Genomic DNA, 57,762 nt, shown 5'->3' with positions numbered 1-57,762 from the left:
GCGCGGGTGGCGGGGCGGCAGCAGCGGCGACTCGGGGCTCCAAGGGGGGCGGGGTGGCTATTTCAGGGGGGGGGGTTGACTTGGGGAGGGGGTCGGCGGTGGCGAGGCGGCTCTGGCTCGGACTCCTTCCGAGTCCAGCGGGGAAGGCGGCGGCGGCTGGGCCGGCCTGGCTCGGCTGGGCCCTTGGCCCAGTCGGGCGCGGTTTTTTTAAAACAATTTCGCTGCGCCAAAAAAATCTAGAAAAATAAATAAAAATCTAAAAATGCCAAAACAAATTTTCTCCGTCTATATAAAATATTTAGAACAGGATGAACATTTTTTTGCCCTAAAATGCAGTTTTGAAAACGTGCAATTTTTCCTAAATTCAAATAAAATAGCAAATAAAACCAAAATAAAATCTTATTTGATTTTTTTATTAAATCCTCAATATTTCTTTATTTTTGGGAAAGTCATTTTATTCCCTCTCTCATATTTTGATAATAGAAATAATTAAAGATAAAATAAATAAAATCAAATGGTCCTATTTTCAAAATTTGAGAAAACTCAAATATGAAAATAACGAAATCCTCAACTCTCTCAGAGGGTCCTTGAGTTGCGTAGAATTTCTAGGATCCACCAAAAGCAATAAAATATGCTATGCAATGATGATCTAATGTATACTATTCCAAATTAAAAATTTGGGATGTTACACTGCCTCTGGATGAACAGTGAGCATTGCCGGGGGGGGGGTGGATGAACAGTTCCCGGTGGGGGTGGATGAACAGGACCCCGTGGTGTTGCCTCTGGATGAACATGACCCCGATTGATCGAGTCGGTTGGGGCTGGATGAACAGGACCCCATGGAGGGCTGGATAAACAGGACCACCCCGTGGAGGGCAGGATGAACAGTAGACGGTGGAGGGCAGGATGAACAGTAGCCCGTGGAGGGGTGGTTGAACAGGACCCCATGGTGAGGGCTGGTTGAACAGTAGCCGGTGGAGTAGCGCGCGATGGAGGCTGGATGAATAGGAGCCCGTGGATGAACAGTCACAGATGGAGGCTGGAGGAGGTCGACGGTGGATGAACAGTAGCTCGTGGAGGCTGGAGGGGGTCGACGGTGGAGATGAATAGTATCTCGTGGAGTCCCGTTTTGCGGTATGCCACACCCCTCCCGATGAACAGGACCCCCATTTCGACTGTAGCGCTCCAACACAAGTCTGTTTCGTCCGTTTTGCGGTACGCTACACCCCTCCCGATCAACGGGACACCCGTTTCGGCTGTAGGAGGTCCGTTTCCTCCATTTTGCGGTACGCCAGACCCCTCCCGATGAACAGGATCCCATTTCGAATGTGGCCGGTCGAACACAAGGCCGTTTCCTCCATTTTGCGGTACGCTAGGCCTCGTTTCCATCGCCTATTCCGTCCAAGCCCTCCCGATGAACACGACCACGCATTCCGTTCCGACCCAGCCGGTTGGCTCCCACGCATTCCGTTGCCTCCCCATGAACACGACGCATTCCGTTGCCTCCCCATGAACACAACGCATTCCATTGCCTCCCCATGAACACGACGATGACCCTATTTCTCCGTTCCGACCCAGCCATGTACACGAGCCCTGGCCGTACGTATGCGCGAGTAGGCGTTCGAGACCCCGCCTGTATGTACACATACGTGGCCGTATTTTCTTTCTTGCACCCTAGCCGCTGTACGTACGTGTACATGCTATGTGCGCGCCTCTATATCCACCAGTATATATGTACGTACACGTTCGCAACCAGAATGACAATGCTACGTACGCTTTGACCAGGTGGGTCCCGACTGTCAGGCACTTCCTTGCGTGCGAAGATGTAGCTGGTGGGTCCCAGTTGTCAGGGGCAAACATTTTTTTCATGAAATATGGTGGCCCGTCCGGTGGGTCCCCGCTGTCAGGTGGAGGAACAATTATTTTGCACGTAATAAGGAGGCACTTCCTTGCTGCGGTCGTGGACCCAGCTGTCAGCCTCTCCACGTACAGTCCACGTCCGATGGAAGCAGTTCCTTGACCATGTTGACCACGCCGCGCCGAGAGCACCAGGGCGGCGGACGACGACGAGGCCTAGGAAGGGGATGACGCGGAGCCGGGGAAGACGTGGCAGTGGTTGCCCACGTGTAGAGGAGTACGAGGGTTCACTGGTTCGCTGCGGTGTGAGGCTGCCGTCGCCGCAGAATAACAGAGGGTGTGGGTGAGTAGAGGGATGGCCTGGCCAGCGGTGGGAGTAGTAGGGGCGGTGAGGCCTCCGCCGCATCGCAGCCGGCCACGAGAGGCAGAAGCACGAGGCACGATCGGCGCTGGTTTGGGCGGCTGGAGCAAGAAGACCAGAGGTTGAAGAAGCACTACGGCCGTTGGATGGACATCATACGGTTACTGGAGCTAGAATCGTGCATATTGACTAAGTTGACAAAGCCTCCGTCCCCGTCAACTTAGTAGGCCCACAAGTCAGCCTCCCACCAAGGTGGGTCCCAGCTAGCAGGGGGTATTCATTTTTTGTGCATACTAAGGAGGCACTTCCGGTGGGTCCGAGCTGACAGCACGGGGAACGTTTTTTTTGAAATACGATGGCCCGTCGGGTGGGTCCCAGCAGTCAGGGGCAAATGTTTTTTCGCGATATATTGGTGGGCGTTCGATGGGTCCCTGCTATTAGGTGGAGGAATAATTATTTTCCACGTAATAAGGAGGCACTTCCTTGCGGCTGCCGTGGACCCAGTTGTCAGCCTATCCACGTACAGTATTCTTCCGATGGAATTCGGTCGTTGACCACATTGACCACGCCGCGCCGACAGCACCACGGCGGTGGACGACGGCGAGGCGTAGGAAGGGGACGACGCGGAGCCGGGGAAGACGCGGCAGTAGATGCCCACGCGGAGAGGAGTACGAGGGTTCACTAGTTCGGCTGCGCTGTCGTCGCCACAGAATAACAGGGGGTGTGAGTGAGTGGAGTGGAGGGATGGCCTGGCCAACGGTGGGAGTAGTATGGGGGCGGTGAGGCCTTCGCGGCAGCACAGCCGGCCACGGGAGGCAGGAGCAGGTGGCACGACCGGCGCTGCTTTGGGCGGCTGGAGCAAGAAGACCAGAGGTTGAAGAAGCACTACGGTCGTTGGATGGACATCGTACGGTCAGTCGAGCTAGAATCGTGCATATTGACTAAGTTGACAAAGCCCTTCGTCCCCGTCAACTTAGTAGGCCCACTATAATGGGTCCCAGCTAGCAGGGGGGAGTATTCATTTTTTGTGCGTAATAAGGAGGCACTTCCTTGCGTGCGAAGATATAGTTGGTGGGTCTGAGTTGTCAGTGGCGGTAACATTTTTTCGCGAAATATAGAGGCCATTTCGGTGGGTCCCAGATGTGAGGTAGAGGAAATCATTATTTTGCGCGTAATAAGGAGGCATTTCCTTGCGTGCGGCCGTGGACCCAGCTGTCAGCCTCTCCACGTACAGTCCACTTCAGATGCATGTCGGCCGTTGACCACGCTGATCACGCCACGCCGGGAGCACCAAGACGGTGGACAACGGCGAGGCCTAGGAAGGGAACGACACGGAGGCAGGGAAGACTCGGCCATTGTTTTTGTTTCCCACGCGGAGGGGAGTATGACTGTACGAGGGTTTACTAGTTCGTCTGCCGTCGCCGGAGAATAACAGCAGGTGTGGGTGAGTAGAGGGATGGCTAGGCCAGCGATGGGAATACGGTGGGGCGGTGAGGCCTGCGCGGCAGCACAGCCGACCGCGGGAAGGAGGGAGCAGGCAGTCCCTCCAGCGCTTGTTTGAGCGACTGAAGCAGGAAGAGCATAGATTGAAGAAGCACGACGGTCGTTGGATGGACATCCAACAGTATACGGGCCATCTGTGGAAAGCCTCAAATATGTGGAAAACAACATACATCCCATCTGCCATTATTTCAAATAATTTACAGCCCATTTGCTAATTCTTACGGGTTTTCTGAGCGCATATTCTTTATGTTAGCATTACAGCCCATATTGTGGCCACGGTTAAAAAAATATACGAATTTTTGCCTATGTCGGTGCGGTCTGAACTGTTTTTAATTCCGAAATTTCGAGTCACATTCAGTCTGATTTAAAAAATAAATGTATATTAATATAAAATCCAATAAATTGTCCACGCATAAAAATCAATGCAATTTAAAATCTCGAAATGAAAAAAGATATTTGAAAATAATTGCCGGTTTGATGTGTTTTAAAAATGTACAACCCATTTCTCATTACTGATAGGCCATTTCCTCGACCAGCCGAATGAAGCTCTCCTCGTCTTGAAAGATTTGCAGCCCAACATGCCTGATAAAACGACTTACTTGACAAATGACAAAAGAACTGGGCTAGCCATTTTCAGAAAGAAAAAAAACTACTGGGTGGTTTGTGGTAAACATAAAAGAAAAAAGTTGTCTAGACAGGCCAGAGTGTCCCGCACAACCCAGTTGATACCCTGCTTCCGTCTCAAAAACAAATTAGATAAATGCCACTCCAATTATGGCAATTCATAAAAATGCCACTACAATTTCCAAACTTTGAAAAATGCCACTGCAATTTTTGTAAACTTTGAAAAACACCACTGCAGTTTGCAAACTTTGAAAAACGCCACTCCAGACTTCGAAAAATGCCACTAGAAATGGCATGAAATGACATTTTTCAAAGTTTAAAAATTGCAGTGGCATTTCTCGGATACACCAGATTTGGAGTGGCATTTATCAAATTAACCCAAAAGAAAAATATCTGGGCAAGCTGCTGGGTCCCTCGTGTCAGCCGCTTGTTGTGCAATTCTCTCGTTTATTGACTACGTTGACAATGGCATGGGACCCAGATGTCAGAAATCCACTAGGAGGAGCCATTTTTTTATTGGCTTGAAATAAGGAGGCACTTGCTTGCGTACTGCCATGACCTTGGCGGGTCTCTGCTGTCATCCTCTCCACGTACAATCATCTCCTGATTGTGTACGCGTCAACTTGCTAGGCCCACAAGTCAGCCTCTAAACCGTGGAGGACAAATACAACCCATTTAAAAAAATAACAGCCCATTCCATACGTTCAAACGGAAAGTTCAACATTCAGAGCAAAGTAACAGGTCTGATCCACATATAGAGTACTGAACTTCCACGTTGACAACCATCATAGCCAAGTTAACTATCTACTCCCACTAACACTCTAGTAGCGTACAAGTACTAACTTACTCTTAGCTAACTAGACGATGTCGGCCGCCATCTGCTGTCCATGCTAAATGCCGGCACCGGCGTCCTCCGCCTCGCCTCGGACTTGCCAGAGGTGCGATAGGGCGCGTTGCTCACGCGCATTGGCCCTTTCCATGTCGGCGTGGTCCACCGAAGCTTTGGCTTCCAAGCGGGAAACCCACTTGACGAGCTGGTAGTAAAAATCGACGTCGCGAACGCGTGCATGCCCGATAGCCTCTAGGGCTATTTGCCGGGCGCCGGCCTCCACGTAGTCGGCCCAGTTGCGGGCGCTCTGCTCGCGACTCAGAGCGTCGGTGCACTGCTGCTCCATGTCCCGCTGGCGGCGCAAATCGGGGATACGCTGCTCCTCCGCCAGGCGGTCATGCTCCAACAACCCCTGCTCCTCCGCCATGCGGTCGCGCTCCAACAACTCCTCGATCTCCGCATTGCCATCTAAAGACAGATAGAATGCCTCCTCCCTCCGTCTGCCTTCCGGTGAAAACCCGAACACTAGTTCCGGCGGTGATCGCCTCCGGCGTCGCCTACCGCGGACGGGCGGGGGCATGGCGGATGTGGCGAGCGACGTCAGGCCGGTGGGGGCTTATGAGGATATGGCGAGTTGGGCCACAGTGGCACCTGAGAAGGCCGGGAAACAGTACTTATAGGCGGAAGGTAGCGCGACGGTCATCGGAATTCAATGCATAATGGCTTAGCGCGCCAGCTTGCCGTGGAAAACTAGAGAAACTGGAATTATGACTGTGCCGTCCCGTCCCGTCTGGGTCGCACGCCGGCATGGCGGTCAAACGAGTGCACTCGAATCATCTCCCTCCTTGTCAATAATGGTTCCACGGATTTAAAGCGTATCTTTTTTTTGCATCAGTTAGCTGCCTTAATTATGGCCGGCTGCATGCAGGCACTCAGAATCGCTCGCAGGCAGTACGCGAAGCAGCATGCAACGAGTCGCAGCCCAAGGGCACGCATGCAGCCACTTAAGTCGCTGGAATTAATTAGGCTTAAACTTGTGCATGCCGTTAATTATTGCCATGCCTTGGTCTTGCTGCTTTGCTCACGGGACTAATAAATCCCGGACAGAGGGAGTACCTTGGTTGATGAGAGGTTTGAATTAAGCCCTGCAAATTGGAAAGGAGGTACTAGTACGTGCGTGATCCGCTATTTATTCGTGTAGGATCGAGTAGGTCGTTTCTTGAATTGAGCCCTGCAAACCGGAAAGGAGGTAGTACGTGTGTGATCCGCTATTTATCCGTGTAGGATCGATAGTGTAGCTTGTCAGTTTCTTCAGAGGTAGGCATTTTTATCCGTGTAGGATCGATAGTGTAGCCTGTCAGTTTCTTCAGAGGTAGGCATTTTTATTCAAAAAACTGCCACTTCACATCTTGCGTCGCAAATAAAACTGCCATGTCGGGTGGTTGGTGCGACATATGCCAACGGGTGGTTTATTATTGTGGGAGCCAATAACACATCGCCGGTGCCTGGAAATGGGATAAGGCGAAGACATGCACGCCGGCGAATCTTACCCAGCTTCAGGATTTTCCGTGGAGATAACACCCCTACTGCTGCTCTGCGGGGTCTCCGCATGGTCACTAGATCAACAAGTAGCTACAAGAGGCTCCTTGAGCTGTTCGGTGAAAGGATGAAGAAGGGCAAGGCTTGCCCGCTTCTTCCCTCAATGCGGTGTCTAAAACTATTCAAAAAGGGGATCCCTTTGCATGGGTGCCCTGGGGGTTTATATAGGCCTACCCCCCAGGGGTACAATGTTAATCAATTTGGGCGCGGGCCCCAGCCGTTTGTGTCTACGCTGGCCGGCTTCTCCGCCGACCGATGGACCCGCCGACTGGTGGACCCCACGGGCTGCCGGCCTTCTGGTCGATAGGCCGGTCCAACCGCTCCGGGGTCTTGGCGGAGGCTGGTTACTGTTGCCTCGCCTTTGGTGACGGGGGCTTTGTCGTGGTAAGCATGGCTACAGTGCTGCCGTCGGGCGGCTTATTGCTGTAGCCTTACCTCGCCTTATCTATACCTATACCAAATTACATACTCGCTGGAATTTACCACGTTAATCAGAAATTACGAGCCATTTATCTGGTGGGGCCGAATTATTACGGTGTAGATCTTCCTATACTAAATTACATACTCGCTGGAAATTACCACGTTAATCAGAAATTACGAGCCATTTATCTGGTGGGGCCGAATTATTACGATGTAGATCTTCTAAATTTTTCCGGTCAAAACTAGATCCAAAACACATGTAAACATGACCTTACCTACACGTAGTCCCCTGGTCAAGTGGGTCCAGCTTATACAATGTCTACTATGGTGATATTTTTCCTGGAGAAAATAAGCGGGTTGTTGCCTGCTAGATCTCTCACGTATCCTTCTCTCTCTTTTTTTTCTTTGATAACACGTATCCCCCTCTGTCTCTCCTCATGTCTCTCTCCTAATCTATAACATATCAAGAAATCACATTCTCAGATTTAAAATATATTATTGTAATCTTTTTCCTAAAGAAAATTAGCCGGTTGTTGCCCGCTAGATCTCTCACGTATCTCTCTATCTCTCTTTCCGTATGTATCTCTCCCAATATCTCACGTATTTCAGAAAAAAATAACTTCCGGATCACATATCATGTACTCATCTACTGGACAACCGATTCAAAATTATGATAGCAGCAGATCTAATTAAAGATGAACTAGGTCAGGCTTGCCGACAACATTGATGAGACAGCTGGTTGCCGAACACATGGGTGGAGTGGACATCGAAGGTGAAGTGCAAGCGCCATGAAACAATAGTACCAGGACCCGGAGTGGTCACGAGCACATATGTGCCCGATATCTTCTCCGTTCGTTAATGCATGGGGATGTGGGCCAACAGTTTATACGGTGCGTTAAAGGGCTGCTGGTAAAAGAGAACTGTAGTGAAATACGTATGGGTCAGAGGCCATTCATGGGCCAGGCTAGCGGCGCGGGCGGACGGGTTTCTGGACGGCCGTCACCGCCGATGAGGTGAGTCGTGGATCATCTTCCTCTATTTCTGTCTGATCCGCGGCTCGGAAAAGTGCTTCCGGTCAAAGGGCGAGTCTGTTCTTCCCCAAACGCGTCCGTCATTTTTGAACTTCAAAATCAAGGGAGTGAGGGAGTGGAGGCCGACGGTGATGGAATTCCTCAAGCAACCAATCAGGAGATATGTCGATCCGATGCTGTTAATCGACCTTATGCGTTTTCCAGTGTCGAGTTCCGGCGGTTAAGCTTTTGTGATTTGTCTCTCCCAGATCCACTCTGATTGAGGAGGTTGGGGAGAGTCTAGTGCCGGAAGGGACGCCGGCACATGGCACCAGGCGGACAGTGGTCGAGGTGGCGCTAAACGAGGCCACGGGTGTGACCGTCAAAAGGGTGGATCTGCGGCGTGGCTGCAGCGGCAGCAATGAGAAGGGGCAGCTCGCCTCCCACTTCTGAGCTGTCGACGGGGAAGATGAATCCCAGGCTCCTGGTTGGAACAAGAGGTCAGTGTCTCGGCGATAACATTAAATTCAGCATTCATAGGAAGATTTTCAGTACTATATTTCCATGCTTTGTAAGGTCAGTTTGGTTGAATTTCCGGGTGAAGTACTCCATGGTGCGAGACGAATTGGTGTGCAAACTATCTGTTATGAATTGAAGTTAAACTCAGCATTGCCATGAAGATTTACAGTACTATATTTTCATGTTTTCTAAGGTCATACCGTTTGGTTGAATTTCTGCGGGGAGTACTCCATGGTGTGACAGGAATTAGCGTGCAAACTGACTGTTCTGAATTGAAGTTAAATTCAACATTGCTATGAAGATTTACAGTACTATGTTTTCATGCTTTGTAAGGTCATACAGTTTGGTTGAATTTCTGTTGGGAGTACACCATGGTTTGACAAGAATTAGTGTGCAAACTGTCTGTTTTGAACGGTTAATTTTCTCGCAGTTCAGTAGTTTCATGTGCAACTTGATATTCAGTGGGTTAAATTGTTTGACACAATCATAGTAACTGCATTTAGGTTGAGGATTGGAGCCTCTGCCCCAAGCTTGACACCTTGCCCAACCCGCATAAGCGCTTTTGAGAAGGCCGTGAGTGTGTTCGTAGAAAACCCAACTGAAGATGAGCCGTGGCTCATAATTTGGATGAACTAAGAGGTGCGTTCCATAGTTGAACGAGCCCGATGCATTACAGTTAAGTTGCAGAAACCATAGAATGCCTGATAGTGTTGTTAGCTTTGCATCACTCGCTCTGGCAAGATTCAAAAGTGTACTCAGTGTCTTGCTAGTGTTTCTGTGTTGAAATCATATGAACCGCCAGTTCTCTGCTGGAGTAAATAATAAGACAAACAGTGGGTAGGGGATAAAACATAATCCCAGGATATGGGAAAAACATGGAATAAAATAGGGGTCGTGGTATTAACCTAATCCACCTGCAATAAGAACCCCTCTATTGATTTTGTGGCAACACACTCTCATTGCTTGGCTGACCACGTGTAAACTAGTTCCATGATTTACCGCAGAGCAATACAATTGGGATTGTTAGGTAAACAAGAACGAATGTATCACTAGATGAAGAAATGACCTTGTCGTATGGTAGTTTAATTTTGTCTGAGACTACTCCTGTTGAGAAAGTAAAATTATTGGATGCTTAATAATGTACTCCCTCCGTTCCAAAATAAGTGTCTTAAATTTGTAATAGCTTCATTACAAAATTGTACTAAGCTTGAGACAGTTATTTTGGGACGGAGGGAGTATGGACTCTGTAGTTTAATTTTATCTGAATCTCTTAGTGCTGAGAGCTGGTAATATTTGCAGGGTGAGTATAGATGCAGCGTCGCCTTGCAGGGCGTCTGTGGGCTTGGCTAGTGACTGCCTTCGAGGAAGTGGTGAAGGGTTTTACAGAGAACCCTCGAAAATGTGATTGCGCCGACACTAGGGACAAGTTTCGACTCACTCGGGGAGGCGGATGATTTTTACAACGTGTATTCTTGGAAAGAAATGTTTCAGAATAAGATATGGGCAGAGCGGGCTGATTGTTGAGAGAATGAAATGCATGCAGAAAATTGGGTGTGGCTGCTCGGTAAGCACTAATTAGTCCAGTGACAAGTTTTGTTAGCAGTTGATGCTTTGTTTTCCATTGGATGTATTATTTTTATTTTGCAAACGCTGGTCTGATTTGCAATAATTGACCCAATGTTCAAGGTAAAGCTGGAGTCGAGAATACTAGATCCTATCGATGTGAGTGTCCTGTGTTGATAAGATTGCCTAGAACAGAGGGCAATGGATGGTACAGCTCTGAACACAGGGAGAAGCACAATCACTCGCTGTTGGCGAATTTTGGAGAGACGATTCACTGGTCATCTCACAAAGCACATCTATGTGTTTTCCCGAGACCTGATCAAGCAATCGAGACAGAACAACGTCAACCTTGCCAAGGTGTACATCGTTATCAGGAGTCTTTTTTGGATTAATCGAGAATGTGTGATCGTTATCTGGGCAGTCGAGTACAGCGTCGGGATGTCATGCATTCAATTCCTGGTCCACATACGGGTTCGGTTTTATTAGCGGAAATGCCGATGTATGTATGGTACGAACCTTAAAACGCCCGGATGAACATAAAGGTATGGCAGTACACATACTTGCAATTCTTGCTAGTGCTCTTAGAAGAAAGGGATAGTGTTTACTGGTAGAACTTGACAAGAATTAGAACGGTAACTTGTTGAGTCAGGCAGTGATGTAATTTTAGGTAGTGTGATTAGCTATTCGCTCATTAGTTAGCGAGTCAGTTCCCTTGTACCAAAAACTGTATGGAGTTTGCGCTGAAGATGCAGACTGGAAGTGTACTACACTCTGAATTACATTGGGTGTGTCCAGAAAAAATGCACCTGCAGCATACATTACTGATTCCTGGTGGTACCTTGTGCATTGGAAAAGTTGTGTTTTAGCAACAAATTCGTATTGTAAAAATGTCTTGCCTTGAGCAATGCAGCCCATGCTGTGGGATGGTTGATTTGAACAATAGTATCTTGAGCGATTAGTGTCATGCAGGTGAAATGACTCAAGTCAGCTTGCCATACAACAAGGATGGCCTAATTACATGGTTGCTGCGGATTATGGATGTAGTTCGATATGAAATGACAAATTGGAGATTTGATTTGAAATTACTTGTAGAGTGTGAGTGGTATGTAAAATCAGAATTTGGTCTGTACTCTGCAGTACACATGAATGATTTGTGGCGGCCTTGCTGATTGAGAAGTTGGGGCACAAAAATGTAAACGGAAACATTATGTACTCCAGAAGAATCAATTTTGGTGGTTACGATGGCTTTAGAATAACTGCTCCGGCCAGGTTAATAATAATATGAACACTAATATGAATGCTTATGTGCTACACACAGCTTAGTATGGTTACGATGGCTTTACTCCGGCCAGATTAATCTCCTCCGTGCCGGCGGATGAGGAAGAGGTGAATCATGTAGGGGAAAGCCGGTGGCTGCAACTGGGACACAATAAACACCGTTAGTCCAGAATCTCGGGTTGTGACGGCTCGTGTCGTCAAAGGACTTCCGAGCCGGCCTTGGAGCACGAAACAGGGTCATATTTATTACTCATTACATGTGGGCCATGGGCCCAGGTAAAAAAAGATACTGATGGAATACCAGGGCCTATACGTGCGGTGGTGAGAACCTCCTAGCGATTGAACGAAAGAGATAACGAGCGTATATGTGCTCGAGTTCAGAAGAGCACTTCCGAATAGTACCAGTGTTTTGTTCAGTACATTAATATTGCTGTAGCTATGCATCGATTGATATATGTCGATCGCATCGTGTGATTACAAGCTATTGCCTAATTGCACATATTTAACTCGGATAAGGACTTCTGCTCTAATACGGACAGGTATGTAGCACATGGCGTTTAATTTTGGCAGATGCAACAAGTACAAATTCGTCATGCTATTGATCTATCTTAGCCTACGATTTGCTTACTCTTAAAACTAGAAAAGTACCCTTCAAATCTTCTTATTAGGGTTTGGTCATAGTTACAACCATCTTCATTCGGCTAAACTAATACGGACAGGTATGTAGCACATGGTGTTTAATTTTGGCATATGCAACAACTACAAATTCGTCATGCTATTGATCTATCTTAACCAACGATTTGCGTACTTTTAAAACTAGAAAAATACCCTTCAAATCTTCTTATTAGGGTTTGGTCATAGTTACAACCATCTTTATTCGGCTAATTGGGCTGTCAATTTTCACATGCCTATAGAAAGAGGATGATGTGTAAGGAATCCATCCACCGTTCCAAACCGTGATCCATTTCCGCGAAGACTGATTGTGACGAATTAATACATCAATTTGGTGCTTTTGGACCAGTACGCGAAGAAGGTATTCAGAAAAGTTATCATGTACAATTTGATGAAACCCCATTTTGGTCAATAGTTTATCACGCAAAAGCAAGGGCAAAAAAAACTTGGCCATGATTGTTTTCGTACTTAATTAATACATATTAGTTTCTTCTTATTTTTCCAAATTTTCTCTAGCTCTCCAGTGTACATAGGTTGGAACACCACACACGTTGATCAGTGAGGAACCTTTGGCGGATCACCGGAGTTGCCGTCGTCACATTCATCGGCGAATTTGAGTTTGACAGAAAATTCCACCACTGTATCACTACTGGGGTCCAGATTCTAGACTCATGTGTCTGACCATAGTTACGTACATAGACGAGACATACGCAAAAGTTGTAAGTTAATTCATGGATGATTTGGATAGCATAGGTGTGGTCGTACTTGTTCAAGCCATACACTACTACTGACGTATTACTTTACATATCCTTTCTCCCCTTGACCTGCTACAAAAAGTGGTTAACATCCATGTGAGACGGTGCACACAAGCTATGGTCGTCAATGCAGGATGCTAGGATGAAGTATTTGTTCTTAATTAATTATTCAAATAGTACCTTAGCAAGCATTCTTTGTCTCTGTACGTACATAAACATAAGTAGAAGATTTTGCACGTCCACTATCAATACAAGGCCAAGAATCAACAAACATTTAGTTGGTTTTATTTCGTATAATCAGTATGACGTACCAATATGAGCCGCTGAAAAAAAACGAAGGATGGAAATGACAGTGCCCTCTAAAATATTCTCCTCTACAATAAACAAAATTATGTGTATACATATTTTTGTATTTTAAAATTTGTTGCAAGTGCATATATATACTGCAATCTGCTTTATTACAAATTTCTGTCCATGATTCTCGATGACATAAACTCTCTATAATTTATATATGTGTTGTGCTCCTATTTGCAATTTCTTAAGTTGTGGTGTGGTTTAATTCAAAATTATTTGGTGTACTGTCGATTATTGGCATTGGTTCACTCACTTGGGTAACAAGCATTGTTCATTTACTCAGTTAACTGGAAAAGAAATCTGGTGTCAAGCATAATAAAAAATATATGTGCCCTTACTACTTTGTCTACAATGGAATTATTTACGAGTAAACAAATTATGATTAAGGAAACATTTTTGTCCACACAGTATTTTTCCTAAATATAATACTACACCCATATCACAAATAAGTGATGTTGTTTTTTATTTGTTTCATAAAGGACTAACAACGACAATGTGACATTTTTTTGTGGTTACTGTTCAAATCCATGTATGCGTGAAGGAATTCTGTGATTTCTAATTATCTATGTTCATCAAATGAAAATAGAAACAATATACATATCTGACAGTAGGCTATCTCCAAGCATATATATTTTTACACCAAATTTAGTTTACCGATCAGGCCAATGTACAGACAACTTATTCATAGAAATATGTCCTTTATGAATCACTATCTTCTATAATATGGATTCTAAAATAATAGCAAATACCTAGCCCGTGCGTCCGCACGGGTTCACGGCTAGTCTCCTTAATGAGGCACCTCCTTCGAGGAAGTGAACTAGCCGACTACTGGGAGTCGGCCATTCCCCAGGCCGACTGTGAGAGGCCTGGCCGCCTTTAGGCGTCTCCCTGACTGAGGGGGCCCGTCACCCACGGGTCGTACTAACAGCTTGCCGTGGGTGACGTCATGGTTAACATGGCAACAATGTCGCGCCGGACGGGTGATGGCCGCCCGTACGACGCTCTGTGGCCATGCGCGCTCCGGGATTCGGGGGTGGCAGGCTTCACTGTAGCCACGCCCCGTCTCATCACCGTTATGTGGGTGCAAACTTTGAGGACATAATCTCGGCCGCCTGCTGGGGGCCGGCTTCATGGAGTCGGTCTTCTCGTGGCCGGCTCCTTGGAGCCGACCCTCTCGTGGTTTTTTTCATGAGGATTTTAGGGCTGGGCCGCCTTCGCGTAGCCGGCCAGAGAGGTAGCCGGCCCGGGGAAGGCGGCCCCACGTCTAGGATGCTTGAAGGCTCAATCGGCCTATAATTTTTCTGAAGAACCAGGGGGAGCCGGCTAGGCTACCCGTGGTCATTTACTCCGACAGTAGTCCCCGAAGCTGGTTCGGCTTCGAGGCAGAAAAAAGACGAGAAGATCAGTCAGCTTCCTATCTTGAGGAGCTGGAAACTGGGAGCCGGCTTTGATTAGGTGCACCGTCTTCTGGGGGTTTTGAAGCTTGAAGGCGGGAACCAGTCGGCGCGCGAGTCAGGCTGCGAGCTGACTGCTCGTCGCCCGCGCGCCATGTGGCACCCTATGGCTGGAGGGGCCTGCCAGCCCACGCGCGCGACGGGACGCCGCCGTAGACCAGGGCCCGCCACTACAGGGCCTCGGCCCACGCGCGGATCTTCTGCGGCCCGGATGGACCGCCACTGGGCGCATGCCGTGAAGGCGTAATAATCGCGGGGCATGGGGGAGTGGGCGCAGTTAATCCCATGCCCCCCACGCCCTGCCTCCTCGGCTTCGCCGCACGAGGCTATAAGTAGGAGGAGAGGAGGGGAGCGCCAGACGCTCGCACGCTCGCCCTCACTCTGCCCCTTCCTTCTTCTTCTTCCTCCTCTCCGTCGCCACAGCTACCCGCCACTGCTCGGCTTTCCCGCCAATCTTCTTGGCTCGCTGTCACTTCGTCGTGGCAGGGTCGCGCGCCTCTTCGCCGCCGCACCTTTCTCGCTGCCGCGCCGTCCCCATGGCGCTGTCGAGCTCTTGGGATGGCTCAAACGTCCATGACAACCACGTCGACTTCCTCCGCGGGACGCGGCGGCTGCCAGGCGCAAACTACGTGCGGGTCCGTCTCGCGCCGGAGAGGGAGATCTCGCCGGCACCAGAGGAGGACGAGCGGGTGATCTTCCGCTCGCACTGCCTGCGCGGCTTCGGCCTGCCGGCGAGCGGGTTCTTCCCCTCGTTCCTTGAATTTTATCATCTGTAGCCGCATCACCTCACGCCAAACGCGGTGATGCTGCTGTCGGCCTTCGTCGCGCTGTGCGAGGGCTTTCTTGGCGTCCTCCCCACCCTCGAACTCTGGGGGGAATTCTTCCAGTGCAAGCTTGGCACTGTCGTCGTGGGTGTGCCCGCCCCTTGTGGTGCCTTCATCGCCATGCGGAGGACGAGCGACAATAATCCATTTCCGGCCATCCCGCTGATCCAGTTGGTGAAGCTCTGGCAGAAATCCTACTTCTACGTGAAGAACATTGTCGGTGTCAAAACCGGCGGATCTCGGGTAGGGGGTCCCGAACTGTGTGTCTAGGCCGGATGGTAATAGGAGGCAAGGGACACGAAGTTTTACCCAGGTTCGGGCCCTCTCGATGGAGGTAAAACCCTACGTCCTGCTTGATTAATATTGATGATATGGGTAGTACATGAGTAGATCTACCACGAGATCGAGGAGGCTAAACCCTAGAAGCTAGCCTATGGTATGATTGTTGATGTGTATGTTGTCCTACGGACTAAAACCCTCCGGTTTATATAGACATCGGGTAGGGTTAGGGTTACATAGAGTCGGTTACAATGGTAGGAGATCCGTATATCCGTATCGCCAAGCTTGCCTTCCACGCCAAGGAAAGTCCCTTCCGGACACGGGACGAAGTCTTCAATCTTGTATCTTCATAGCCCAGGAGTCCGGCTGAAGGTATAGTCCGGCCATCCGGACACCCCCTAATCCAGGACTCCCTTAGTAGCCCCTGAACCAGGCTTCAATGACGACGAGTCCGGCGCGCAAATTGTCTTCGACATTGCAAGGCGGGTTCCTCCTCCAAGTACTTCATAGAAGATTTCGAACACAAAGATAGTGCCCGGCCCTGCAAAATAAGTTTCCACATATTGCCATAGAGAGAATAATGTTTACACAAATCTAATCTGCTGACGTATTCCGTAGTGTGTCACACCACGACCAAGCCTTTATCCGAGTCGTTTTATTACCCCACCTCAGCGCGTCATGCGAGGCGGTTTCCATGGCACGTCTTGTTAAAGCAGAGATCGTGTCCCCTTATTCCGGGATTCTCATCAATACGGGCGTGGGTAACCCAACCGCTTCTAGGACTCCTAGATCATAGGCAAGTCCAAACGGACACGGAGAGGACGCTTGATATTCACCCTCTTTATAAAGGGGACAAGGCTTTTATTTTTCCCTCCCGTGCTCAATCGAATCCTTCCCCTACCTCAAGCTCAAATGCCCAAAGTTCAGGTCAGGTGCTCCGAACCTTCAGTCATGTCCGGATCCAGCTTTCAAGGCCAATGGGTGCCTTCTTCCGTCACGGAAGAAGACATCAAAAAGTTGAGGGAGGCCAAATATCTGACCGCCGAGATCTTGCATCGGCTGCCTCCCCGAGGGCAGGCCGTCCCTACCCCCGAACCCAACGAGAACGTCGTGTTCGTCTCCCACTTCCTCCGAGGTCTAGGCCTTGCTCTGGATCCTTTCGTCAGGGGTTTGATGTTTTATTACGGGCTAGACTTCCATGATCTAGCTCCGGACTCCTTTCTTCATATCATGACATTTATTGTCGTGTGCGAGGCCTTCCTCCGGGTTACCCCTCACTTTGGCCCATGGCTCAAGACCTTTGAAGTGAAGCCGAAGATGGTCGAGGGGCAACATGCAGCGTGTGGAGGTGCCTCAATACGCAAGATGACGGGAGCTCCGTGGCCCAAAGGTTCCATCCCAGAGGTGTCTGAATTGTGGCAACAGGAGTGGTTCTACATCACGGCTCCTAGAAGTGCCAAGTGGGCGGCCGCCCCTATTTTCCGCTCGGGCCCTCCACCACAACTGATGTCATGGATCAGCAGAGGTCTGAGCTGGGGTCCAGCCAAGGACGTGCCTATACTGCAAAGCCGCATTCGGGATCTCTTCAATGGAGATTTCAGTTTGGTTGCGGTAATACAAGTTATGCTGGTTCGTCAAGTCCAGCCTTGCAAACGCCGGCCTCTTCGCCTATGGGAGTTCAATCCCGAGGGACCGCGTGTCATTCAAAATTTTCTCGGCTTGACGCACGAGGAGATGTACAAGTCATTCTTCGGACCTCAGGTGGAGTGTCCGGAAATCACCGAGGATGTGGGCCTGAGTAGTAACCGCGCTGCCGAACAGGTAAGGTATCTTCCAGCCGAACATACTATCTCTCCTTTGTTACGAAGTTATTTTTGGGAGTTTGCTTTTTGACCAGGACTGGCTAACAAAGGCGAAGTTGATTCGGTGTTCGGCCCCCTCCCCGAGGGTTTGGAAAATCCGGTATTGGAAAAGATGCTCCAGACCGCACCTTGCCCGGAGCCCTTGAAGGAAGATACTGTGGAGGATAATGCGGGCGGACGCGGGCCCTCTACGTTGCCCATTCTAACCGAGGGAGCGAGCGTCTCCATGAAGGAAGACGACCTGAAGAGGAAAAGGACTGCGCCCGGGGATTCAGAAGCCGAAGCTTCCAAACGGGAGAAAAGTCTCCCATAGAGGGTCCCGCCTTGGGGGCGCTGTTGCCGCACAAAGTCCGTGGGGGGATCAATTCTCCCGCGAGTCGTAAGTGACTCGAAATACTTTAATAGTACAGATATGCCATCTTTTTCTTCTGAGAAGATAACCACCGCATATATTTTTGTAGTTCGGGCCTTAGCCCCTCTCAAATGAGCTCGTCTTCGGGGGATCTTCTTCCAGAGATGATGGAGAGCGAAACGCCTCCTCCGGACTCGTCCGCTCCGGAAGCGGGCGACCCTGAAGTGTCGTCACGGAGGGCCTCTCCGAGTCCAGTGAGGCCAGAAGATAATCCCATTGACCCCCGAAGCTCCCAGTGTCTGGCTCCCGAAGAGAGCAGACAAAAGAGTCCGACACCGTCTAGTGTGCGATCGGATGTTCTGAGGGAGTTGGTGGGGCGAGCGGCCATCTCAGATGAACACTGTGTGCTGATGAATACGGTGATGGAGAGAATATCGTCCGCCGAAAGCGGATTGCATGAAGCTTTTATGAGTCTACTGACAGGCTTTGAGGTACGTGAAAGAATGTATGATAGTCCTGCACATACTAGGTGTGCCCTGTGTAGATAGTAGCCCCTGAGACTCTGGTTGTCGTCGGAAACGACGATGAACAGAGGATCATATTCCTAGGTAATAACCATACTGCCTCTATGTGCAGGTGATGGAAGCTCCGGTGGCTAGCCGGACTAGCGAGTTTGCCCATTTAGAACGGCAGTTGGATGCGGCAGACGCCGACATCGAGCTTGTTAACAAAAGGCTTGACGAGGCACAGGGTAAGTGTCATTATCTGGTAAACGCCACAATAGGAAGAGCAGTATGATGCCAGCATCTTTAATATGTTGTGACTGCAGATGGAGCTGCCACTGTTGAAGCCTTGCGGGCAGAACTTACCCGAGCCAAGGAACAAGCGAGGTTGGGTAATGCGGCTGCTTTGAAGGCGGCCGAAGAGTTGCAAGCCGAGAAGGCCGCACATGGCGAGAGCCAAGACAAGATGACCAAGATGGCCCAAGAATTAAAAGCCGCCGCCGACCGTTGCCGGGTTCTTGAAAAGGAAAACCAGGCGAAGGCATCGGACCTTGAGAAGGCTGCTGCGACGAGAAAAGACCTCCTCTCTGCTATGAGGGCAAAGAAGGAGGAGTTGCGGGAAGCCGGGGATATTGTAGTTGGGAAATCCTTTATGTTGCAGAGGAAATTCAGAGATCTACGGTATGCCCCTCTGGATCGGCTGTGGAGTTCGGAGGATGTGTATATGGATTTAGCGGCGAGCGCTGCCGATGCGGCCAAGTACTTCCAGGGTCAGACGGACCGTGAAGTAGATCAGCTGTTTTGGAGGCAATTCCATTCTCCCGAGCGTCCGCTTTCATTGACTGACCAATTAGCCGAATGGGCCGAACTAAATAGGTTGTCCGGACTCTCCATGAGGTCTGTTGTGGATCAGTTATGGCCGGAAGGGTCAAAACCGAACAACTATTTCAGCTTGGTGCAGCAATTACTTGATGTGGTGCCGCGCATTGATGCGATGAAGAGGTCGGCGTGCATAGAGGGCGCACGGATGGCCTTTGCCCGTGTCAAGGCATACTGGGCGGAGATGGATGCTACCAATGTTGCAGCGCGGGATTCGGCCATAGGTGGAAGGCTGCTGAGCACTACTTTGAAGAAGTTCTTGAGGGTGCCCGTTTGGTAGAGGCCCAGTGCTAAAAAAATATTATGTTTGAGTGATATGTAATCTCATTGTAAGCAAAATGCTTTTATAAATGTTTATAAGGCTATTTTTATACTTTTGCCTGAAAGTAATATGATGCCTCCTGGGCGGCCGTTTTTGTATACATGTGTATAACCTGAAAGATTGCAGTCGTCGGCTTCAACCCCCACGCATATAATGCGGAGGTGCTCGCAAAAACACGCGTTCACACTTAACCCAATGTCTTGGTCCTATTAAGGAGGTGATAGCGGAGCGAGCGAGGTAACCGGACTATAATGCTTTAACACTTTCACTTAGCCATAGGAGTTTGACAGTGGGGCTACTAGATAGCCCCTGGTGGCTCCGCACTCTCCCGATCTCGGGGTGCGTACATGCCTGGCCAGAAAACGGCCCTTCGTTAAGGCGGAGGAATTCTAACATTCCCACAGGTCATCGAGTGGTTGACCAGTCTCACGCTATATCATGACAGTCAGTTTTCGGCTTTCTCTACTGAGGTGCTCGTCCGGATGAACCAGGGCACAATCGCAGTAGTTCTCCTGGTGCTACCATAGCCGGTAAAGCGGAACGTAAGGCACCAAAACACAGGAGCCGGGCAAACCCAACATTTGACCAAAGACAATGATTCGGAGCTGATGCATATAGGGCCAAACTCGCGACGCCGAACACTCCCTAAGGTGTTCGGTCTTTGTGGTATAAACCGGGCCTAAATAATGGCCTTTGTAAGAAGCCCCTTGTGTCCAGGTACATGCATTGTTCTGGCATGGCCACATGCCAAGACGTCAGCATCCTTCTCAATGGTGGATATGTATCAACAAGAGACAGTAAAAAGGGTTTACGCAGGGTCTTAATCTAAAAAGAATCCTTGGAGCGGGTCCCTGTTGCACGTCCGCGCCTGTGTCTCCGTTGTGCCGTATCCTGGACGGGTGTAGCATGATGATCGTCTGTAAAAGAGAGGAATTTAGGTGAAAAAGCTGTCGTGCAAAAAGATAGTTTGTTAAAGAAAACATGTATAATTCAAGATGAGAAGAAATTGCCACTTGTCTGCGCGTGTTGAGCCCCTTGTATTGACAAATAGGGGTGTAACCATTTATTCGGTATAAGTAGCAGTGCTGGACTCGATTGGTTGCGTCTGAGGTCTTGACGACCTATTGGATGCTTTCGCTAGTCCGGGCGCCTTTAATGTGCGGCTGTCAAGGCAGCCTCACTCTCTTCGGCGCGCAGAGATCGCTTGATATTTCCGTGCACTGTAATGACGCCACGTGGACCGGGCATCTTGAGTGTAAGGGAGGCGTAGTGTGGTATTGCATTAAAGCGAGCGAAAGCTTTGCGTCCGAGCAGTGCTTGATAGCCACTTTGAAACGGAGCGATGTGGAAAGTTAAATGCTCGCGACGGAAGTTATCGGGGGAGCCGAATATAACTTGCAGTAAGAGGGAGCCCGTACAACGAGCCCCTGGGCTTGGCGTTACTCCTTTAAAGGTAGTATTGCTATGGCGAATTTGTGTTGGGTCTAACCCCATCCCGCGGATTGTATCCTGATATATTAGGTTTAGGCTACTGCCGCCGTCCATCAAGACTCGTGTGAAGTGATATCCGCCAATTACTGGGTCTAATACCAGGGCAGCCCATCCTGCGTGTCATATACTTGCTGAGTAATCGTGATGGTCGAAAGTGATCGGTTGATACGACCAGTGGCAGGACTCCGCGGTGACAGGCACTTGGGTATATTTTCCTGGGAGTGCCGCGTTGTGTTTTCCCTTAATCACGTGCAACACGTTTACTGTTCTGACTTCGGGTGGAAATTTCTTTTGTTCTCCCGTGTCTTGCTTGGGGGGCTCGTCCTCGTCTTCACTTGGTGTATCCTCCCCCTTGTGTACGGCGTTGAGCTTGCCGGACTGCTTGAAGACCCAACATTCTCTGTGGGTATGATTAGCAGGTTTACCAGGGGTACTATGAATCTGACATATTTGGTCCAGAATTTTGTTGAGGCTGGACGGTTCATCCCTGGTGCCTTTAGGGGGCGGCTTTTGACCTGGCCGAGAGCTTTTGAATCCGGCATTTACTGCCGTGCCCTTCGTGCTATCTTCTTTAATCCGGTGTTTTTTATTGCTGTTGCGCCGTGATTTCCCATTTCCATCTCTAACTTCAGATGTACTGGGGTCGCTGGAGCTGCATCTGGCTAGCCAGCTGTCCTCACCCGCGCAAAAGTGGGTCATGAGGTTTGTTAATGCGGCCATCGTTCTCGGCTTATTTTGGCCGAGGTGTCTGGCGAGCCATTCGTTACGGACGCTATGCTTGAAAGCTGCCAAGGCTTCGGCATCCGGACAGTCGACAATCTGGTTCTTTTTAGTAAGAAACCTGTTCCAAAGCTTTCGGGCTGACTCTCCAGGCTGTTGAGTTATATGACTCAAATCGTCCGCATCCGGAGGTCGGACATAAGTCCCTTGAAAATTTGCCCGAAAGGCGTCTTCGAGCTCTACCCAACTTCCAATGGAGCTTTCGGGGAGGCCTTTGAGCCAGTGACGAGCTGGCCCTTTGAGCTTGAGGGGTAAGTACTTGATGGCGTGGAGATCATCTCCTCGAGCCATATGGATGTGAAGGATGTAGTCCTCAATCCAGACTCCGGGGTCTGTTGTTCCGTCGTATGCCTCTATGTTTACGGGCTTGAATCCCTCTGGAAATTCATGGTCCAGCACCTCATCGGTGAAACATAGGGGGTGTGCGGCACCCCTGTAGCTGGGTGTACCACGTTGTTCGGATGTTTGTTGTGTTGCATTGTATGCTGGGGCGCGCTTGCATGGTCCATAGATGGATCTTGTTGCGCCGTCCTTTGGGTGCGAGCCTTCGCATGGGTCGCGTATTGTATTGTGAGCAGCGTTGTGTGCCGCTCTGTGTTGGTAGAGGGGTCGTCTATCCGACCAGGTGGCTGCTTTGATATTTGGTTGTGGGGGGTCTGAGGCCTCCTCATCGAATTCGGGTAGCAGCTTCCGCTTTGGGTAGCTCTTGGAGGGGCGATTGTCGCCGTACCTCGCTGCTATGTTGAGTATTTTGCTCCATCTAATGTGGAGTGTGTCTTGCGCAGCCTTGAGCCTTTGCTTCTACTTTTTCAGACTCCTCGCGGTGGCAACAAGCCTTTTACGGGCAGTCTGCTGCTCCGGGTGTCTGTCCGGCGTTATGTCGTCCGGACCATTATCCTTGATAGGATTTGTTTGTTCGGTTTGATTATCCGGATTGCCGTTGTCCGGCAGGGGTTCACCCTGCTCCAGTGCTGGGTCTGTGTGATCGCTATTTCTGTCGTGGCGGGATTTGGGGCGGCGCTTGCGTCGCCGCTTTGAATGCTTTTCGAGGGAACAAGCCTTCGGTGCGTCCTTCCGCTCCTCGTCGTCATCTTTTGGTGCGTCCACCATGTATATGTCATATGACGAGGTGGCGTTCCAGGGCCCAATAGGCGCAGGTCTTCATCATCTCCTTCATCGGCGTCCATACCGTCGATGTCTTCGGAGTCGAAGTCGAGCATGTCGGTTAAATCGTCGACAGTGGCTACAAAGTGGGTGGTGGGTGGGCTTTGAATTTCTTCATCGTCCACATCCCAATCTCGCTGATCGTAATCCGGCCAGGGCTCTCCTGGTAAAGAGAGAGACTTTAGTGATTTTATAATATCGCCAAAGGGCGAGTGCTGAAAGATGTCCGCGGTAGTAAACTCCATGATCGGCGCCCAATCGGATTCGATTGGCAGAGGCACGAATGGTTCGGAGTTCGGAGAGGAGTCCGGCTCCTTGGAATCATGAGTCTCGCAGAGTGCGGGGCTGGTGTTCGACTCGATTGCCGTTGGGATCGCAGCCCCCGAGGCGGCGTCCAACCACCCATCCTCGATCGGCGCAGTTGGCTCCGAATTAAGGGTCGAAGCCGATGCGGGTGCGGCCTCCAGGGCACTGTTCAGCGGCAGAGCTAGGTCATGCTCGTCGTGACAGTGCAGCGCGCTTGGTAGTGGCTTGAATCCGTCGAAGATCAAGTCCCCGCGGATGTCAGTTGTGTAGTTTGAGCTTCCAAATCTGACCTGTCGGCCAGGGGCATAGCTTTCGATCTGCTCCAGATGGCCAAGTGAATTAGCCCGCAGTGCGAAGCCGCCGAAGACAAAGATCTATCCGGGGAGGAAGGTCTCACCCTGGACTGCATCGCTATTGATGATTGTAGGTGCCATCGGGCCTGACGACGACGACATAGAGGAACTCTCAATGAAAGCACCAATGTCGGTGTCAAAACCGGCGGATCTCGGGTAGGGGGTCCCGAACTGTGCATCTAGGCCGGATGGTAACTGGAGGCAAGGGACACGAAGTTTTACCCAGGTTCGGGCCCTCTCAATGGAGGTAAAACCCTACGTCCTGCTTGATTAATATTGATGATATGGGTAGTACATGAGTAGATCTACCACGAGATCGAGGAGGCTAAACCCTAGAAGCTAGCCTATGGTATGATTGTTGATGTGTATGTTGTCCTACGGACTAAAACCCTCCGGTTTATATAGACACCGGGTAGGGTTAGGGTTACATAGAGTCGGTTACAATGGTAGGAGATCTGTATATCCGTATTGCCAAGCTTGCCTTCCACGCCAAGGAAAGTCCCTTCCGGACACGGGACGAAGTCTTCAATCTTGTATCTTCATAGCCCAGGAGTCCGACTGAAGGTATAGTCCGGCCATCCGGACACCCCCTAATCCAGGACTCCCTCAAACATCACTTCGCAAGGCAACTTCATCAACCTGCCGGCTTACGTAGCCGGCCCGCCGGCTGGGAGGCAGCCCTCATGGTCCTACCGAGCCAGGTCGCTGTCTCAAGGTGGGGCCGCCTCCGTTGCACGGCTCCGGGTGATGATCCAGTCGGAGGGTCTGACCGGGGCCGACCTGGTGGCCGCCTTCGTGGAGCGCCGGGTGCTCCCGCTTCAAGGCCGACCTCACATGATCTGCCAGATGAGTGGCTGCTTCGACCCGTGCCGTCTAAGCACCAAGGAGATGCCTCACGCCGAGGTGTCTTACATGGTGAACTACATTTCCAACTGCAAGCTCACCGAGCAGTGGCAGTACAGCAAGGAGCCGTACTCTCGCGCCAATCCTCCGCCTGTGATAAGTCTCTCTTCTTTTCTTCTTTCCCTGTTGCCGGATTCATGATGGACGACTCTTGACCAGTCGGCTTGTTTTTGGCAGAATCCCATGCTTCCACCGGCAACCGGGGCTGCGGGGGTGGAACGCCAGTTCCTCCCCGACCGCATGATGGACGACGTTGATGACCCGGACCTGGGGGCGGCCGCCATGGAAGATGACGTCGCAGGGGAGGGCGGCGAGGCAGGCGGCTCTGGGCTCGGGGCCGCCCTCGAGGACTGGCCGGATGATGTCGAGGCCGAAGTCATTCCGCACCGCCGACCGACGCCTGATCATCAAGGCGCGGGCCCATTTGCCGCGCCGACTGCTCATGGTGGCGCGCAGAAACATCGGGCCGCGTCGACCCACTTCGGCAGTCGGCCTAAGAAGCCCAAGAGTACCGCGGCGGCAACCAAGCGGGAAGAAGCGCCCGCAAAGGCGGCCCGCTTCCGCAAGGTGGTGAAGCAGCCGCAGGCGGTTTCAGCGTAAGTGTCGTTTTTTCTTACGCCTTTCTATTTCTTCTTCGGTTGATATTCTTCTAAGCCTTCTTCTTGACTTATCAAACAGGGCCCCACTTTCTCTCGAACGGCCCCCTGCCGCCTCCATAGTCGGACCCGCGGGAGGATCGTCAAGCTCCCGCCGTGTGGATCCCCATGCCGATCTCCTAGAGGCGACAGAGCGAAACGCGCGGGAGGCGGGGGAGCGGAGGGCGACTCGGGAGGCGGAGGAGAAGTCGGCGGAGGCGCGAGCCGGCGCGGCTGCCAAGGCCCAGGCGGAGGCCGCGGCCGCGGAGAAGGAGGCGGAGGCCCTGCAAAACCAGCCTCCGCAACTCGTCATCCCCCTCCGCGCCGCGGCTCCTGACATCCCAGTGCCCCCGACGGAGGAGGCCGGCCACGGCCAGCCGGCGATGGAGAGGGAGGCGGCGTCGTCGTCGCTGACTGGAATGGGCCAAGGAGGCCGGCCCGATGCGCCGCTCGTGGAGCCGGCTGGAGGCGAGCCGACTGTGGGGGCGGATCTGGTGGTCTTGTCGCCGTCTCGTCGGCGCGCGGGGAAGGCGACTTCGGCGCCGGATCCGCAAAAAACCGCGGGTGCCAACTCATCGTCCCAGGACCTGGAAGCGGCCAGCGATAGCCCGTCCGGGTGGATGCCGGGCGACGGGACGGCCGTGCTGAACATGGCGGCGCAGGACGTCCGGAACCGGCTTCAGGCCCAAGCTACCGCGCTGAAGCAGTATACTCAAGAATTTCTCACGACGCGCACGGTGATCCGGGTGAGTCCTCCCGCTTTTCATTGATTGCTCCTGATTTCTTCTGTGGGGGAGCATCAGCGCACCCACTGGGTGTAGTCCCCGAGTTCCGAGTCGGCTGCTGAGCAGGCGGCTTGGAACTTCTTGGTAGACTTCGATTGCCGTCTTGTTCTTACTCGCATCTCTTATCTTATCTGCAGGAGTATCCTAACCTCCGCGCAGCTGCCTTCAACTCCCAGGCCCAGGAGTTGAATCAGAAAGCCATCGATCTGACCGAGAGCCGGAGTAAGTGCTTCATCTTTTGTCTCAAGTGGGGGCGCATCAGCGCACCCACTGGGTGTAGTCCCCGAGATTCGGGCCGACTGCTGAGCAGTCGGGTCGGATATTTTCATGACGACTTCTTTCTTCATAACTGCAGGGGCCAATGCTGACCTGAGGGGCCAGCTAAGCAAAGCCCAGATCGCCCTTCGCGCCAAGGAGGCCGAGTGCGCCGCCCTGGCTCAAGAGCGTGATCGCCTGGCCAAGAAACTGGCCGACCAGGAGGAGAGCCACAAGGCGTCCCTGAAGACGGTGCAGGACAGCGAGGCCGCCCTCAAAGTCGAATATGAGACCGAGGTGGCGAACTGGGCCGAGGCAAGGCAGGCGCTGAGTCAAGGCTACAGCCGGCTGGAGGACTTAATCGATGGTAGGCTGCCTTCTTCTTTGTTTCTTTGCCTGCCTCCTGCCATCTGACTCGTCTTTTGACTTTGTGCTACTGCTTTCTTCTTTGTGCAGATTACTTTCCCGGTTACTCTGCTGCCGCTACCAAAGCCATCGAGGCCTACCGTGACACGCGATGGCAGGCGGGGGCCGAGATCGCACCGGGTGCCAGCCGGTCACTTGAGGAGCAGCTTTTGGCGCTTCAAGCCCGCCTGCAGCCGGCCCACCGCATGCTCCGCCGTCTTCAGCGTGCCGGGGCACAAGTGTTGGCCGCCCTCTGGCCCGTTGAGGCGGTTCCCCGCACTCCAAGTCGGACCGCCGACTGGCTGGAGGTAGCAGTCGGCCGCTTCGAGGCTTGGAAGGTGTCAGCAGCCCGGTCCAGCGCTGGGCGGGCGCTGGAATTCGTCCGAGCCTGGTATCCTGGGCTGAACTTGGACCAGCTGAGCACCTGGCGGCAGGAGGCTGGCGAGGAGCTGGAGGCGGTGCGGCCGGCTATCGTCCAGCGTGCCTCGGCGATCGCCGAGTACACCGACACCAGCGCCTTTGCCCTTGAGGTGGATGATGTCGACGTCGCTCAGCCGGAGGAGTGGTTTGGGCTGAACCCGGCAGAAGGTGAGGACTCGGCGGAGGAGATTGCTTCCAGCGATGAGGGCTAAGGGGAAGAGGGGGAGGATGGTGAAGACGTTGTGCCAGACAGCGAAGCGACCAGCCCGCCTCAGCCTGATCGTGCCTCCAGCAACGATGCCGAGACTCGCCAGCCGGTCACTCCTCCAGCCGGCACTGCCGACTCCACCAACCTGCCTGACTCGCCCGTCGTTCCCTTGGCCTGATCCGCCGTCCTTGCCTTCCTGCTTGTTACTCTTTTGAACAACTTTTATTAAATTTGCGCAGTTCCGCCCACTTAGGGTGTATTCAGACTATGTTGAGTGCTGGCCTTTTGAGGGCCTTTTGTGTAAATATAATCATGCATGTGTTTGGCTTCCGTTCATGTTTGCTTTTCATCCTTTTGGCTTTTTCCTTTGCCGCCTTCCCTTGGCCACCGCCTTCCCAGCCGGACAGCTGCTCTGCAGTCTGTGGCTGGAGAAGGACTTGGTTGTTTGGGGAAGGCAAGTACTCAAGCTTTCTTAGATTGCAGCAAGGTGAACAGGAAGCCGGCCAGCCGTTTGCTCTGGTAGCTGGCTGGCAGGGCGGGAGGCCTTCTTGTGTTATATAAGTTCGTTAGTCCTTAGCCGTTTTTCGTGTGGGCATCCTTTCCTGCCCTTGGCTCTTGCCAGTCGGACAGTCGATTCTTCAATCTACGACTTTTGGCAAGAGGGGGCTTGGGTGCCAGCATACTACTTGTTTGACTGCAGGCAGAACTTTAGATATAACTCGAGGCGGCGAGTCCCTGGGCCGACTGGTCGAACCCGGTGCTGGACGAAAAAAGCGAATGTAGTAACATATTCATAGGCATGATATTCTTCATTCATAGATAAAAGAGGGTAGTCCCCGAGTGCTCCTCGGGGGACCCTTTATCTCGTACTTAGTACAAAAGGTAGCATGGTACATACTGCTTTTTAACTGTAAAATCTTCGGAGGAGATTGGCGTTCCATGGTCATTCCGACTCCTTGCTGGAATCATCTCTCTTGCGTGCCTTCGGCTTCTACCCGTCAATTAGGTAGTAGGAGTTGTTGCCTAACGCTCTGCTGATGACGAAGGGGCCCTCCCAAGGGGCCAAGAGCTTGTGCTGGCCGCTGTTCGTTGGATCAGTCGGAGCACAAGATCGCCCTCTTGGAAGGATCTTGGCTTGACCTTCTGGCTGTGGTAGAGGCGCAGACCCTGCTGATAGATGGCGGACCGGCTGAGGGCTAACAGTCGGCCCTCTTCCAGCAGGTCGACGCCGTCTTCACGTGCTTCCTTGGCCTCTGCCTCCGTGTACATGGTGACCCGAGGTGAGTCGAACTCGATGCCAGTTGTGATGACTGCCTCGGCACCATATACAAGGAAGTAAGGGGTGAAGCCGGTTGATTTGTTTGGGGTAGTGCGCAAACTCCAGAGGACGGCCGGCAGCTCGTCGAGCCAACAACCAGGCGAACGTTCCAGTGGCACGACTAGTCGGGGCTTGATGCCATAGAGGATGAGGCCGTTTGCTCGCTTGACCTGGCCGTTTGACTGCGGGTGGGCAACGGATGCTAGGTCCAGCCGGATGCCATGTGTTGCACAGAAACGCGACAGTGCTCCCTTTGCAAAATTTGTACCATTGTCAGTGATGATGCTGTGCGGTATGCCGTACCGGGTTGTGATAACTGTGATGAACGTCACGGCAGTCGGCCCATTCAGCTTCTTGATCGGCTTTGCTTCAATCCAGTTAGTAAATTTGTCCACCGCGACGAGCAGATGTGTCATGCCGCCGTGTGCCGTCTTGAATGGGCCCACCATGTCCAGCCCCCAGACGGCAAAAGGCCAGGTGAGGGGATGGTTTTGAGTGCAGAAGCCAGCAGGTGTTGCTTGGAACTGAAAACTTGGCACCCTTTGCAGTGTTTGACTAGTTCCTTGGCGTCATCCAAAGCAGTCGGCCAGAAGAATCCATGGCGGAAAGCTTTGGCAACGAGTGATCTTGAGGCTGCATGGTGGCCGCATTCACCTTGGTGGATGTCCTTGAGGATTGCTATGCCCTTCTCTAGCTCGACGCAGCGCTGGAAGACTCCAGTGACACTGCGCCTAACAAGCTCTCGGTTTACTATTGTGTATGCTCCGGCTCGGTGTTGGACTTGTCTTGCCGAGATCTCGTCAGTTGGCAACTCTCTGTTTACTAAGAAGTTGAGGATGGGCTGGGCCCATGATGGAGCTATGACTTCTTCTGCTGTCAAAACTGCTACTGTGACCAGGGCAGGTGGGCTGGGCGGTGAAGAGTTGGAGTCGGCCACCGCCTGTTGTGTTGATGCAGTCCCCGGGCCGGCTGTAGTAGCCCCCGGGCCGAGTTCCAGAGTTCCCGAGCCGGGTGCGACTATGGTAGTCTCCGGGCCGCTTGTCGAAGTCCCCGAGCCGCCTCCTTGGTTCCTCAAGTCGGGTCCGACTTTGACGGGGCCAGGCGGTACGAAGATGGAATCAGATTCAGGAGATGACTTTATAGACGGCTTGAGGAGGCGTTGGAGAGAAACACCGACTGGTATAACTTGCCGGGTGGAGCCTATTCATGCCAGGGCATCTACCTGCATGTTGTCGGCCCGTGGTACATGAAGGAACTCGCATCCTTCAAAATATCCACTAATTTGCTGAACGAGGAAGCGGTAGCTCGCCATGTTCGCGTCCTTGGCGTCCCAGTCGCCAGATGACTGCTGGACCACCAAATCCGAGTCGCCATAGCACAGGATCCAGCGAATACCAAGCTCTTTGGCTAGCCGGAGCCCGTGTATGAGCGCCTCGTACTCGGCCACATTGTTGGAGGCGGCAAAATGAATTTGCAATGTGTATTTGAGCTTGTCGCCCTTGGGAGAGGTGAGGACGATGCCGGCTCCCAAACCGATGTGCATCTTGGACCCAACGAAGTGCATCCGCCAATGAGTGGAGTCGGGGGCCGGTGGCAGATACTGGGTTTCGGCCCAGTCGACGAGGAAGTCGGCCAATGCTTGGGACTTAATGGCGGTGCGGGGCTGGTAGAAGATTGTGTAGGGAGCTAGCTCAATGGCCCATTTTGCCACCCGACCGGATGCATCCCGGCTGCCTATGATCTCGGCGAGCGGGGCAGTACATACGACCGTGATGGGGTGCTCTTGAAAGTAGGGCTTGAGCGTCTTGGCGGTGAAGTACACACCATAGCACATCTTCTGGTAGTGTGGGTAGTTCTGCTTCGAGGTGGATAATACTTCGCTTAAATAATACACCGGCCTCTGGACCAGCTGAGCTCGGCCTTCTTCTAGGCGATGGACCATGATAACTGTGCTGACCACCCGGCTAGTGGCGGCAATGTAAAGGAGCATGGGCTCTTTTTCAGTCGGCGCCGCCAAGACAGGCGGCGTGGTCAGCATCTTCTTTAGCTCGTGGAAAGCTTGGTGTGCTTGGTCGTTCCACTCAAAGTGAGTGGACTTCTTCATGAGTCGGTAGAGGGGAGGGCTTTCTCTCTGAGCCGGCTGATGAAGTGGTTCAGGGAAGCCAAGCATCCGGTGTACCTCTGGACGTCTCGTAGCTTGGAGGGAATCTCCATTCTCTCTATGGCCTTGATCTTCACTGGGTTGCATTCGATGCCGTGTTCGGAGACCAGGAAGCCTAGAAGCTGGCCGGCTGGTACTCCGAACATGCATTTCTCGAGGTTGAGCTTGATCTGAAATCGGCGCAAGTTTTCAAATGTCTCTCTGAGGTCTTCCAGCAAGGTACCGCGCTTCTCCGTCTTCACCACAATATCGTCTACATAGGCGTGGGCATTTCTGCCGAGCTGCTTGAGGAGGCATTTCTGCATGCAACGCTGAAAAGTGGCGCCGACATTTCTCAGGCCGAATGTCATAGTCAGGTAGCAGAAAGCTCCGAATGGTGTGATGAAGGCAGTCTTCAAGCGGTCGGCTGGATCCAACTTTATTTGGTGGTAGCCTGAGTAAGCATCCAAGAAGCTCAACAGCTCGCATCTGGCTGTGGAGTCTATCACTTGATCAACCCTTGGCAAGGCGAAGGGATCTTTGGGGTAGGCCTTGTTGAGGCTGGTGTAGTCTATACACATGCGCCACTTGTTATTTTTCTTCAGCACGAGGACCGGGTTGGCGAGCCACTCTGGAAAGAAAACCTCCATAATGAAGCCGGCTGCCAGAAGCCGGGCTATCTCTTCTCCTACAATCCTTCTCTTCTCTTCCGATAGTTGGCGGAGGGGCTGTTTGACTAGTTTTGCACCTTCTCGGACGTGTAGCTTATGCTCGACGAATTCCTTCGGAACATCCGACATGTCCTTGGGGGACCATGCGAAGATGTCCCGAATATCACGGAGGAAATCGGTGAGCTCACCTTCCTATTTGTTGTCCAGGTTTGCCCCGATGGTGGCGAACCTTTCTGGATGCTCCGGGTCCAGCGGTATCTTCTTTGTTTCTTTGGCCGGCTGGAAAGATCCTTGGGCATCACACTCTTTTGGATCAGGGGACAAGGCCGACTGCTTGCCGGCCATGGCCACGACTCGATCCAGTATCTTCCTTTCTTCGGCAATCACGAGGGACTCGGCCAGCCGGCTACTAGCTGCCACACACTCGGAGGATTTCTTGTAGTCTCCGGCTATGGTGATGATGCCCTTGGAACTTGGTATCTTCATCTTGAGGTAGGCATAGTGGGGTACAACCATGAACTTGGCCAAAGCAGGTCGGCTAAGCAACGCATGGTAAGGGCTCTCCAGATCCACTACCTCAAACCACACTGCCTCTCGGCGGAAATGATCCTTATCCCCGAAGAGGACATCTATCTTGATCTTGCCGATTGGGGAGCAGGACAGGTCGGGTACGATGCCATGGAACACAGTCTGACTAGGCATGAGCTGCCTTGTCTTGATGCTCAGCTTCTCCATGGTGTCATGGTACAATATGTTGATGTTGCTCCTACCATCTATCAGCACGCAGGAGAAACGGGCAGCTCGCCTTTCTGTTGCGAGGGTGGCGTCCAAGACCAATGCATAAGAGCCGGGAGATGGCATCACCTCTGGGTGATCGGCCCGACTCCAGTTGATAGGCCTTTCGGATCAGTGCATGAACTCGGGGCTGTTGGAGGCGACTGCGTTGACTTCTTGGTGCTGTCGACGCCGGCTACACCGATCTTCTGGTTGGCTCGTAAAGACGACGTAGGCGGCATGCTCGTCGGGGAACTCATCTTGAACAGCCCCGACTGCTGGTCGAGCGGCCGGCTGCGGAGGGGCCGAAGGCGGCTGACCAGCAGGCGGAGGCAGCGCTATCCCCTCGCCCTTGGAGATCCGCGTGAGCCAGTGGCATTTTCGGGTCGTGTGGTTTGAAGGCTTCGCGCCGCTGTGGAACTTGCAGGGGGCATCAAGTGCTTGCTCGTAGGAGAAAGCCGGCTACCAAGCCGGCCTGCTGCCTTTCTGCTTCTTGGGCGTGGGCCGCCCTTCGGGTTGTTCGCCTTCGACTGTGGCCACCTGCCGACTGGTGGAAGGCGGCACGTGAGCCTTGCGCTTGTGGTCGTTGTGGTACGGGCGTCGGTTGGAGTCTCCTGCCGGCGTCTTGGGACTCGGAGAGAGCACCTTCCCGGAGGCGTCTACTCGGAGCTCGGTCTTCTTCGAGGAATCGGCCATGGCGTATTTATCAGCTATGATCAGCAGCTCATCGAGGGTAGTCGGCTCGTCGTAGAGGAGTCAGTGCTTGAGGAGGGTGCCTTCTCGGCACCCGGCGGTGAAATACTCTATAGCTTGAATTTCGTGCACCCTTTGCAGGAATTGCGGAGCTTGGCCCAATGTGTGAGGTAGTCGCGGGTTGATTCATTAGGCCCTTGTACACACAAGGAGAGCTGTCGGGCCTTGGGGGCCCGCTTGTAGGTGTTGGTGAAGTTACGAATGAAGGCTTCTGTGAAGTCTAGCCAGCTGTTGACGCTGTAAGGCTTGAGGCTGTTGAGCCAGGTGCATGCCGTACCTTGGAGCATGAGGGGGACATACTTCACGGCAACACGCCTGTTGCCGTTCGCGATGCTAACGGCAGTGGAGTAGTCAATCAACCAATCTTCCGGCTTCACGAAGCCGTTGTACTTGGGCGTGTATCTTGGGAGCGAGAACCCTTTGGGGAAGGGCTCGTCGCGGATGCGAGGGCCGAAGCAAGGCGGGCCGACATCATCTTCTTCTTCCAGAGCCAGGGATCGCGCTAGGCGGTCTATCCGGTGGCGGGCGTCATTCTTGCCGACTCCTTCGCGGCGGCCTAGCCGGCCGCTGAGAGTCGGACGCGTGACAGGCGGCGGAGTAGGATATCTCTCCCCACGAGGCGGAGGAGGAGGCGGGTCTCCCCGCCATTCCACAGCTCGAGGACGGCCTTCTGCGTCACGCTCGATGGAGATTCGAGTCCGGCTGCGGCTGGCTGCCGGCTCCTTTTCTTTCCTTGCGTGGGTGTTGCCCACAGTCGGTGTTCGGGACGTTGCACCGTGTTCTCGGCGTGGGGGAGGACTTTCGGCACGGACACCGGCTTCATGCCGCTCTGTGGCCGCGTCGATAAGCTGTTGGATGCGTCTGGTCATGTAGGGGAGCTCGTCGGGCCCTAGTCCATTTAGCTCGTCTGCGGCCGCCTGGGCAGCGCGTAGGTTCTCGAGAGGCGTGGCATAGACTGGGCGGTCTGCTCCCAGCATGTCGGCGATAGTCGCGCCATGTTTCTTGATGATGCCGACGCGGCTCAGCCCATCAGGAGGCGGCATGGCGAAGGTGGCGCGGTCGACTTCGCACTGGTGAGCCTCGGTGAGGCGTCTCGTGGAAGCTAGCTTCTGGCCCTCCGCGACGAGGGCGAGGCAGCACGCCTCCAGCGTCTCGGCGTCGGCGTCGGCTGGGATGGGGGCGGACAAGTCGTGCAGCACCGTCTGCAGGGCGTCGTGGGCGTTTTCGCCAAAGGCAGCACCGTGGCTGATGACCAGTACCACGGTGATGGCGCTGCCGCTGCTGTCGGCTTGAGGAAGAGGGTCGTTGATGATTACCATGTTGGAGGGGAAGGCGTCAAGCGATGCCGTGTCGGAGTCGACAAGCATTGGGTCGATGGAGCCAACCGACTCCAAGTCCGCGGCAAGCTTGCCGGAGACGTGGAGTTGGTCGAGGAGGCTGACGAGGTGGCTCTTGGGGCAGTCTGTGCCCACGTCGGACGCGGGATCGTCGGAGATGCGAGCCTCGCCAAGAAGATCGGCGAGGCAGCTCGCCGCACAGGCGTCGGCGACGCCTTGCAGCGCATCGGGGCAAGCGTCATCGGGCGAGCCGGGCTGGCTACGCACGCTGGGAAGGAAAAGTGTTCCCGTCCAGAACAGGTCTCTGGACGATGGTGCACCTGGCCCCATGGTGGGCGCCAAATGTCGGGTGGTTGGTGCGACATATGCCAACGGGTGGCTTATCATTGTGGGAGCCAATAAGACATCGCCGGTGCCTGGAAACGGGATAAGGCGAAGACATGCACGCCGGCGAATCTTACCCAGCTTCAGGGCTCTCCGTGGAGATAACACCCCTACTGCTGCTCTGCGGGGTCTCCGCATGGTCACTAGATCAACAGGTAGCTACAAGAGGCTCCTTGAGCTGTTCGGTGAAAGGATGAAGAAGGGCAAGGCTTGCCCGCTTCTTCCCTCAATGCGGTGTCTAAAACTATTCAAAAAGGGGATCCCTCTGCATGGGTGCCCTGGGGGGTTTATATAGGCCTACCCCCAGGGGTACAATGGTAATCCAGCTAGGCGCCGGCCCCAGCCGTCTGTGTCTACGCTGGCCGGCTTCTCCACCGACCGATGGGCCCGTCGACTGGTGGACCCCGCTGGCTACTGGCCTTCTGGTTGATAGGCCGGTCCCACCACTCGGGGATCTTGTCGGAGGCTGGTTACTGTTGCCTCGCCTCTCGTGACGGGGGCTTTATCGTGGTAAGCATGGCTACAGTGCTGCCGCCGGGCAGCTTATTGCTGTAGCCTTACCTCGCCTTATCTCCTTAATGAGGCACCTCCTTCGAGGAAGTGAACTAGCCGACTACTGGGAGTCGGCCATTCCCCAGGCTGACTGGGAGAGGCCTGGCCGCCTTTAGGCGTCTCCCTGACTGAGGGGGCCCGCCACCCACGGGTCGTACTGACAGCTTGCCGTGGGTGACGTCATGGTTAACATGGCAATAGTGCCGCGTCGGACGGGTGATGGCCTCCCTGTATGACGCTTTGTGGCCATGCGCGTTCCAGGATTCGGGGGTGGCAGGCTTCACTGTAGCCATGCCCCGTCTCATCACCGTTATGTGGGTGCAAACTTTGAGACATGATCTCGGCCGCCTGCTGGGGGGCCGGCTTCTTGGAGTCGGCCTTCTTGTGGCCGGCTCCTTGGAGCCGACCCTCTCGTGGTTTTCTTCATGAGGATTTTAGGGCTGGGCCGCCTTCGCGCAGTCGGCCAGAGAGGTAGTCGGCCGGGGGAAGGCGGCCCCACATCTTGGATGCTTGAAGGCTCAATCGGCCTATAATTTTTCTGAAGAACCAGGGGAGCCGGCTAGGCTATCCGTGGTCATTTACTCCGACATGCCAAGAACGCATTTGTAGGCTAGCTAGTGATCAATCAGTAACTTGTAAACACTAAGCTAACAGAAATAAGTAACTGTTAATGCATCTCAATGATTCACAACATATACAAATATGTAGCTCCAAAAGCAAAGATCAGCCACTTCGGATCTTGCCTTGCAACTAAAACTAACTAGTACGATTCCCATACATAAGATCAACATGTTAATGCATCTCAATGATTCACAGATCATATACAAATATGTAGCTCCAAAAGCAAAGATCTAGAAAAAACATCTGTTCTTCCTACTAACATGGATGCTTCTCTTGGCCAACATTTAGTACAGACTACAAGACAAATTTGTTTGTGAAGTCTACAATTCCTCTTGCAAACGTAAGTGGTTTCACCAACAGCTGGAACCATGAGAATGAACCACACATGATGGAGGAACATCCACTGCAATATGATTTGGTGTTCTCTCGATCACACGACGAGACTACTTTTGGAATACAAACTTTAACTTAGGCAAAATGATGCCCATTGTATAATCAGACCAAAGCAATGAAGCACCTAGTGTTGGCCAATAAATAGTACAGTACTACTTTTCTGCAGTCCATGAAGTGACTATCCAATCTTTCTGTGTCTATTTTCAAATGGCACTGCATGCAGTGACTATACTATTCTCTTGTGCAGTTCAACCAAAATTGTGGACACTTTGCTTGTTTGCCAAATAGCAATGGGCAGACATCTCTGTCTGCACAAATATCAAGCAGCTAGTAAACATATACCACACCTTGTATTTTTGGTTTAAACATGTCTCTTCCGCTTAGCATCTGTCATGTTCTGCACTGGACAATCTGATACAGTTATGTTTTGCCCTGGACAATTTCATACTGAATTGATTTGCTGGTTCAGAGTAGAAATATAGCGCCTATTCTTCATCAGACCAAGGATATCCATGTTCGCAGTGATGGAAGAGGTGAAATCGATACAACCGAAATTGAGCATCTAATCATTGAATCCTGTCCCGCACCTCCAATGTAGGTCCACCCTGCCAATAAATTCACATGCAAACCACTAGTATTACTATCTAATGCCAGTACAAAAAGAGTAGCAAGATAGTAGCAAACCATGTACCTTCGTAATGAATAGCTCATAGTGCCACCAATTGGATATAAAGGTTTGGAAAAAAAATGCTCCTAATGTTGAACCAGTTGGACTTTTTGTGCAGTTCCACTAAAATCAAGCATCCCTGTTTGCATAGATATTGAAAGTGTGATTACTCTAAAAGTGGCACTAGTTGAAGCATAGACTCACAAATATAAGCATTCCAATCTCTTAATGGGAAAAGGTAGCAAGACTGTTTCTAACCACCTGTTTGAAGGAATAAATAAAGCAACAACGGCTGATGTCAGGAAGGCAGACATAGTTTTTTCTGGAAAAGTGAGCCATTCCTGACCTTTCCTCTTCTTTTAAGCAAAATTTGTGCAGTTCTACTAAAATAAAATGCCATCACCGCCTTGACAATTCAGTGACACTGTACAAAAGGAAATGACTTAACATTACATCATGATGTCAGGTATGTAGTCGACAGGCATTAGAGACAAACATACAGACCTCCTCAAGAGAACAGCCAGAGGAGGTGCCCACTCTTGACCTTTCCTCTTGTCTTCATAATTGTCTGTGCAGTTTAACCAAAATAAAATGACATCAACGCCTTGGCATTTTGGTGACACTGTAAAAAAAACTAACTTATCTCATGAAAGTGAGGTATGTAATCTATAAGCATTAACAGTGCAAAAATCTGAAGGTAGTAACAAGTTTCATCGTTGGTATACTAGCTGTGCAACAACATTAGAATGCCTTAGCTGAAAAATCTTTAATACATCCACAATCAACAGCTAACCTTGAAATAATCCAGTGACATTAAATGGCATTGCTTAAATTTATGGGTGGCATTAGACTGAGAGCGGCATTAGTTAAATGTGGCATCACTTTAGCAGTAGCATTGCTTGACTTGACTGCTGGCGTTATACTAACAGCAAAAAAGTGGCAATAAGAGCATGGGAGGCCCATTCGGATAGTGGGCGCACCAGTACGATGTACCTCCACGGACGCAGAGTGGTGAGGGAGGTATGGTTGCCCAGAGCAACAAATATCCAGGCAGCATATGTGGATTACATCCCATTTTTGTTCTCTTTAGCCACCTTTTTCCTATGCGAGGACAACAAACCGATTGACCTGGTCATTCTCTATTGCGTTGTCATGCCTTTCTACCCTTCTTCAACCAAGAGACACGAGACTCGTTTCTTAGCTACTAATTTTCCCCTTTTCAACCTAGATGCGGGTTCGATGCCTACTCTCTTGGACAGTACAGTCTCCCTTCCTTTCCTTATTCAACCCAGACATGGATTAGTCTGCATGAAGTAGGGTTTCCTTTAATAGTGCAAATTATGGTTTTTGTCTGCGTGGCCAGCAGAGCAGAGGATAGAAAATTGGGAAGATGGAGTGGAAAAAGATCAACATGCAACGACGTGGTAGATGGGGCAATAGAACAAGGTTATGGTTCGAAAAGAGGTAGCATACCTGAGGGTTGGCGGGAAGTGGCTTCACACGTGGTCGTCGTCCTCCGCACACACTACGACAACAAGCTTGGGGACGGAGGCCATCCCGCGCGGGCGCTAGGTCTGAGAGGACGGCCTTGTCGTGAGTGCGTGACCTCGCTCGCCGCCGACGAGTGCGTCAACGCTGCACGTCCTTTTCTTCCCTGGCGGATCTGTGACCACCGGTGAGGAGGGAGAGAGGGGCCGTCTTTTTAGATCTAGAGAGAGGGTGGTAGTGTGAGAAGCAAGTGGGCAGCCCTTAGCAAGAAAGCGCTCAAGCTCCAGCCTATATATCTTTTTTATACTACTAGTACTGGAGGTGGAGTAGTGGTAGAGTAGTTTATATTTTCTCTGTGTACAGTACCAGTTAGTCGTGCTTCAAAACTGATCGGCACGCCATTAAAAAAATAAAGGTCGATAACTAATGCGGCACCTCGGGCCAACGCAGCCAGATCGCATTTTGCACGAGAAATTACACACCATGTTTCGTTGACATCTGGTCCCGTTCCAACATATCAGTGAGACGACGGCGAGTAGTAGGAGTATTTCCGAACGGACGTGTAGGCCGGGGCGCCTCTTCATGAACCATGGAAAACTCGCAACCGTCCACCGCCTCTTCGCCTTTCCCTCTCGATTTGGAACAGCTGTCGCACGCTCTTCCTCTCCCTCCTCCATTTTCCTTCAGCCCTTCACCCTTTCTTCTGCCATTGTTCGATCGTCTTCTCCATGGAGGGAACAGGCCAGAAACGACCCTGTTATTCTTGCCCCGATCTAAAAGTTGATGTGGTGGAGGAACTCATTGATCGGTGCGACGTCATCACCTCGGCTAGCATGGCAGGTTCGTTCAAGCCCATTCTCGACTCAACTAATAACATCATTACAAAGAACCCAAGAGTCAAGGAGCGGTTTGATCTCCCCTATCTTCTTCGCCGTGACCCTGATGACTGGCGCCGGCACGACGGAGGCCTCGCCCTGTGCCAGTTGATTCCTCTTGATAATCATACGTATGATGTTAAGATGCCATCGCTTGAGGGCAAGGCTTGGGCGGGCGCAAATGGATATTGGGTTGTTTACATTGGGTCCAACTGCGAGTGGGAACTTCTGAATGTGTACACTCGTGACCGGATTCCACTTCCAAATATCTCAGCAGACTGCCCAGAGGTTGAGCACACCGGTATTGTATGCACGTTCAAATACGATCATGGTGACTGTCTTCTACAGAAGATAGCAATTTGTCAAGTTCCCAACCGCTCTTGGAATTACAACAACTATCAAGTTGTTGCCGTCTTCGTGGTTCGACTCGATGGATATTGCTCAAAAATCAGTTTCTGTACACGGATGAGTACTGTGATGCAATTCAATACAAGGGCCTTCTGTTTGCTGCCACCACTCGTGGCACTGTTTTTGCATGTGATCCTCGTAGTTTCGGTATGTTTGTCTTCCACCGTAATTATAATTGTTTCATCCACATGCATGCGGGTTAGCAAGTTTCCCTTTACTAATTAACCTTCTTCTTGTGTTTCCAAGGTCCTGTGAACATCCCACCACCTATACTTGAAAATTTTTATAACCAAGGGGGCGATGACAATGGTGATGATCACGAGCATGAAGATGAGTAGAACCCATATACTCAATGGCGCCTGGCAACTAATTCCGATGGATCACCTCTTCTTGTGTGTATATAGCCCACTGATGATGTTACTACTAAGGAAGCAGGTGTAGTCTCCCATGGTCGCACTCTCCGGACCTATTCCAACACCCGTTGCATGGTATTCGGGATGGATACTAGTGTGCTAGCGCCAACTCCTTCTCCCTGGTACAGAATTGATAGTGTTGGAGCAAACTCGCTCTTCCTTGAACAAAACTATCCGATGATGGTGAAAGGCGATCCAACTGCTGTTGACACAACGTTAACAGTACCATTTATGAGAAGCAACTGTGTCTATACCTCAGACATTTGGGTGGTTCCCTACCCTGGTACTGATATAGTAGGCCGCTTCAGCCTGGATGATCAGTCTTGCATTGGTTTCCAGATCGACAATCGATGGCCCGTCCCAGAGAATCACTTGTGGTTCAAAGCAAGCGTTTCCAACGCCGAGGAATGGTTGAGTTGAAGTTCATTTCATTGCTTGTTATTTGTTGTGTGGTGAAAACTTTAGTATTTATAATGTATCCTCGTTGTCGATGTGGGTTGATGACCTGTTGTATGTAATAAAATGATATGCGTGTGATAAACTTACTAAATTTATGAATGGCTTTCGAGTCGCTTCTCTAAATTTGTACTAGCTTCACATGCTTCGCGCGTCGGGCCGGTGTTTTTACTGTAGCCATATGTTAATGTGTTCGTTGTACGTAACCAGCACCTCGAATCCTCGATACTAGTATACTATATAGTAGTAGGAGTAGTAGGGTGGCATGGGCTAGAACAAGCATTCACGTCCAGGAGTACGGCACACGCCACCACCACGACATCCATCTGACACCATATTATTTCTTGGAGTCCATGCTAGAGCAATCTCTTCAACCTCGTCGTTTCTCTAACTTCAACCATCGCACGGCGGGCGAGGTGGGGGTTTGCCGATAGTCGGTTTCCTTAACTGCGGTCCCATTTGTAAGGCCAACTCCAACGCACGACCCCAAATGCACCTCCGTTTTGCACGAACTCCAACGATAATTTTGACTAGAAAAGCAAGACCGAAGAAAACAAGAACCACAAGAATACATTTTACTACTCCTGTAAGTTGGATTAGTGCCTTCTCAATGCATTCATTGTTGATCTGCGGAGGCTCGATCTTGCGTCTGTGCTAGCTAAAAGTGATAGAACATCTACTAAATTGCGCTCTATCAATATATGGATGTACTCTTCTTCCCAATACAAAAACTTGCATCCATTCTACTCCCTCCGTTGCACAATACATGCCTTCTATTTGTCAAAATATATATGTATCTAGACATGTTTTAGTATATAGGTATATCCATTTTGGGACAAATGGAAGTCAAGTATTTTGGAATGGAGGGAGTACACAATAAATTTTTTAAGTTAGCACAACTAGTATAATCCGAGAGTAGAACCGAAGATTTGGTCGGGTTCTTCCTCCTTTTGCCGACACGTGGGACATCCAGCATCCAGGTCGTGTCATGAAAGAAAATAGAGTGGTAGTTGAAGCCACGAGATGTGCATCTTGGGTTAAACTGTAAATAGAATCTTACTACTCTTGAGTAACTCCAAAAGCGGCCACCGAAGATCTTTATTGGATTTGTTTTTCATCACCAGCACGTCGAGGTTTAAGATGTGCAGGTTCAGTGGGTCCTCTTGCGTTTTCACTGACATGTGGGGCCGCATGTCAGCAAACAGACGATGGGCTCCGCGCGTCCGCTGGCTAGCTAAGAAGAGAGATAGAGGAGGGATGAGCATGGACTACAGGAAATTTGTTCCACGTACCTCGATATAGGCTCGATATAGTGGGGTGGCATGGGCCATAACTAGCATTCACGTCTAGCAGTACGACACACGCCACCCACATGAGTCCCATCCGACACCAATTTTCTTGGAGTCCATGCTACAACCATCTCTTCTCCTCCTGTTTTCTTAGCCATCGCACGGTGGGCGGGGTGGGGGTTTGCCGATAGTTGGTTTGCTCAACTGCGGTCCCACTTGTAAGTGAAAATGCAACACCGCACGCATTCCCGCTTGAGCGGCGTGCCAGACCAACCGTGTGGGGGTGCGACGCGAACACGGCAGTCTTTTCCTTTTGAACTCATAACTTGTAAAATTTGGTTCTGCTCCATGGCACGACCGATAGATAGAAAATAACGATTTTGCCTAGAGTAATGAGAAATTTGGTTCTGGCTCCGTTCATGCATGGAGTACGTACGAAAATTATGAAGTTGATGCGAAAGGTAAGATAATTACTGTAGTATCATATACTACTGCATGATTTGACGGAAAGATAAAAATACATAGGATCCATCAACGTTCAACGACATCCTCATGCCCTAGTGCGTCGGGTCACCAACCAATGTGTGAGGAGCAGCGGCGTTGGCGGCGAGCTCAACATGCTTCCGAACAGTGCCGTCCAAGGTTACCCTGCGCTCCAAGAAGGCCAGCGTCCTATCGTCCTCCTCTTGCATGTAGTAGTCCTTGTGGACGATTTGCGTGTAGACGTGGGTGATTATGTCGATGGTGTCTGCTGCGCCAGGCGCTGCGCGGCGAGCGCGACCTCGAGGTGGACATTCTCCGGCACGACGGCGCGCAGTCGCAGGGCCACCAGTGCGTCGAAGAGGTTGTTACCATAGTGGCCATTGAGGGTGGCGGGTATCGCAGAGCCTGGGCGCGTCGGCTGGAGGCTTACGTCAAAGTCGTCTGCAAGCTTCTTGACGACGGTGAACTTGTCAAGGAAACCGACGACGACCTCGTCGAACAAGGAGACGAAGTTGTCGTCCAAGCGGCCCCTCGCCCTGGCGGCCTCAAGCAATACTACCTGGAGACGTTCCTCGGTGCCGGGCCGCAGGCCGGCATCGTGGACCATCTGGCACAACCGGCTGATGCTCGCGCTCATCGCCTCCATGGGTCTAGCGTAGCTTCTAGTCAACTGATGTTGCGATTCGAGTGATCACTCAGCCCTTGGTTAGCGTGCGTAGGTGTGTAGGATTTCGTACTACTCCTCGGCCCTCTACTGCACCTGCCTTTGGCTGTATGATAGGTGGGCCAGCCACCCCCTGGGGCCACGTGTCATTCACCCAAAGGCAGTTGCCGTAAGTCAATGAAGCTGCGTCCCCTCCGTGCCAGTGCAGTATAGTCATCTCACCAGACCTCTAGTTGGGGCCAAACGAGAGAAGTTTGATGTTTACTGGTTTATTGGTCCCCTTTGCATTTTGCGCCAAGTTTTGACCTTTGATTTAACTAATAAAATGTTAATGCATGTAAACAAAAATGTTGTGTAAGTCACCTTACGAAAACCAAATAATCCCAAAATACTTAGGCACGGTGCATTAACTCCCTCCTTGTTTATTATTTCGTGACATATCAACCAATGAGAGATGTGGGCTGTGCATGCTTTCAATGACTTGAGACTACCAAACATGACATGCAGTGTTTAGTTCATTGCATGTAATCCTATTAGTACTCTAGTTAGGAGTAGCAAAAAACATTAAGTTCTCTCGCCGATAGGAATAAAACACCATGTATTTATTTACAGAGGGAGTAGTACATTTTTGGTGACATGCATTACTAGATATTGCTAGTCAAATACTAAAATCCAGATGGACGTGGTAGTACTCCTAAATCCAGATGGTGGTGCTACTAGTACTAGTAGTAGTACTACCAATGTAGTAGTAGGAGTACTAGCACTGTACTACCCGTTGGTCAAATTATTACATACTGCTCCTCACAGTGAAGTGACAAGACCCTGCGCCGGAGATGACACCTGAGTATAGGCGCCGTGTTCGGCATACCATAGTCAGTCTCACCGTCTGTAGTCACTATCATCATGGCTGTAGAGCTAGCCTACCTACAACTAGCCCTGTTCGACATAATTTCCCATGCGTAGATGCCCGTGCATTGCACGAAACACCAAGATTGGGGGTGGACGGCTCCGGCAGCGGCCATCGCGCCAGATTTTTCCACGGCCTTCTACTCCTAGATGTGGTGGGGAGGAGATGAGGCTGATTGTGAGAGACAAGGAGTTGTTTGTAAATAGGGAACAAGTGTGGGCATCTTTTTGCAAAAATGGAGAAGCTTGGTTTGTATCCGTTAGATCTAGATCCGACGTCTATTGGTGAAAGATGGGAGGCACAACATCATCACCAACTCAGGACCTGTTTGATTCGCAGGATTTTGAAAACACAGGAATAGGACACGACAATATTACAAGTTTCAAACTGATATTACAAATGTTAGGAGTAATGCTGCACCTACGAAGAGGGAATTACTAGGAAGTTTACGTAAGAACTTTCATTACTTTAGGTGGATGCAGCATTATTGTACAAACTAAAATCCACGGCCCTGACAAGTCACTAATGGGAAAAATAAGTTTTCGAGTCTCTGGCCACATGATGTTTCAAAAACAAATTCAGCTTCTGCGGAGACTTTGTCATTTAGGCTTAGATGCTTGCGGTGATCAGCACGCCATTCATTGTTGCGCCAGAGAACGCCAAACCTCATTACCTTGAGCACACTTGCCTCCAGAACAAAGAACCTGGCCAATTTAATCTCAGATGTGCTGCCTCGGTAGTCGATCAAATCAATTTCTGTAAGATGGAGATCAAGGCATTCGATGAGATTGTTATAGTGCAGCACATTTTTCACTTTCAGGTCTTTTTTATCTGCAAAAGAAGAGAACATATTAGAGCAGCTGGCTGGATAAGATTGCCATGTCATCAAGAGGTACCAATATCATTCGCTCATACGATAGGGTTGGTTGGCTAGTGATATTTTTTCACTCACTCTCTCTCTCTCTCTCTCTCTCTCTCTCTCTCTCTCTTTCTGTTTCCTCTCATTTAGCTAGGAGCACGTGAAGAGCTTGGGCATTTGTTGCCTTCCACTATGTGGCTGATGCCATATTTCGCAAAGGTATGCCACATAACACGCATCAATGTCAAATCAAAAGATTTTGGCACCGCTCTCGCGATGTGAGAGAGTTGGCACCGCTGTGCACACAGACCCACATGTATAAACAAATCAATCAAACCAACTACACCAGCCTCTCACTCTCCCAAACAAGTGTTTTTTTATTGCCGCAGTCCTCTCTCTCTCCCACGCAATGTTTTTTCATTGCGTGAGTTAATTTGGCATCAGAGCAAAGTAGATGATCCAGATTGGGACACCAGGTGAGCAATGGAGGGGCATCGATGCCAAATGCATCACAAGTGAATTTGGCACATGTTTTGGCCTACATAGCCCACTTCTGTAATACTACCTGGTATTTAGTATAAAATTTTGACCATAGATTTACCTAAGAAAATGCCAATGCATGTCACTAAAAATTACACCATTTGAAATTATGTTCAAATACGAATCCAACGATATAGTTCTTAGTGACATGCATTAACATTTTGTCAGTTAAATCTATGGTCAAATTTTGATACTACAAAATTGAAAGAGTAAACCAGGACGGAGGTAGTACTTGCTCTTAGGGTAACCATAGAGTTACTGGAGTAGTCTAAGTTACTTTCCACTATGACTAGCCTAGGCTACTATAGTATTACAACATAAAAATGATGCAGGTGATCGCGTGAGAAAAAATACTAAAAACATTTCTTCCGGTGCAGTGCGTAGATGCATTTTTGAACACTACACTTGTCATTGTAATTTGGTTTCAACTTACTAGCGTGCGGGGTGCTACCCCGAGTGGTTTCAACTTTGTTTACTTCACCGCGTGTCAGAAGGGCCTCTAGTTTACTTATTTTCACCCACTGCCACATGGGCCAGCACACGAAGATACAGAACACGAGCTGACAAGGCAGCATGTGGATTGGTTGACCGGTCAACTAAACAATATACGGAGCTATACGCTGACACGGTGAGCGTATAATCCGTCGGTATAGAGAGTTCGAGTGCGAGGGGTCCCGTGAGAGATAGCAGAGAGAGAGAGAGAGAGAGAGAGAGAGAGAGAGAGAGCTACTCCCTCCGTTCGATAATGTAGTTCCAACATTTTTTAAGTCAAAGTTTTGAAACTTTGACCAAGTTTATAAAGAAATTACTTATATCTACAATACCAAAGATAAATGATAGTATGAAGTAAGTACATGTTGTGATGAATCTAATGATCGTTCCAGATGTAAATGTTTTTCTCCACATATACCTGGTCAAACGTTTCTGAGGTTTGACTTTTCAAAACATCCATATGCTTATGGACGTGATAGAGTCCCTAACAAGAGAGAGAGAGAGATAGTGAAAAAAGTGTGTGTGCGTGTGTGAAAGAGACATGGACAACACACGATAAAAGTAGAGAAAAAGCGTGTGTGTCTTATGCAAACATATCACACATGCATCTTCGACAACGGAGGCAAGGTGAGGAGATAGTGTGTGGTTGTTTGGAACCGAGAGAGCAAGACCCCCAGCACGTGGCCAAGAGGGGTCTGACAAACAAGGGAGAGAGGTCGAGAGAGACGTACGGAGAAAATGCAGACATGGGGAGGAGAGAGTGTTTGTTTGTCATAGAGAGATCCCTTAGAGATCGTGATGGGACTACATGGGTGGGAGATCGAGTGACAAGGTGTGTGCGCGATAGAAGATGCCCTGAGAGATATCGATATAGACATATGGATGGAAGGAGAAAATACATGTGTTCCTGATGGCTAGTAAGAGATAATCATACTTAGGAGGGGGGAGTGCTTGCGCCTATGATGGATTGAGGGATTATGGTACTTAGGGGGGTGTGTGTCACATGGAGAGAGAACAAGGGTGGAGAGTGTTGGATGGGTCTATATGTATAGCGCGAGCGAGACATGTGTATGTGTGGACCAGGGAGATATAAGGCCAGTTTGGCTTGCGTCCTGAGCATCTTTTGCCTGGCCTGGGGTTGTGGCTGGATTTCATGCACGCTTGTTTGGTTGCTACCCTGTGAAAAAGAAAGCCCGCCTGGCCTGGGTTCCCTTGCACTTTAATTAGCCTGGCTGAACTCCACACACTGCAAGTAGCCTGGCCCAGGCGACCGATTTCGAACGCCTCGTCGTGCCTGGTCGTGTGGCCACGAGGCTAACAGCAACATGGATGGATATTAGCATTAAATAATTGATGCATGGATTGATTGATGGGACGTTGATGCTTTGCCTAGCCCAGGCATGAACCAAACGCTTCAGCACCACACAAGCCTGGCCAGGCAGAAATATTTTACATCTCACGTCCACACCAGGCAGTACCGGCCATCAAGGCATGAGGGTCAGGTCACGAACCAAACTAAACAATAAAGTTTGAGAGAGATTGAGGAGCCCCGATAAGGCTGAGTGGTGTGTCAGATAGCTGAGAGGGGGAAAGAGATATTCCATCCGCTTGATAATGCAGTGCATGTAAATTTTTTAGAAGTCAAACTTTGGAAACTTTGATCAGGTTTACACAAATGTTATTTATATCTACAATACCAAAGATACATCATACAAAACTACATCTCATGGTGAATCTAATGGTATATGTTTGCCGTACTAGATGTAATTCTTTTTCTCCACGTACATGGTCATACTTTGTGATGTTTGACTTTTCAATAAATCTATATGCTATGGACCGAGGAGAGTGCCTCAGTCGAGACAGATCAAGTGCGTGTGAAGGAGAATGAGTAAGTGTGCAAAAAGAGTATGTGTGTGAAAGAGAAAGTGACAACAAACGATAAATTAGAGAGAGTGTGTGTTTTTTCATTTCTTATGCGAACATATCACACATGCATATCCGAGATGGAAAAGCGATGCGAGGAGATACACGAAGATAGCTAGTGTGTGATTGTTTGCAACGGAGAGAGACACCCCTATAGCACATGTCCAATAGAGGTGTGGCCAACAAGGAACGAAGGTTGAGAGGGACACATGGATGGCATGGACGCATGGGGAGGGAGAGAGGGTGCGTTTGTGATAGAGAGATCCCGTCGAGATCGTGAGGGGACTATATGGGTGGGAGATCGAGGGAGTGCATGCGCGATAGAAAAATGCCCCGAGAGAAATCGAGATAGACCATGCACATGTTTGTGATGGAGACTAAGATTAGCTAGTCATATACATATAGGGGGGACTGCGTGTGCCTACAATTGAGTGAGAGACCATCATACTTGGCTAGCTGGGCATGAGATTGTGTGTGTGCGTGTGTGAGATGGAGAGAGAACGAGGGGGAGAGATAGAGTTTTAGATGGGCCTATCGAGTGCGAGTGAGATATGCATGTGTATGTGTGACCCAGGTGGATGGAGAGTTTGAGAGAGGGGGGGAAGAGCTCCGGGACGACATAGTGGTGCGTGAGAGAGTTACAGGCAAAGAGCCAAGGAATCTGTGTGCGTACGATGAGTGCACCCAAGATATCTAGCTTGGACTAGCTAGAGTATCATACATAGTGTGCGAGAGAGACCTATAGATGGTGTATATATGCATGCGAACTAGAAAGACCCCCCCCCACACACACAAAGAGAGAGAGAGAGAGAGAGAGAGAGAGAGAGATGGAGAGAAAGGGAGAGGGACGAACAAGGTTTTTGTGTCGGATGCGTGCGACAGAATTGAAGATTGTCGGAGAGAGAGAGAGAGGGAGAACAGGAGTCCGGGAGAGGGGGAGGTCGCGTTTTATGCATCAAAGACTGATATAAACCATGTTTCATTTTAAACTTGCATTCAAATATTTAAATTGGAGAACATCTTGTTTGCAATCCACACATGAACGGATATATGTGTATATCAAGCAAGTTCATTAATTTGACTTTCAACATGTTCATGGAGTACTATAATACTGTACAACATGCTACTCGATTGAGGTGTTTAATTTTGGATTTAGTTCACTATTTTGACCTACTGAACGAGCTATTTCATTGAATCGAGATATTTCATTTTGGGTTTGATTCGCGTTTTTGAGTGGGTCAATATTTGTCATATAGTAAATCGCTAGCAACGAGCATGTAAAAACACATTACTCCCGAGCATCATCTCTCCATCTAAAAAAGAAGTGGCAAGCTAATATTTCAAAATTTGATCCGAATCGACTTGGTAAGGTAGACGTGGATGCTCGTTCTCCCAAAATTTGAATGAACCGTTAAACATCCTCTCTGCTCGGTGGAATTCGCCTGAGCAAATAAATGGGAGACACGAAATTACCGCCCTATGTGGGACACACATCAATTGGCCCGTTGTACATTGAGGGTAGGTCCGTAACTTCATCCAAGCGCACCTTCTCCTCGGCCGAAATGACATGTGCCGAATAATTCATAAACCATGGTCGGCAAAACACACTCTCCTCGCCCGAAATAGCTCGCGCCCACTATTTTAAAACACACTCTCCTCGCCTGAAATCGCACGCGCCCACTATAGTTCAAAACACGGCCTCCTCGCCCGAAATCGCTCCCGCGCAGAGAAGCAAAGTTACTCTACTATCCCCGACCCTCAGTACACAGACCCAAGCCGAGAAGCCTATATGCAAGGGTAGAACTATAACTCCCCCTCACATTTCAGACAAATGCGTCCGTAAGACATGGTTCCACTCCCTTCCCAATTTTCCCCGCCCGCCCCCATTCATACCTCGTGGGCGCCAAATCACCTTCTCCCTGGGAAGCTCCCTTCTCCCAAGCCGCGGAACCTCAGCCCCACCTCCATGGCGCCCCCACCGCACCAATTTCACAGCCGCCCTCCTCCCTAATGCCGGAGACGCTGTCCATTTGCCGTCGTGCACTGGGCCGTGTGCCTCTTACTCCGTGCTGCTGGTGCTGCCTCGACGATGGCCGTGTGAACCGTACCGGAGCCGATTCACCCCCGCCGTTGTTCACGGCGCCGGAGCGGCTCCAACTTCGAATCCGTCCAGAGTCCTGGCACTGCTTCGGCGTAGCCGTCGACCGTCATGACATCGCTCTTTCCCTGCCGCCGGTCGCCACCGCAACCGCGCCGGCCTCACCGACTCGGCAGCTGGACCTGCCTACTTCACCATGCTGCCAGATAGGTCGCACCCTCATCTCAAATCACTTTATTTAGGCATCAGTTGTCTGAATTTTTATTCTGGGCCAATCGATTTGCAATGGGAAGCAGCACCCCTCGAGGCGGCGGAGCTCCTAGGCTGCCGGTTGGCCGGTGTCTAACGTAAGGGTGCGGGGCCGCAAGTTCGCCGCGGAAGCAGCGCTCAGATAGCTATCTTTTAGAGTTGCGTGGGTTGAAGGTACTGCCGGATCTGGATGATGGGGAGTCTTTGTGGATTGGCCCGGGGGCGGTGATGAAGCTATGTACCTAGGGTAGGGTCATGGATCTGTCCCAGCTGCCCTACCCAAGGACATCTCAAGAAGAAATCACCTTTCAATCGACTTGGAGGTGTTCCACTCGACAGACTCGAATACACTCAACCAAGAAACAATCACTCGACCAAGATCCAACCACTCGACGACCAGGAGACCTAAAGGCACTCCGCACGCTAACGGTCGGTTATTAAGTAGCTTTTATGGTCATCATAGCACTTTATTAGAGGCGTTACTAGTAACGCCCGACCTTAATGTATTGGCGAACTCTATATAAGCCACCCCCCTCCTCAGTGTAAAGGGTTCGCACCCCTGTAATTCATACACGTATAATCCAGTCGACCGCCTCCGGGCTCCGAGACGTAGGGCTATTACTTCCTCCGAGAAGGGCCTGAACTCGTAAACCTCGTGTGCTTACAACTACTCCATAGCTAATATCTTGCCTCTCCATACCTACCCCCCTACATTACTGTCAGACTTAGAACCACGACAGTTGGCGCCCACCATGGGGCAGGTGTTTTAGCGATTTGTTAGAGGTGTAGTGATCTTTTCCGATCCAAATCATCATGGTTTCTGGCGGAGTTTTGGTGGAGGGCCGCGAGATCCATCTCGGCGCGCTCACGTTCATCGCCAACGACTCCGCTTGGCTTCAGGAGGCTCCGCTCGACATGGATGCACTCCCTGTCCGCGGGGCAACGCACTTTCGTGCGTGCGTCCGCGGCGTCCTCTTGCGGCAACCGTCGACCCACTATCGGTCGGCTCCTGTGTTGTCCTCTCTCCCTGTTTCCCGCCGGCGCAAGCGCTCCGGTCGGTCGAGACTTCAGCGGTGGGTGAGACACGCGGTGGCACGCCAGTCGGCCACCCCTCAAGTCGCGGCGATCGAGCCCGACGAATCCCTCTACGGCCTGTTCGACCTATCGACTGGCTCCGCAGAGACCGCATCCGAGTGCGACCGCAGTGATCCAGCGGTGGAGGTTCTGATGGTCGATGGGCCGCCCAGTCCTCCCGGTTTTCCCCGCACCGACGGAGGCGCGGGTGGAGGCGACCCGTCGCGTCCCCATGAGGAGTATCTCCCCGAGCCTCTCACGTTGCTGCAGAGAGAAGAACTTCGTCGCCGGAACATGGATGCACTGCACACTCCTATCGTTGGAGAAACCCCCGAGGCTCGAGCCTTGGAGGACGTGCGCCTGGCAAACTTGGCCGAGCACACTCGACTGGAGAACCTCCAGCGAGCACTCGAAGAGCGTGCGCGACAACGGGTTCCAGAATCCAGTCGACGTCGGCTCTTTCCGCCCCCGCAGGTATATCGAACTCCGATTCAGAATTTAGCAGTTGCAGCCCGTATAGCAGAGTCGATTCAGCCTTCCCAGTCAGAGGCTGGCAGAGGCTTGCTGTAGATCAGAGCGTTACTTCGGGTAGCAGGAGACCAGAATTCTGCCGTTTCTCAGTCACGGAACAGGATTCATAGCAGATCCATTGCTGCAGACACAGTCTAGTCGGTTCATAGCACAAGATCGCCCCCGAGGCGTGAGGGACGTGGGGACCGGCGTAATCAGTACGGGAACCGTGAGCAGTATGATCACCGATTCGATCGTGACGATCGATGTCGGGTGCCCACCCCTCCCCCGAGGAGCGGGTCGTATGCTCCTCGACAGTAGGATGACATGCGCCCTCATAGTGTTGGGCGAAGGATTCCAGTCGACCCCAGGGAACCAGGCTTTGATGTGAGATCCATTCTCGTTCAAGGTTTGGTCAACAGGAATAGAGCTCACTGAGAAGGTCACGACAGAGATGCACCTACCAGCAGCAGAGTACATGTTTCGGGGCCAGAGTGCTTTAGTAGAGCCATTAGGGCCGCTGTGATTCCTCCCAACTTCAGGTTGGCGACTGGAGTCAGTAAGTTCACCGGTGAGTCCAAGCCCGATACTTGGCTTGAGGACTACCGAGTGGTTGTCTAGATTGGCGGTGGCAATGATGAAGTGGCCATGAAGCACCTGCCTCTCATGTTGGAGGGCTCGGCCAGAGCGTGGCTGAATCAGTTAGCACCCAACAGCATTTACACTTGGGAAGATCTCGCCCGAGTGTTTGTCACCACATTTGAAGGAACATGCAAGCGACCGGCAGGGCTGACGGAACTGCGGTCTTGCGTGTAGAAGCCGAATGAAACTTTGAGGGATTACATCCAGAGATGGATCACGTTGCATCACACGGTAGAGAATGTGCCTGCCCACCAAGCAGTCTGTGCCTTCAAAGAAGGCGTCAAGTACAGAGAACTAAATCTGAAATTCGGTCGAACCGGAGATATGTCTCTGAATCGGATGATGGAGATTGCCACCAAGTACGCTAATGGTGAAGATGAGGATCGACTCAGGAGTGGCAAGCTCAAGTCAGTCGCTCAAGAAACCGGAGGGAATTCCAATCGGAAACAGAAGCGGAAAGCCGAGCCAGCTGCTCCTGGGGAAGCCTTGGCTGTAACTCAAGGAAAGTTTAAGGGGAAACCCAAAGGACCTTGGAACCCCAAGAAAGTTAAAGACCAAGACGGAAATGATGTGTTGGATTTGCCATGTCACATCCACACCAAGAAATATGAAGAGGGTAATTTCATTTACCCGAAACATACCACTCAATAGTGTCGGCTCTTGATCCAGCAGTTCCTGGGCAAGCAGCCCAAAGATAAGGAAAAGGAGTCGGACAAAGTTGAGGACAAGGAAGACAGTGATGGATACCCCCAGGTCAATTCCACCCTGATGATTTTTGCTGATGTTGAAAGCAAAAGTCGACTGAAAGTTATCAACCGTGAGGTGAATATGGTTGCTCCGGCAACACCCAGTTATCTGAAGTGGTCTCAGACTGCCATCACATTCGACCAGTCCGATCACCCAACGCACATTGCCACCCCTGGGAGGCAAGCTTTGGTGGTCGACCCAGTTGTTGAAGGCACTCGACTGACCAAAGTCTTGATGGATGGTGGCAGTGGTTTGAACATACTATATGCTGAGACGTTGAAAGGGATGGGCATTCCGATGTCCAGACTCAGTACCAGCAACATGAGTTTCCATTGAGTCATTCTTGGAAAGAAGGCTGAGTCACTCGGCCAGATTGCTCTTGATGTGGTTTTCGGTGATTCCAAGAATTACCGCAAAGAAAAGTTGACGTTCGAAGTTGTAGATTTCCAGAGTGCTTATCACGCTATTTTGGGTAGGCCAACTTATGCATGCTTCATGGCTCGACCATGTTATGTGTATCTCAAATTGAAGATGCCTGGTCCCAAAGGTGTGATCACTGTTACGGGCAATCGGAAGAAAGCAGAAGAGTGTTTTCAGAAAGGTTCAAAGATTGCTGATGCTCAGATGGTAGTGGTGGAGCTGCAGGAATACCAGAAGACTGCAGACCCGAGTGATTTGTTGCGAGCCAAGAAGCCCGCTACAGAATCAGCTTTTCAGTCGTCTGGCGAAACGAAGCCGGCTCACATTCACCCGACCGATCCCAGTGCTTCTCTGACTCATATCTCAACAACACTCGACTCCAAATAGGAAGAAGAGCTCATCCAGTTCCTCCGTGAGAACTGGGACATATGGAAGCCTTCTGACATGCCGAGTGTTCCCAGGGGGCTGGCTGAGCACCGCCTACGAGTCGACTCAAAAGTAAAACCTGTCAAAGAACATCTCTGATGGTCCGCCGTCCAAAAGAGAAAGGCTATTGGTGAGGAGGTGGCTCGGCTCTTAGCAGCGGAGTTCATCTGAGAGATTTACCACTCCGAGTGGCTCGCCAACGTTGTCATGGTCCCGAAGAAGGACAAGTCACTTCGCATGTGCATTGACTTTAAACATATCAATTGGGCCTGCCCGAAAGATCATTTTCCTCTCCCCCGCATCGACCAGATAGTCGACTCGACTGCGGGATGTGAGCAACTATCTTTTTTAGACACCTATTCCGGGTACCATCAGATCCGTCTGTATGGACTTGATGAGATCAAAACAGCTTTCATCACTCCATTCGAGTGCTTCTGTTATGTTACCATGCCGTTCGGCCTCAAGAATGCCAGAGCCACATTCATGAGGATGATTCAGAAGTGTTTGCTCACTCAAATCAGCCGGAATGTGGAAGCATACATGGATGATATTGTGGTCAAGTCACGGAAGGGTTCCGACCTGCTGACTGACCTTGCTGAAACCTTTGCCAACCTCAGGAGGTATGATATCAAGCTTAATCCATCAAAGTGCACATTCAGAGTTCCTGGTGGAAAGCTACTCGGTTTTCTCGTTTCCGAACGGGGAATCGACGCCAATACAGAAAAAGTCAGTACTATACTCCGAATGAAAAGCCCTGTGCGAGTGCACGACGTCCAGAAGCTTACTGGTTGCTTGGCCGCTTTAAGTCGATTCATCTCTCGTGTCGGTGAAAAGGCATTGCCTCTTTACCGATTGATGAAGAAGTCCGACAAGTTCGAGTGGACTCCTGAAGCTGATGCATTGTTTGCAGAGCTCAAAGCTCTGCTCTCCACCCAGCCGGTGCTTGCTGCCCCAATCAGCAAAGAGCCTTTGCTGCTTTACATCGCAGCCACAGGACAAGTCGTTAGTACGGTACTTACGGTCGAGCGGGAAGAAGAAGGAAAAGCCTTCAAAGTTCAGCGCCCAGTATATTATATTTCTGAAGTTTTGACCCTGTCGAAGCAAAGATATCCTCATTATCAGAAGCTTGTATATGGGATTTATATGACCACAAAGAAGGTTGCTCACTACTTCTCTAATCATTCCATTACAGTCGTCTGCGACGCTCCATTATCAGAGATCCTGCATAACAAAGATGCAACTGGTCGAGTGGCAAAGTGGGCGATTGAACTCCTCCCTCTAGATATCAAGTTTGAGGCAAAGAAAGCCATCAAGTCCCAGGCAATAGCAGATTTCGTCGCCGAGTGGATTAAATAGCAACTACCGACTCAGGTGCACTCGGAGCATTGGACCATGTTCTTCGACGGTTCCAAGATGCTGAATGGTTCCGGTGCCGGGGTGGTACTGGTCTCCCCCTGAGGAGATAAGCTCAGATATGTTCTTCAAATCCACTTTGATTCCTCCAATAACGAGGCGGAATATGAAGCACTTTTATATGGGTTACGCATGGCCATTTCACTCGGCGTCCGCCGCCTCTTGGTCTATGGCGACTCAGATTTGGTGGTTAATCAGGTGATGAAGGAGTGGGACGTCGGAAGTCCAGCCATGACTGGTTATTGCAATGCGGTGAGAAAGCTGGAGAAGAAATTCGAGGGGTTAGAACTTCATCACATACCCCGACTGAAAAATCAAGCAGCTGATGATTTGGTGAAAATAGGTTCCAAAAGAGAAGCCATTCCCAGCAATGTGTTTTTGGAACACATTCACACACCATCAGTTCAGGAGGATCCCTTCACTGAAGAAGCCCCACAGCCAAAAAGTGCCATAGATCCGACTGAAGTTGAAGTTCCAGCTGTGGTCGACCTGATCATGGAAGTCTTGGTCATCACTCCCGACTGGACAATACCGTACATCGCGTAGATCCTAAGGAAAGAACTCCTAGAGGACGAGGAAGAGGCTCGACAGATCGTCCGTCGATCCATGGCCTTTACAGTCATAAAGGGACAGTTGTATAGAGAAAGCGCGACTGGAGTCAGTCAGAAGTGTATAACACCAGAAGAAGATCAGATAATCCTTGATGATATCCACTCGGGGACCTGTGGTCATCATGCGTCCTCTCGGACCATTGCGGCTAAAGCATACCGAGTGGGATTCTACTGGCCAAGAGCGAATGAAATGGCGAAAGAGATAGTCGACAAATGTGAAGGATGCCAGTATTACTCCAATATGTCGCACAAGCCCACGTCAGCCCTGAAAACCATTCCACTCGTCTGGCCCTTCGCCGTTTGGGGACTGGACATGGTTGGACCACTGAGAACGGGCAGGAGCGGCTTCACACATGTGCTAGTAGCAGTCGACAAGTTCACCAAATGGATTGAAGCTAAGCCTATCAAGAACCTTGATGCTTGCACTACTATCAGTTTCATTAAAGAGTTGATATTCAGATATGGGGTTACGCATAGCATCATCACTGACAATGGGTCAAACTTCGATTCCGACAAATTCAGAGCCTTCTGCGCCTCTCAGGGCACACGAGTCGACTACGCTTCGGTCGCTCACCCCCAGTCGAATGGACAAGCGGAAAGAGCAAATGGCTTAATTCTCAAAGGACTGAAACCCCGATTGATGCGCAATCTCAAGCACGCAGCAGGTGCATGGGTCGACGAGCTTCCATCAGTTCTTTGGGGATTGAGGACAACCCTGAACTGATCGACCAGGAGAACCCCATTCTTTCTGGTCTACGGAGCTGAAGCAGTTTTGCCGAGTGACCTGCTTCACAACGCACCCCGAGTCGAGCTCTACTCTGAAGATGAAGCAGAACAAGCCCGGCAGGACGCAGTCGACCTCCTGGAAGAAGAAAGAGAAATGACCATGATCCGATCGACCATCTATCAGCAAGACTTGCGTCAATTCCATGCCAGAAACGTGAAGAGTCGAGCCTTCCAAGAAGGAGACTTGGTCCTCCGAGTGGATCAACAGAAACCACACAAACTCGCTCCTACTTGGGAAGGTCCCTTCATAGTCACCAGAGTCCTCCACAATGGAGCGTACCACCTTTATAATGTCGATCGCCAGATTGATGAGCCACGAGCCTGGAATGCGGAGCTGCTCCGCCCCTTTTACACTTGAATTCTCACTCGGATGAGATGTAATAAGAAAAACTTCTATAGTTTATTTATCAAAGACAAGAGCATTATAATTTTCCCAGTGATTGTTATTGTTTTTGTTTGCATGGGAAATCCCCCAACGGGTGGCTTAGCTGCGAATCCGTTTCACCTAAGTTTGTAAAAATAATTTCCTCCCGAGTGGTGAGCCAGCCTCCCACTCGGGGGCTTAGCTGCGAACCCGTTTCGCCTAAGTATTTGAAAATCCTACCGAGTGGTGAGCCAGCCTCCCACTCGGAGGCTTAGCTGCAGTCCAGTACTCGCCTAAGTTTGAAAAATCCTACCGAGTGGTGAGCGACCCTCCCACTCGGGGGCTTAGCTGCAGTCCAAGTACTCGCCTAAGTTTGAAAAATCCTACCGAGTGGAGAGCGACCCTCCCACTTGGGGGCTTAGCTGCAGTCCAAGTACTCACCTAAGTTTGAAAAATCCTATCGAGTGGAGAGCGACCCTCCCACTCGGGGG

At 50.8% G+C, this 57,762-nt stretch overlaps 1 long non-coding RNA gene across 2 annotated transcripts; it reads left to right on the top strand.

Annotated features, from left to right (window-relative positions):
• Positions 1-8,127: 8,127 nt before the first annotated feature.
• On the top strand, positions 8,128-11,173 carry LOC119363749. Of its 2 annotated transcripts, XR_005174354.1 has the most exons (4): positions 8,128-8,206; positions 8,473-8,703; positions 10,022-10,286; positions 10,409-11,173. It is a non-coding gene; the product is annotated as an uncharacterized LOC119363749 (long non-coding RNA). The 2 variants fall into 2 exon arrangements; XR_005174348.1 differs by lacking the exon at positions 8,128-8,206 and having other exon boundaries at positions 8,218-8,703.
• The last annotated feature ends 46,589 nt before the right edge of the window (positions 11,174-57,762 follow it).

This window comes from Triticum dicoccoides, chromosome 1A, assembly GCF_002162155.2.
Source record: "Triticum dicoccoides isolate Atlit2015 ecotype Zavitan chromosome 1A, WEW_v2.0, whole genome shotgun sequence".
Lineage (NCBI taxonomy): Eukaryota > Viridiplantae > Streptophyta > Magnoliopsida > Poales > Poaceae > Triticum > Triticum dicoccoides.
This window is presented reverse-complemented; position numbering and strand designations above follow the sequence as displayed.